Source organism: Indicator indicator, chromosome 31 (assembly GCF_027791375.1).
Source record: "Indicator indicator isolate 239-I01 chromosome 31, UM_Iind_1.1, whole genome shotgun sequence".
NCBI lineage: Eukaryota > Metazoa > Chordata > Aves > Piciformes > Indicatoridae > Indicator > Indicator indicator.
This window is the reverse complement of record NC_072040.1, coordinates 3,980,868-4,050,255: the sequence shown is the minus strand read 5'-3', so window position 1 is coordinate 4,050,255 and position 69,388 is coordinate 3,980,868. Positions and strand designations below refer to the sequence as shown.

Below are 69,388 nucleotides of genomic sequence, written 5' to 3'. Positions count from 1 at the left end.
CAGTTATCAGGAAGTATCAAAGATGAGGCAGCATCTTTCCCAGAAAGAACCTCTCAAAACCTTGCATGAAGGGATGGAGATGTTCTGGTTTGTCTCAGTACAGGAACTGGGGTGTAAAGGCTCTAAAAGAGAAGAAGGCTTTTGGGCAGGCAGGAGCAGAAGACTGTGAGGAAGCAAAGGTCCCCATTTCCAAGTGAAATGGAGGGGTCAGTAAAGCTTACACCTGCCAAGTCTTGCCTATTGACATGGTAAGGCAGTTCACAAGACACACTGATACAGAAGAACTTTGTGTGCTGGAGATGACAGGAAACTGTGATTTGCACCTTGAGAAGATGAAACCTCTTGTGAGGTCCAGAACTCCTCAGGAGCTCAAATAACTGCAACCACATGGAGGCAAAGGGAAGGCAGAGAAATGATCCCAGTATGGTATGGCCTTACTAAGAGAGCACTGCATAAGGGAGGGGAGGATTTCAAATAAAACCCTGCTAACATCCTTCATGACCACCAAGTTCACTACTGAAATCTGTTGGTAAGTGAGGACACTGGGAGGAAGTTGGACAACAAACAGAAAGCTTGAGAGAGATTGTGTTGATACCGAAGATCTAAGGATGGCTTTCTAGATCTGAGTCTGAGCAAGCTGAGCTGAGTGAACAAAAGCAGCAAACAAGTTGCACAACTGCTCAGGAAACGACACGAGAGATAAAGAAAGACAATGGACTTTAATAAAGCATCCTGGAAACTCTCCACATTGCTGGATAAGATCTCATGGGAAGAAAGTAAAAGCCAGAAATCATTCTGCAAAAATCAGAGGTTACCTGTGGCCAGATCATCCTGAGCCAGGGAGTCAGAAAGTGCAGAAAAATCACCTTGGTTAAAAAATGTCAGTGACCCCAAAACTGAAAAAGAAGAAAAAAATAATAAAGTAAATCAAATTCCCAAAGAGAAAACAATATCGTCAGGATCCCCAACGGTGCCCCAGCAGAGAGCAAGACACAACTCTGGGGGTATAAGGAGGACAAAACACAAGGACAGTGAGGAATGGTGAGAGTGCCAGCCAGTGTGGTCACCTGCTTTCTCTCAGCGAGAGCAGGCCACAGAGGTGAGGAGAAGTGATGGTGTTCCTGTCCTGGTGTGAGTTTGAGTGTGCTCCCAAGGCACATCTCAGTCGAGGCAGCAGGGAACGTGCTGGCCAGACATTGCTGAGCCTGCTGGATTAGCACAGGCTTATGTAACCATGGCATATGCAGAGCAGCTGGGCACACCAAACTGGGCAGGCACATCCAGATGGGGTCACACAGGCTTCTGTCCTCAGCCTCCTCACCAATTATCTGCAAGATTATTAAACTTACGGGACACACTAAGCTAAGAAGAGTTGCAAGCACTGGGAGGGAGAATTTTACACAATCACCTTGAAGAGCTGGTGAAATAAATGGGATCAGAAATGGGCACAGACAATCCCTTTTATAGTCCCATTTATAGTCATGAGACAAGGGAGCACATTTCTTGGAAACAATCCTCAGAGGGGTTTGAGGCACAGTGAATCACAACTTGAGTCATGTTGTGCTGCAAAAGCAAAGCCCTGGGAAGGAGTCAGAGCATGAGCTGTGCACAGGTAAGACAAAAGGCAGCTGGCAGCAGGCACAGTCTGAGCTGGGGCCTGATTTCACCAAGCATGTGAACCACCAGGGACGGGACGAGCTGGAGGAACAAAAGAAAACCGTGGTCTGGGAAAAAGAGCATAGGTATGAGAGGGAGAATGGATGTCCTCATGGACTGGGATCAGGAGTCAGGATCTCATTAAAGAAAGATAATAGAAAGTTAGAGCCTGGGAGAAGACACGTGTCAGATGAGCTGGCTTCTCTGCTCTCCTCCAAACACTCTAAACCCATGGCCCTCAGCACCACAACTCCACGGCCTGGAAACCCCTCCAGGGATGAGGACTCCACCACTGCCCTGGGCAACCTGGGCCATGCCTTGACAATCCTCAAGGGGAAGAAATTGTTCCTCTTGGGCAACTTAATCCTCCCCCGGTGCACCGTGAGGCCATTTCCTCTTTTCCTGTCCCTTTTTCCTTGGGAGAAGAGACCAGTCCCCACCTAGGGATGTTCATCAAGTGGACCCTCCGGTTTTCTTTATTTGATTAATTAGGTAAAAGACAAGTAGCTGAGCCTTCAGCACTAAGGCAGTTCCTGGTATCAGTAGAAGGTTCCCTCGGTTGGCTTCTGCTGACACCTACTGCCAGAGCTGAATGCAGCAAAGGAACAGAGGAGAAGGCTTTGACGTCAAGCTGCCCCACAGGACTCCCGGTGTGCAGCTTTGGGTTGGAACAGGCAGTGCTGTGCTTGAAGAGATAAACACCGTCCATAGTTTTACAGAAACAGGAGTAATACAGACCAGAAATGGCAAATATCCAGGAGAAGTTTGGGAAGTTTTGTTGCTTTCTCGTGAAATGAGTGAAGGACAAGAGCTAATTGAAGTCACTTTCTGCATTTTCCATGAGGGAAGTTAATGAATTTATGGCTGGGAGTAAAAACATTTCAAAGGCAAAAAGGATGTAACTTTTTTTTCCCCAATAGAAGACACATCTTCATTGATACTGTGCATGGTTTGACACCAATTCTCCTCACTGCAGCCCCTGCCCACCAGCAGAGACCTGTTTCTTTGGTTTTGCAGACCTCCTCCTCACTTATCTCAGCACCTGCCAATACCAGCAATCCCCTCAGGACAAGGAAGGGGGGCAGAATATCCTCCAGACTGGAAGGTGGTTAGGTTTAATGAATCGCAACAAATCCCTGAAGACAGTTCAGACCTTTGTGGGTATATAAAGGACTAAAAACCTTCTGAGCTATCAGAAAACTAGAAGCTGTAACACCACCAGGCTGCTGGTGGTGATGGTGTTTAATGATTCCAGCTCAGCTGCTGGAGGACAGGGCAACAAACCAGTCTGAAGAGTTCATCCAGTTTATATTTGAGCTGTAATAACGTTGAGGTTAAAGGCTTCAGAAGAAACTCTGCGGGTAGAGTGACTTTGGGTTTTTTCAGCCCCTCAGTCCACTCCCACCATTTCATGTCCTGTGTCCTCACCTCTGGCACAGACAGGCCTTCCACCTGTCCAATGCTTCCAAAGTCAAGCACAATCACAAGCCAGGCAGCGCTGCTCTGTGTTCCCTGTCACACACTTACATCCTTGATTTGGGAACTCTTCTGCACTGGCAGTTTCTGGTTGTTCTTTACTAACCTGGCTATTTGCAGAGAGAATTCCAGTAGGGACCAGCCCATAAACTGGGACACTTAAACACACGTAAATGTCCTGTGGGTTTCAGTAGAGCTTTAAGAGCTGCTGAGCTCAGTGTCTGTGCACACACTGTGAACACAGGGATCAATATGGCAGTGAGGGTGTCAGCTGCCAGCCTTTGGAGGCATTTATCTTGCAGTGTAATGGGATTGCTCCCTTCCTGCAACTGGGATTTGATAGAGCACTATGGAAGCAGATAAACACTCCCAGTAATTGCCAGTGAGACTTCCATATAATCAGGTTACACATCCAAGCTTATAACACTTACGTTCTCCTCTTTTTTAATGGATGACTGCCCTGAAGATTGATTTTCTATTGACAGCTGCTGGACACTGGCAGCCCTGATGAATCCATTTTGCCTGCCAGTTCTGCAGAGAGATATCCAGAGTAAAAAATGCAGGGCCTTAATTTTGCAGAGCAGTTTGCATGTGAAATTAATTTAACTGTCTTGAAAAATCTGGCCTCGGAACCAGATTTTGAGCCAAGAAAGGAATGCATAGGTGAATGAAATCCCAGTGTAGCCACCGAGCAGCATGTCTTGGATGCTGAGATTATCCCTGCATGGAGTGGGATCTTACCCATCAAAGCTGTCCCTGAGCCAGCACCAGAACATTGACTCTGCAGCAGCAAAGCCTCCGAGTAGGTCATTTAGAATGTTGTAATTAGTAGTAGAGCCTCAGCCCAGAATTTCCCTTGAAGGTGCTTATGTTTTGCTAACATACAGCCCACAACTGGAGCAGGCCCACTCTGGTCTGGTGTGCAGGAAGGACATCAGTGCTCCCCAGGGGAGCTGTGAGTGGTGTGAGATACAGAACCTGTTGTAGTGGCAGCAGTTCATGCTCTGACTGTGAAAACACCGGAGGAAAACATTCTGGAGATGATTGGAAAGCAGCAGAAGAGGGATATGGGAGTAGTCCAGTTGGACATACCCAGGACAAGAGTTACCAGTCCAGGTCCTCAAAATAAACCCAGATGCTGTTTTCTAACCACCATTGACTAAGTATTAATTAATCCAGAAGTTTATGAAAGCTGGAGCTGCTCAGTGGTACTTCCTGTCCTTCCAGAACTCTGTGCTTGGCTGTGGCTGCTTCTGAGGCCAAGGAGGTGAGGAGGCCTGTGAGCAGCACCCTTTCATCATCCCAGTGTGTGTGGTGGTTGGTGCTTGGGCTTCCAGCAATGCCTGCTCAAGGGACGGGCAGCAACACAGATGCGGTTCAGCAGCAGTTTGGTGTCGTATCTCCTTCTGTAGCAAGACTCAAACCTGGATGTGATGCTGGGCAACCTGCTCTGGGTAGCCCTGCTTTAGGTGTACCAGATGATCCCCAGAGGTCCTTTCCAATCCCCCACCATGCTGGGAATCTGTGATCTAAATAAAGATTTGCATTCATTCTGGCTTGTGATGATGTGGCCATCTTCCTTCTAGCTCAGACTTCTGCTCCCTCTCCTCTTTCTCAGCTTCAGTCTGAAATGCAGACTGCTGTTAGGGCCAGGTCAGGTAAAACTGCTGCCCTTGCAGACTGGGCAGGATGAGTTCTGCTGGGGATGCAATGAAGATAACAGCAGCCTTTCAGCTCCCCTTTCTCTGTAATGCATGGTGTGGAGAGCTCACAAGTTGTAGCTGAAGGTTGGTAATAACTTCCACTGCTTGACAAAACAGCATCTCCTAGTTCATCATGCTCTGGTCTTTGGCACACTGCACAAGCCCTTTGTTTTTGTTTAGCTGGAAACCTCTGTCATTGCTCTCCCAAAGAAACAAGTCCCTGTGGGAAATAATTGCTTTCCCCTGGGAATGACCCATTTCCTGAGGGAAAATGACAAAGAGAGGGAATAGCACTGGATGAAGATCAAACTTGACATCTTAGATGAGAAACGAATGCCTGGCAGTGCTTGGGTCTCATCACCAAAGCAGGACAGGTTCAAACAGATCATGTTGCTGACAATTAATCACTCTGCTGACCCATTATAATGAGATTTAACTTTGCAATCAGTGAGAACTTCGAGGATGTGGCAGATGTGAAAGCAATCCTGCTTTCCTGTGATGCTGCTCTTTGCACTGCCTGTGAAAATAGTGTGGTTATTGCTGAGATCTTTGGCAGGATCCAGTGATACCACACACAACTTCCTTCTCTTTTTGGGCAGATACAGTGCATAAAGCTTATAAATAAATATGCATTTAATTTGCATAAGTGATTAGCTCACCAGAGAATCGTGATTTTTATCAAAGATTCTGTAATGAAAGTTGATTATCACAGAGATAGCTTAGGCCATCAGTCGTGATGATCAGTCTGCACTGAGCTGGAATACTTACAAATGGCATTCATCAGAAGCATGTTAATTAGGGTGAAGTCACTATAACAGATAGATTCCTCTACTGACTATCATTTATCAATTAAATTAGTGTGGGAATAGGAAGGAGGAATGCTTTTGACTTTGCACTCATGGTTTATCAAGTGATTTCATAAGAACACACGGCTAGCGAAGTAAAGAAAACATTTCCATTGTCTTTGACAGCAAAAGCAAATCATTTCAGCAGGCTGCTACCTGTTACTGACCACAAAGCCCTATCAAACTCCACCAGGAGTGTTTATTTCCCTTAGGATGAAATGGGTTGCTCCAGAGGCCAGCAAGGTTCCAGAAAAGTTCTTTGCCATTCAAATTCTTTGCCATTCCTTCCAAATGCAGGCTGGGTTAGCACAGGATTGCCACCGCCCGCTGCCTGAATGGAGCCTGCTCTCAATAGCTGCCACAGTTTCACAGAGGACAGAGGCTTCCCTATTTGCATTTTGACTGCGTTCCTGCTGCTTATGAAGGGAAACCTAAGGAATGAATGGGCACAGGCTGCTTCTCTAGCCCCAGTACAGGGCACACTGGCAGGATTATGGAGCTGCTGCTGCTACCTTACTGTTATACACAGAAAACTGAATTAGCAGCAGGCAAGAGTGAAAATCTCTCTCATTGGTTCCATCCTTTCCTCTTCAATCATGCTCTGGATCTGGAAAGATCAAATACAAGATTCTGCTGGGCAATGCACACATTTACACACACACAGATATTTTCTATAGAAATTACTGTTCTGAGAGGGACTGAGCATGCACAGCTTCACCGCCATCACTGGAAGGTGGCACTGCTGTCACTGTGCCAGGCCTGGAGACATTTTTTTCCCTTGCACAGGGAAAAGCACAGAAAATAAATTATTTTGTATGCATTAATCATTTGAATATTTGTAATTTAAATGTCAGGGTTTATTAAACTGCTTCCTAAAGGACTTTTCATGCATTAATGAAAATGGACCGTGCTCTTTGTATTGGCAAGTACAAGCACAGGGCATTCTCTGTGATTTTAATTCTGAGTTTAATTTTTTTTTGGGTGCCTACAGAACAGGTCAATGGCAAGTGGTTGGTTGGTGGGACTGGGATGATAGAGGAGGGAGGAAGTGGTCATTTTTCCTTGTATTTGTAGGGCTGGGCCACTCTGGTACTTGGCAACATCCGATGAGGTGCTACCTTGTCCTCTAGAATTTCCCAGAGTCCCAGCATGGTGGAGGTTGGAAGGGACCTCTGGAGATCATCCAGTCCAACCCCCTACTAAAGCAGGGGCACTCACTGCGGGTTGCCCAGGATCACAATGGCCAGGCAGGTTTGGAATCTCTCCATAGAAGGAAACTCCAGCTTTTGTTTTCCTTTATTAAAGGATAAATATCTGGAATGGCTTCCAGAGAATTTTTAAACCCCTGCACACTGACAGGAACCCTCCTTGAGCTCCCTGCACAGAACTGCTTGCAGTGCACTGTCATTTGGCTGGAAGCTGTGAACATTATTCCCTTCATTTCAGATGGCCACTGGAGATAACGCCAGTGCCAGCTCTATTCCCTCATTATCTCCTTACATAGCACCAACAGGAGGGACCATTTGGGTTAAGAACTTGCTCTGGTGTCTCCTCAAGTCTTGTTTCTGTGCTATCAGCAGCTGGCAGCTGGGGAACACCTCTCTTTAGATAGCTCACCTCCTGGAGAGCCAGCCCGGCATAGCTGCTTGAGAAGTGAAAGCCTCTTGAGGGTACTTGTAGCTCCAGCAGGCCCAGGGAGTTCCAAGAGCAAGCAGAGCACTACCACCAGCCCAGGCCTGGTCACAGTGACTCATGCTTGAGGCCAGAGCCCATGTGCCCAGGTCTGCAGGGGCTTGCTGGCTTGGAGGCCAGGCATATGGTGTTGGGAAACCTCCATGCCCAGGAAGCCCTCGGGGCTCACCGCACTCAGACCCACCTTGCGCAGCAGCTGTGAGGTGCAGGATGGGGCCTGGCTGTCCTTTCGGGGACAGCTTGTTCAGCTGTGCCAGGCAGCCTTGGGAGGAGGTGGCCGCCAGAGCCGGGACCAGGTCCGGTGGCAACCAAAGCCCTTGTGAACAGCCTCCTTCCCCGGGTGCCTGCCGATGGCACATGGGGAGCCTTGCCTCAGCGTTCATGCTGGGTGAGCAGAGCGGGGACAGCAGAGGAGCGCACATGTGGAGGCCGCAGCTACACACAGCGCCCCACCCTCTCCGCACACCTGGACCCGGAGAAGCGCAACAAGCGCTCGGGAGCTCACTAAGTCTGTCCCCTCCCGGCCGCCCTCCTCTCCGGCCCCCTGAGTGCGGACTACAATTCCCAGCGGCCCCGCGGACGGCCGGGTTCGGTCCGCCTTTCGCCGCTCGGCATCACGGGCCTGGTAGTTTTCGCTACCGCCTCACGCCGGTGCCCAACTGGGGAGAAGAACTACCGCTCCCGAGAGCTCCCGCGGAGCCGCGCCTGCGGCCTGAGAGGGGAAGGGCGAGAGGCCGTTGCGTTGCGGGCAACGGCCAAGGCAGCGAAGAGGCAGTTAAGCGCCGGTGGTGGCTTCCGCGTTTACCGGGGGTGGGGGCGAGGAACGGCGGCGGCAGCGGTAGGGCGGTTGGTGGATGGGCGGTTGGGTGACGGCACCGGCGGCGGCAGCAGCGTCGTTAGCCGGGGCGCGGGGGATGAGCCAGTGAGGGTGAAGGAGCGCGGGTGGTGGGGGTGAAGCCCGGCCGGAGCAGAGCCATGTCCCAGCCTCAGCAGCAGCAACAGCCGCCGCCGCCGCCGCCACCGCCGTCTTCTCAGCAGCAGCCGCAGCCGCCGCCTCCGGCCGCCTCCAAGAAGAGGGACCGGCGCATCTTTTCGGGTACCTGCCCGGACCCCAAATGTCAGGCTCGGCTCTTTTTCCCGGCCCACGGGCCGCAGAGCGGCGGCAGCATCGAGTGCACGGACTGCGGGCAGCGCCACGAGCAGCGGCAGCTGCTGGCCGTGGAGGAGGTGACGGACCCCGACCTGGTGCTGCACAACCTGCTGCGGAACGCGCTGCTGGGCGTCAGCGGGGCCGGCCCGCCCCGCAGGAACACGGAGCTCGTCAAAGTCATGGGCCTCTCCAACTACCACTGCAAGCTCCTGGCCCCCATCCTGGCCCGCTACGGTATGGACAAGCAAACCGGCAAAGCCAAGCTCCTGACGGAGATGAACCAGGGAGACATCTTCGACTGCTCCCTCCTGGGTGACCGCGCCTTCCTCATCGAGCCCGAGCACGTCGAAACCATCGGTTATGGCAAGGACCGCTCCGGCAGCCTCATCTACCTGCACGACACCCTGGAAGACATCAAGAAGGCCAACAACAGCCAGGAGTGCCTCATTCCTGTCCATGTGGATGGAGATGGCCACTGCCTGGTCCATGCAGTCTCACGGGCACTGGTGGGCAGGGAGCTGTTCTGGCACGCTCTGCGAGAGAATCTCAAGAAGCATTTTGAGGAGAATCTGAGTCACTACAAGGCCCTTTTCCATGACTTTATCGATGCAGCCGAATGGGAGGACATTATCAATGAATGTGACCCACTGTTTGTTCCTCCAGAAGGTGTGCCAATGGGCCTTAGGAATATTCACATCTTTGGCCTGGCCAACGTGCTTCACCGGCCTATCATCCTGTTGGACTCCTTGAGTGGAATGCGAAGTTCTGGGGATTATTCAGCCACCTTCCTCCCTGGTCTGATACCTCTAGAAAAGTGCATGGGCAAGGATGGCATGTTGAACAAGCCCATCTGCATCGCGTGGAGTAGCTCAGGACGTAACCATTATATTCCTCTAGTTGGAATAAAAGGTGCTGCTTTACCTAAACTGCCTAGGAAGCTACTTCCTAAAGCCTGGGGAGTTCCTCAAGACCTCATCAAAAAGTACATCAAGTTAGAGGAGGACGGTGGTTGTGTTATTGGAGGAGACAGAAGTTTGCAAGATAAGTACTTGATGAGGCTGGTTGCTGCAATGGAGGAGGTTTTCATGAGCAAGCATGGAATCCATCCCAGTCTCGTAGCTGATGTACATCAGTATTTCTACAGAAGGACTGGTGTGATAGGAGTCCAGCCTGAAGAAGTCACTGCAGCTGCCAAAAAAGCAGTGATGGACAACCGCCTTCACAGGTGCCTCATCTGTGGGGCTCTTTCGGAGCACCACGTCCCTCCGGAGTGGCTGGCTCCTGGGGGAAAACTCTATAACCTGGCCAAAAGCACCCACGGCCAGCTAAGGCCTGACAAAAACTACAGTTTTCCCTTGAACAGTTTGGTGTGCTCTTACAACCCCACAAAGGATGTGCTGGTACCGGACTATAGCCTGAGCAGTTTGACTGCCTGTAACTGGTGCCACGGTAACCTGGTGCGGCGTGTCAGGGAAGATGGATCCGTTTTGTATTTGGATGGAGACCGAACTAACACCAAGTCTGCAGGTGGCAAGTGTGGCTGTGGATTCAAGCACTACTGGGAAGGTAAAGAGTATGATAATCTCCCTGAAGCTTTCCCTATTACTCTAGAGTGGGGTGGAAGAGTGGTTAGAGAGACGGTCTACTGGTTCCAGTATGAAAGCGACGCGTCCCTGAACAGCAACGTCTATGACGTGGCCATGAAGCTGGTTACCAAGCACTTCCCTGGTGAGTTTGGCAGTGAGATTCTTGTCCAGAAAGTTGTCAACACAATATTGCATCAAACTGCCAAAAAGAACCCTGATGATTACACCCCTGTAAATATTGATGGTGCTCACGCCCAAAGAGCTGCTGATGTACAGCAAGGACAGGAGCCAGAGTCCCAGCTTCCAACCAAAATTATTCTGACTGGACAGAAGACAAAAACTTTGCACAAGGAGGAGTTGAATATGAGCAAAACTGAAAGAACTATTCAGCAGAACATTGCAGACCAGGCTTCTGTCATGCAAAAACGGAAGACTGAAAAACTGAAACAGCATAAAGGGCAGCCCAGGGCTGCTTCTCCCGGGGCTGTGCGTGAGGGGCCCTCGTCTGCACCTGCCACACCCACCAAGACTCCCTATTCCCCAACCGCTGCGAAGGAGAAGAAAATCCGGATAACCACGAGCGACGGGAGGCAGTCCATGCTTACTCTCAAGTGCACCACCACCTTCCTGGAGCTGCAGGAGAGCATAGCCAGAGAGTTCAACATTCCCCCCTATCTGCAGTGTATCCGCTACGGCTTTCCTCCCAAGGAGCTGCTGCCCCCCAAAGAGGGCATGGAGAACGAGCCTGTGCCCTTGCAGCACGGTGACAGAGTGGCAATTGAAATCCTGAAAGGTAAGGAGGAGGGCAGGCAGCCTGCTGCAGCACACTCAGCCCATGTTGTGAAGCACGAGGACGTCACCCTGACCAGTAAAATCTCATCCAAGGAGCTGCAGGAGCAAGTGGATAAGGAGATGTATTCTCTCTGCCTTCTAGCAACACTCATGGGTAAGGCTGACTTCAGGTTATGCTTTAAGACCATGGGTTTAAGGTAACTGCAGTTTTACACACTGCAGTTACATCTGTCTCTTCTTGTTTTCCTCTCCTCTGTCACCATGGAGAAGGTTAGTTCCTTTAGTTCTCCATTAGAGGTACACTTAACATGCTGTCAGTGGTGTGTTGAACATTGGGACTTTAAAATGTGGATAGAAAATGCTCTTTCTTTGCTCTAAAGTCCTCTCTTAACAATGGCTGTTCAGGAGTTGTTTCTTCTGCTGCCTGTCTCTTAATTTTTCCTTTCTCATTAGACACACCTCTGATATCTGTGTGTCATCCACATGCCTTTTTTTTTTTTTTCCCCCCTCACATCTCCCTCTGGTTTCAGGAAATAAATGGAGAGCAAAGGTGAGAAGGGGATGCTGAGTATCTGCTCATGGGAAGCTTGAGGAGCAAATTCTCACCTCTCTAGTGGGCTGGAGTCCTGGCAGCTCTCCCCACAGGGAGTTGTATTGCTTTAAGCAAATCAAAACAACATTGTCCCCCTAGTTACTCTGCTCGTTTGAAGGGAAGAGCTGGGTTTGCTCTAGAGCTGTGAGCACTATTACTGCAAAGGAGGAACTGTGAGGCTCTAAACACAGATTTGAGTGCCAGAGGTGGGCAGAGGGTGGCAAAGCTATGCCTATAAATTGTCAGTCATGTAATCTGTTAATCATTCAAGACAAAAGGACTTTGGGTGCCTGTGGTTTTTACTGTCATGTTTGGACTTGGGAGACTTGGACCTTCTTCCTTTGTGTACTTTCTGCATCAGTTTCACTGCTCCTGCTGCTCACTGGCAGGAAGCAGAGCAGCAATTATGGTACATTTAGCTCTGTGGAGCAGCTGAATAGTGATGTTTACTGGGCTTTTTTTTGTGGGAGCCTTCTCTTGCTGGAGGGATTTGGTGTGGCTGAAGCATGTGATGTTTTAGAAATGAAACCATTACGTAATCAGAGTGGTGTGTCAGAAGTTCATTGAGCAGAACTTTGGTTCTTTTCCAACCCTGATTGTCTCTAGAAAGGTAAGGTAGAGAATCACTCCCCACCTCAGCATACTGACACTTTGCACCCTGTTTCCAAAGGGCAGGTTAAGTTTAAAAGCTGTTTCATTTTGAGGTGAAGCTTAAAAGAGTCTTTTCAGGGCATGCTGCTGGAAGTACTTTTGTTGGCATGCTCTAAAACCACGTCAGAGTTTTCTGAACCTCAGTGACGTTAAGGTATGCCAGTTTTTACATGTGCTTATCCATAAGCTGTGAGCTGATCTTGTACGCTAGAAGCAATTTCCGTCTCTGACAAACACTACTCTTTCAAAGCACAGGTTAGAATAGAATTGACCTCATCCTCCCCTGACTGCATCCATTTTGCATTGCTAATAAAGTAAATGTGGCAGCAAATGAGAAGCCAACCAGTTCTAACACCTTGTGCAGCTCCTGCATAAGATGCTATTTTTATAAACTCACTTTCCTTGTCAGGGCTTCATTTTCCTTTAAGGATATTCCTGGAAAAAATCTAGGCAATTGACTATTGCAAATGTGATTTTTTTCAGTGGAGAAACAAACTCTACTTAAACTGCTTAAGTCCTTGCACTGAGGAGCATTAGTGAGGCAGCTCCTCAAGGTGGTTTATGGGGTGAGAAGCCTCAGTGTTTCTCAGTGATGTTTCTGTATCACTAAAACCAGTGCTGCAGAGTTCTGGGAGTCAGATTGTCCCTCATGCTCTTGCTCTAACTTTGTCCTGCTGAAGACATTGATCTGAGACAGTCAGATCAGGATGTGTGGAGGGGAGATGCTGATGAACCAGCAGCATCTTTCCCCAGTGCCCACAGTGAAAGTGTCTTCAAACACCTCTGACTCTTCATTCTGAACGCTTCAGAGCTTTCCTTTCTTACAGAGTCTCCTGCAGACTGGCTTGATGCTTCTTTCATATTGCTAGCATTCTTCTTTTCTCCTCACAGCTAGTTTATTACAATTTGAAGCCATCCTCTGTATTTTTTTCTGGCTATAATTTAAAAACAAGGCCATGGGAATTAGATACTGCAGTTTCTGGACAACTTCATCTGTTATGCATGATTTTTGGTAAAGCTTTTGCCTATTTTTCTTTTTGTTTAACTGAAAACACAGAATTCTGTAGGGAAATTACTAAAGAAATTATACTTGAGCATAGTTCAAACGTTATATTTTTAAACAAATTTAATTCCAGCCATGCAGAAGCACTCTAGATATGTGCAAGCCAAGTACAAATCTGTTTTGATTGGTTTGTTTTGCATTGATGAATCTGTCAGTACACCAGGAATCAAAATAGCCAGGCCTAAATTAAATGTATTAATTGATGCCAGGATTTGATTGAAATCAGCCAGCTTGGTTTTAGCCAGCTGTAGTTCTCACTAACCCATGTTTTATCAACAGAGCTTTTGATTTGAGCTACGCTTCTGAGTGTCCTGTCTGCTGTGTGAAGTGATGGTCTGGGGCTTCCACTGCTCTTTTTCTGCAGTGTGGGAGGCCTGTGGGCAGGATCTCTTCATTTGTTCCATACCTTCACGTTGTGGGGCTGAGGTCTGGTCTGAACGAGGCATCTGGACTGGGAACAGTGTGGAGAACATCATCCCACTGATAAATGTATTGTCTTGAGGGAGTTTTTGATCTAACTAAACAATCCCACAAGTTACCTTGTGACCTGTAAACATCTTCCTGCCATGCTAAACAAAACCAAACCAAACAGCAACAAAAATGTGCAAACCTCAAATGTAGTTTAGTTGAATCCCACACACTGGTTCCTCTGATCTGAGCAAGTCCAGTTATAATTGTGGGGTTTTCTCGTGTTCCAGTCAGAGATCTCTTTATCCAAACAGCAGGGTTGGTTTGTGTTTCTTTCAGTGGCTGGTGGCTTTGTTTTGTGAGCTCTGCTCTCCACACTTTCCTGCCTGTAGTCCTCGTTGGTGTCTATCTAGGCAGTGATGCTTCTCTAGTGCAGGGATTGGAAAATCACGGCCAGGGCCAACAGGGAATCTTTGCTTGGAGAACGCCAGTGGTGTGTGAGATGTGCAGCGCATCAGTTGCTTCTGCAGCAGGGGAGTGGCAGTTAGCAGTGCTTTTTGGTGGCACTGCTTTGGCAGCTCCATCACACACCAGGTCTCTCGAGCAGGTAAGTGCTTAGCAAAGTGGGGCAGGGGTTGCAGGGAAAAGTGCAGAGCAGATTCAGCAGGTGCTGTTGGCTCACTGATACTCTGTAACCCAATGTTCTGTTCTTTATTTTCCTTTCCTTACATAGTCTAGGGTAGGGGCTTTTTTCCCCTCTCAGTGACATTTAAAGTTGTCACATTTCAGTGCCATTTTTGGCATCTTTGACAAATGCCAGTTCCACAGGACTGCTGGGGCCTCACAGTTGGCATTTTACTCCTAACTCAGAAGAAAAGCAAAGGTACAGCCACAACTGCCTCTGTGGACATTTGTACCTCAGCTGCAGTCTCAACTCCGCTGGATGGCAGCTGCAAAACTGATTTTTTTGAGAAGGTGTAGGGGTCTAACACTGAGGTTTTATTGTGCAGGGGAATGTACTTGGAGTTGAGAAGCCTGTTTAGTCATTACCTAGCTCTATGTTGAAAGCATGGGTAGGAGGGGAGTGGAGACTTGGTGTAGGGCCTGGCAAAGAACCAGGAGCTGTGGCTTGGATCAAACTGAGTTTGGGAACCTTTGTGCTAGAATATGCAGGGTGTTTGACTGCAGACAGTGGAATGTTTCCCTCAAAGTTTCTCAGAGTCCTGGGCTCCTGATGTGTAAATTTGCAGCAAAAGTCTCCATTCTTAGTTGCACAGAAGAGAGTGAGGATTCAGCTTTTAATTCAAGGAGTGCCCTTTTCAGCCACTGTCTCTAACTGCTCAGTGCTTGTGCTTGGTTTTTACAGGAGAAGATGTTTGGTCTTACGCAAAGGGGCTTCCTCAGCTCTTTCAGCAGGGTGGAGTATTCTACAGCATAATGAAGAAAACCACAGGTATGGTTTGGGTTTGTTTTCATCCCTTCCTTCCTCTGTTTTCAAATCTTTAAAGTGGCAAATTGGTGCTGAGTCACTTGTAAGCTTAAATACGTTTTTATTTTATTACCATGGTATGTTTGCATTTTCATCATATCACAGAACAGCTTCTGCTCCCTCTCTTCAAGACTGGGGAACCTGACTCAGATGAGTTCATGCACTTCAATCTCTTCTGCTCTATTTTCTTTACAACCATACATCTTCGTTTAAACTTCCTGATTTCTACAAATAACTTTAGTAAGGATTTTATTTTTTGTCTTCCTGGAAAGATCAGGGAAGCTCCTAGGATCTGTTTCTCTTGTCCTTTCAAGCACTTAGTGCATGAGGCAGGTCATCTTTCAGGTGTGCTTCTTTGTAGATCCAGAGGCACTGCATGTTTTACATTGAAATAGTTGCTTAAATTTGCCTTTCATATCCCTAAGGTTGTTGTTCAAAAGCAAAACTACCCATCCCCTTGTTGCCTTGAAAAATGTCTCATCTTGGACTACTTGCAGAGTAACCAAGAAAGTAGTTAAGAATGTGATAGATTTTTAGGTGGCTTACAAATACCACTACTGCTCTTCTCCCTCGTAACAAGTGGCAGGACAAGAGAAAAGGGAATAGCCTCAGGTTGCAGCAGGAGAGGTTTAAGTTGAGCATGAGGAACAATTTCTTCCCCCAAAGGGTTGTCAAGCCCTGGTGCAGGCTGCCCAGGGCAGTGGTGAAGTCCCCGTCTCTGGAGGGGTTTCAAAGCCACAGAGGTGTGGTGCTGAGGGACATGGTTTGGCGATGACCTGGCAGTGCTGGGTTAAGAGTTGGAGTCGATGATCTGAAAGGTCTCTTCCAGCCCAAACACTTCCATGGTTCTGTGATTGCTGCACTTCTGTGTGTGCAGGTATTTTACACTGCCTTGGCAGGCAGCATTGCTATTTCAGCATTAACACACTTGCATGATTTTAACATCTTAGGAACTATTACATTTCCACATGAAACGTTTACAGTTTGCAACAATCTTAACTCTTTTTTTTTTTCCACTCAGGGAAGCTCTTCAGCTATTTGTATTATATTAGTTAATGTCAAGCTGCACGTTTGGCACAAAGCTTTCCAGCAAGTGTAGGTAGTTCATTGGTTGAAATTTGATTTTGTAGATTTTGTTTAAAATCTCACTTTGGGATTTCAGGGGTGCAGTTTCAGAGGCGGTTATGGTCTATCAAAGCATGTCAGAGCGCTGTCTCTCATGCAAATGAAGTTGGAGCTGCTAAATTATGTAGTTAAATATGTTCTTCAGGATAGCTGTTTGGGGTTGAATTGTGTTCTCTGTGTGCTTTGGCTGTTTGGTTAGTGGCTCCCATGGGTATGTAAAGAAAGAAGCTGTGTGTTTGGAGTTCTCCAAATAAAATCCCATCTGTAGGCTCTGCAGCAGCACAAGTGTGTGAATCAGGAGCTGTGGAGGGTGAGTGAGACTGGTCAGTTGGTTCAGCAGGACGAAAACACTTTAATAACATTACAGATGATCTGAGTGACCTTTTTCATTGATGCCCAGAATGCTTGTTTGGATTGCATTGTGTTTGAGAACACAGAAATAGGATTTGCTTGTTGTGTTTCTTCCCTTCTGCATAATTTATAATGTTTTTCTTCAAGAACTACAAGAGAATCTGAAGAAAAAAAATCTCATTATTTGACCTATTCCTGGCACTTTTAAAAAAGGGAGGGGTTTATTGTAGCTCTCCTTGCACTGCTGATAGAACTAAGTGAAGAGAGTTGTTGCAGCCAAGTTTCAATCTACAGACAGCATTTAGCTTGCAGGAAGCCATCCTCGCTAAAGTGATACCTTTACAGCTTTTCCCACAGCCTGCATGGCACAGCTGAATGGGTTATTTTATATTTGAGGATTATAAGCTGGAAACCCAAATGTTGCTCATTTTTGACACAGAGCAGCTTCAGAAACTTAAATTTGGTGTGCTCTCAAATTTTGGCAGATGGGTCAAATTGTGAGTGGGGCAATGAAACGAACAGCAGATGAAAAATACTATACCTGATGTTTGTTTTGGGAAGGTTGATAGTTAAAACTTCAGGACTACTGACCATACTAAGCTTAGAATGGTTTTATCTAGCAATACTTCCTCCCTGAGAAGACATCAAATAGCAATATTTGAAGTTCCTCAGGCTTATCAGTAGTTGTACACCCTGAAGTCCCACTACAATTCTGACTAGCATGGAACTGATCTTGAATGGTACTGCTCCAGCTAGATGATGGTTTGAAATGTACTCTCTGGCAGCTTTCTGGGGGTTCTGTTTGGTTGTTTTCTGTGTGGTTTGGAGTCAGGAGGTGGTGGCAGAGATGGTGTTTGGCTGGCTTTGCTTTACTGCAAGCATATACTATTTCTTCAGTTGTATTAGAACCACAAGAGCCAGCAGGGTGCTTACTTTGTCCAGCGGTGCTACAGCCCTGTCTCTTCATTTGAATCCCCACAGAAGGCAGCAGCATCTTCATACTGCTCTCATATCAAGCTTAAATTGTTCTCTAGCTGCAGTTCCAGTGTGTTTGTTTTTCCATACTTGATGCACAGAGTTTCAATACAATAACTCCTGTGTGCTCAGGGCATGTCTTTAAATCTGTCAGCACTTGGAGTAACTTTGTCTGTCTCTACAGGTCTGGCTGATGGCAAGCACTGCACTTTCCCACATCTGCCTGGTAAAAACTTTGTGTACAACGCAGCAGAAGACAGGTTAGAGCTGTGTGTGGATGCTGCTGGGCACTTCCCCATCGGCCCCGATGTCGAAGAGTTGGTTAAAGAGGCCTTAAGTCAAGTGAGAGCAGAAGCTGCTTCGAGAAGCAGGGAAGCAAGTCCTTCACATGGAATGCTGAAGCTGGGTAGTGGGGGAGTTGTGAAAAAGAAATCTGAGCAACTGCACAACATAACTGCATTTCAGGGGAAGGGCCATTCCCTAGGGACTGCCTCCAGTAGCCAACAGCACGATCTGAGAGCCAAGGAAACACCACTCCTACGAAAGCATAGCACAGAAACGGACTTCAGTCCTGCTAAAGTGGAGCCTTCTGCATTCACAGCTGCTGCTGCTGCTAACAGTGAGCTGATCCGCATGGCGCCGGGGGTCGTGACCATGAGGGACAGCAGGCAGCTCGACCCCACTCTGGTTGAGGCACAGAGGAAAAAGCTGCAGGAGATGGTCTCCTCTATTCAGGCTTCGATGGACAGACATCTGCGGGATCAGAATGCAGAGCAGTCAGCGCCAGCTGAGCTCTCCCAAAGGAAAGCAGAAGCAGTGAGTTCAGCTGCTAAAACTGGGAGCTTCCAGGCTGCCTCTCTGCCAGGTGGCCCCCAGCACTTGAACAGCGACCCCGCCAAGGGCAGCGTGGTGAATTCTGTGGGGATAACATTCCGTGCAAGGGCTAAAGCACAAAAGGGAAGTTCTGTCGAGGAGCTTGAGGAGATGGATAGTCAAGATGCAGGAATCACCAATGCAACTGAGCCAATGGATCACTCTTGATAGGTTAGAATCTCATAAGGGTAAAAGAAATTCCGGTTCCAATGTCATGTTTCTTGGCTGGGCCACACAAAGTGATTAGTTATTCAATCTTGTATGTATGTTAAAGATTATATCATCTTATTCAGTGCATGATAAGCGTGTGATTGGCAATAGCTTTCAATATTCCCATACTGCTGCCCAGGCTGGCTCTGTTACCTGTCAATTAGTCATTAGGAGATGCACTGAGATGAATATCTGCTGTACATGTGGGTTCTTGAAAACTCTTTGTCATTTTTAATTCCTTAAAGGTCTTAAAAGTTTAAGCCCATGGGAGGTGCTTACCATGCTAGTTTAAGGTTACCGGAAAGGCTATAACAGGCAAAACTAGAAACGTGACAAAGCTAATCCTGTCCCAGGTGCATAATTCTACTCAAAAATACACTGTAAACACAAATTGTGCTTAAACTAAACTGCTAAATATGATACTGCAGCAACTATTTTAGTGATGACATGCTGGCACTGCCAGTTTAAAACCTCTTCCATTCACACAGCTCTGTATGCTCAGCAGAGACCTTGGAGTAAGCGTAACTTCAGTAAACTCTCTTAATTTCTGCATATTGCCAGTTAGTGCAAGTTAGAAAGAAGGCTTCTTCGTGTATGGTGAAGATAAAGCTGGGGTGGTGTGGTTATGGCTGAGCCAACACAACCATTTTGGTGCTCTGTCAATAAGTGATAACACATTTTATTTCCTCCCAACCACCAAGCTGCTCAGATGCTGTACAGCTTTTAGCACAACTCCAGGAGAGAAGTTGGCAGACACAGGAAACAACAAATGCTCAGTGGCAAATCCACTTCTTTTCAGACTTTGATTGCTAGCATTGGTCAGTAAGGGCAAAATGAAATAACAGCTGTCCTCTTCAGAGCAAATTAACAATTTATTGGAAGGAAATGACTCTCTAATCTACATTCTGCTAAAGTGTTCAGTGATAATTGAGCTTTTGGAAGCTGTTTGCTCCATGGAAACAAGGAATAGATGCTGTCTGGAAAGCCTGCCCTCCTCTATTAGCCTTGCTTCAGTCTGTGGTGCAGATCTCCCTGCACCACTGATAGTGTAGCTCATCTCCACCTCAGCCCTGCGGTGCCAGGCATTAAGAAGCAGCTGTGGTGCTTGCTCCCTGAGGTTAGAATGTGTATCTGACACTGCACTTTGCTTCCTGTCTTCTGAGTCACATTTAAATGCACTACTGTCGCTTCCTCTAATGGTAAAATAACATCGAATGGGTGAAAGATGTTAATCCAGCTCCAAAGAAATGAACAGCATTTCAGTACTGAAGTCTGTGTGTGTGCACACGTGGGTTTCTACCAGTTCACAGATGTTATTTGTGTTGTCTGTGTTTGTACTCAGAAAAGCCTCCTCACTTTTTGCATTTCTGATCACTTAAGCAGCTCTAAGCATTAGTAGGATGAAGTGTCCCACGAGGGAGGATTTATTTTTGTATGGAAAAACTAACTGAAGCAAGTCACTTAAAGATCAGCCCCTGTTTTGTCGAAGTAAGTTCAGATGCCTCTGTTGGTTAATATGTAGAGGGATTAAGTAAGTTTCTGATTTAGTACACTACTTCTAGCTAAAAAGTAAGAATCACCTTTACACAAACACATGGGAAATATTAGGATCTCAACCTCCAAATTACCAATTTGTAAGCTTGGAATGTATGAAGTAATTTGGCTCACCAGAACTGACCTTGCTGATGCACTGATTAACTGGCAGGGCCGTTGTAATGGGAAACAGGATGCACAGGCAGCAGCTGGCAGTCTGCCATGACTTCTGAAAACATTCTGTCTCCCCTGAATCAATCTCCTGTCTGAAGACTGCTGGGTATGGAGACTGTGGAGTAGGGGCTTATGCTTGGTCACAGGATGAGGCTGTGGCCTGCTCCTGGGAGAGAGTTTAAGTCAGGAGAGGCTGAGAGGGAGGAATCTCTTGGTCTCTTGTGTTTTAGACAAAGTGACTACCACCTAGATATTTTTAAGCTTTTCATTAGAAAAAGAAGTCTTCCTTGGCTGAAAAAGAAAAAAAAAAAAAAGTAGTGTATATGAGAGAGATTTGAGCTTGAAATAAGTTGAAATACTCACTGCACATACTTATTTCATGCCTTTCTGGTAAGACTACAGAAGTCTGTGCCTTCTACTGTGTCAAGAGAAAGGCTTGGTTTGATTTTGACACGCTTCTCATTTCATCAGTAATTTGACATTTTCCTTCTTACCTAAATAGAAAGAGACTGAGGTAATTGCTCTGTTTGACTCAACCTTTCCTTCATCTTGGTCCACTCGAGTCACATAGATCAGAACTCTCCAGTTCCTAAAACAAAATGGTCTCAGAAAGGAACAGCAGAATGGTGTTAAACTCACAAGATCCTCTGGTGTAAAGCAGGGTTGTGCGGTTGTGCTGCTCGCTTTGCCGTGTTCCTGTTTCACCTGCCTTTCTCTTGCATTTCAGTGTCAGTGCTTTTAATACCCTCATGTGAAACTAAACCTCTCCTCGTGCTGGGGAGATGTGTGGCTGTACAGGAGAAGTTAAATAAAGAACACTGAGGTGGAAGTTTGAACAGCTGTTTCATTTGGTGGCTAGCAGGGTGTGCAAGTGCTAGTCGAGGCAAATCCATGTGCTGGTTGGGCTTCCCTGCTGGAGCCAGGAACATGGTGGAGAGGCACAAGGGCAGGGGAGAGGTTGAGTCCTGGTGGATGTGAAACTGTGTCAGACATCCACAATGGAGTGGAGTGCCCCTTTCTCAAAAATACCTTCAGCTTCTTGCTACTGACTGGGCAGAGGCTTTGGCTGTAAATTTTTGTCGAGTATCTGCCTTGACTACTTTCTGGTCTGGGGGCCGACCACCTTCTCTGCAGGGTCTCATGGCAAAGACGACTTGAAGTACTGGAAAATCCTAAACTTTGCTCTGGCTTAGTATGTATAACCTAAAGGAAAGGTGATTACTGAAATTACAGTGCTAGGACACAAGCAAAAGGAGAATAACTAGATTGCTGATAAGCATATGGGAAACCTGAGGAAAACAGAGCAGTTTTCCAGGCATGTGTGTTTTTCCTGCTTCAGGTAGCTGGCTGTGTAGTAAGGTTGACTTTGATACTGCTGTTTCTTTGTAAATGGTTTGCATATCAGTGAAGGGAAATTAATGGCAGCTTTTCAGATGGAAACATAAATATATTTGGACTGCCTTCACTGCTGTAGTCGCAGCTCAGTGGTGCAGCTTGCTGGGTTTCTGAGTCCCATGTAGTACAGAACATGAACTAGACATGTACAGTGGCAGCCCTGTACAGCAGGTGTGATGTCAAGACCCAAATGCTTAGCTTACCATCCTTCCAAAAGCCTCATCTCTTGTTGCTGTCACAAGGTTAGCAGAGTTGCTGGCTGCATTTCCAAGGTGTTGGGGATGTCAGGTACTGAAGTTCCTGGTGCTTGATCTGCAATGTATCAGGAAGCATCTCAGAAGGTGCTGCTGTGATATCCATGTTCCCATGCTCACACAGCAGGCTGGGTGTGCTTTTGTAAGAGGATAATAATCTGAAGCTGATCTTTCTGTGAAGAAAACCACAGCAGTGAGTGGTTTCTTTGTTTTGCTTGCGGATATCAGTTTAGTATCTGAAACTAGAAGTTGCTTAAGTCCTTTAGGATGCAGGATTCCCTCTGAGCCCTTCTGCCTGTGGTTGAGCAATAAAAGGTTGGAACCAGAGTGGTATTTTCAGAATAATTTTACGTTTCTTGAGGATTATTGCCAAGAAAGAGTGCACTTTTAGGAGGGAATGCTGTTTAAAATGTATAAATAAGAGTTCAAATAGTGTATATATTTAGAAAACAAATCCTTTTTAAACAGTAAGTGCTTTACATGTTGGATTCAAAAGAAATTAGCATAGACACTATTCCCATCCTCACAGTACTGGCTGTTACCCAGCACAGTTTGGTTTGGTTTATTTGTGATTGCTGTACTAATGATACTTGATTTTTTTTTTTTTTTTAATCTGTAATGTAACAATAGTGTATTATAGCAGTATATAGTGTACTATACTACACTTCACTGTACAGGATTTGGAATTTTCTTTGATTGCTATATTAAAAATATATAAGTTAAAAGATGTGCTTTGGTTTTCTGAGGTGTGGTTTTTCTCTAGCCCTTTTAGGCTTATCCTGTTTGACTACCACTGATTTGGCTGCCAAAGGAGTGAGTTGCCATTATACAGGCTTCTGCATTCTACATTCTAGCTGCATACATGAACAGTGCTACAGAAGGTGAAGAATTGGAATGAATCTTAGAGAAGTAAACTCTGACATCATTCATTTTGCTTTAGTTACGTTTCTGTTTAAAATAAACTATTTTTGAACGAAAAACTCTTGATGGAAAAGTGTGTTGGACCTCACACCTGTTCTGAATATTTAGAACCACTAAATTTAATAGATTTTGGTCTCAAATATATAAACTCTTGCTTTAAAATCCTGAGACATTAATCTTTTTTCAAGTTCTCTTAAGAATGTGGTGTAGCAAAGCAGTGGCCAGATCACAGATGACATGTTATCTTGGAATGTGTCTTTGAACCATTGGTCCCATGGATTTCAAAGCAAAATGATGAACAACATCACTTGGAAGAAGCAGGCTTTGGAAAACTTGGCAGTGCTCAAAGATGAACATATTGACAGCTACTGAAATTTTCTCTCTGCTTTTTCCACCAGCTACATCTGGTACTTTGTGTCAAGAATTGGCTGTAATCATAACTTCTGAGCCTAAAAAAGGAGCCATAAAACCCTTCTGCAAAACTCTGGGTTACTTCTTCCTGTATTTATGGAAGGCTCACAAGATGCTTTTCTCCCTAGGATCAGGGTGAACCCTGGATGTTCCTGTGTTGTGAGTTGTGGAAGCTGCTTTTGGTGTTAACGAGTCAGGTCAAACGTATATTGGCAGTGGCTGAATCTGAACCTGTGTGTGCCCACGTGACCAAGAAGGCCACCATCGCGCTGGCTTGGATCAGCAATGGTGTGGCCAGCAGGATCAGGGCCGTGATTGTTCCGCTCTACTGCATCTACTGGGCACTGGCTTCAGTTTTGGGCCTCTCACTCCAGGAATGGCATCGAGGTGCTAGAACAGGTCCTAAGAAGAGCAATGAACCTGGTGAAGGGTCTGGAGCACAGGCCTTGTGAAGAGTGGCTGAGGGAACTGGGGTTGTTAAGTCTGGAGAAAAGGAGGCTGAGAGGAGACCTTCTGGCTCTCTACAGTTCCCTAAAAGGAGATTGGAGCCAAGTGGGGGTTGGTCTCTTCTCCCGAGTGACAGAATAAGAGGAAAGTCTGAGGGTTCACCAGGGAAGGTTTAGGTTGAACAGGAGGAACAATTTCTTCCCCAAAAAGGTCAAGCCCTGGTACAGGCCACCCGTCTCTGAAGGTGTTAAAAGCCATGCAGATGTGGTGCTGATGGTATAGTAGCAGACTTGATAGTGTTAGGTTAATGGTTGGACTTGATGATCTTAACCTTTTGTCTCTTCCAACCTAAATGATTCTATGATCCTATATGCTGGCTTCTAATGATTTGAGATGTTCTGGGTGGTCACTATCTAATGAAAGATAAGTAGTGGTGTTTGGATCCACAGCAGACTCAGTGGCCAAGCTGACACTACAGGAATGCAGTTGCCATCACTGATTTGAAAGGGTTTATTTCAGTTTGAAGTACTTAAATTGATGTTCACTGGGTGATCCTGAACATTGGTTAATATCACCAAACATTTATTAATTAATATCACATTGGGCCTCAGTGTAAACACAACCTCTGTGGCAGTGACTTGCAAACACTTTAAGAGGCTTCAGCAAAGACTTACTCTATGTTCTGCTAATGAAAGGCATTGGTTTGATGATGATGAGATAGCTGCACAGACTTGTGTTTGGACTTTATCCACCTCTATTTTTTTTTTAAATGACCTCCTAATTTTGTTTTCTGCTGGAAATAATACTTCTAGTGGCTTGTCTCGCTGGTAGCAAATCTAATTGCACCCCTAAAGTGATCCTGGAGATCTGGACTGGGTCTGTGCTGTTTGGAAACTTGTATTCAATAAGTTAGAAATTAAAAGAAAGATGGAAGGAAGTGACCAGAAACTGGAAGAAGATTTAGAAGGTGCTGTGGTTATTAGGCAACAGTCTATGGAGCCTGGTTGCACAAAATGCCATTTCTTAGAAACCTTTAAGGCATGTTTCACACGACCTCTTTCAGAACAAGAAAACTTGATTTAAAGGCTGTTTTGGCAACTCAGGATGTAAGCTTTTCTTCAAAATGAAGCTTATTGTCCTCTGTTTATACTGCTGCTCTTGGAGACAGTGAGAGGCAATAGATAAATGATCCAGTTTCACGCAGATGAGACTGACAGACATGAAAACCTTGCTTGACTTCCTTCGAGATCTGTATGTATGGGAGAGAAAGAACTATAGGTAATTTCTAAGGGAGCAGAGGACTTGTGGGCATGCTCAGGAAAGGGAAGAAGATGTGTAAGGATTTATCAATTATTCTAAAAATCACCGAGTAATTCTGTAGGGCAACCATGCTTTGTGCTGTTCTACCTCCATGGTGATAAACTAACTTTAGAAGCTGCAGAGGCTTGCTCTAGATCTGGGGATTGCCCCAAGATCCACCTTTCTTTGCTCTGAGGAGCTGCCAAATACACACTTTTGCATCCAGCAGGAGAGAAGGGGTGAGACCTCTGCATAAGCAGGTGAGTAGAGGCTTAGGACTTAGTTTCTGAGTGACAGCATCCATCAGAACTGTGCACTGACACCATTTCTTCACACTGTGCAAGAGACAGTGTGAGCTCAGCATGACCTCAGCTGCTTCTCAAGCCAGTGACAGCTGAGGATTGCCAGAAGCAGAGAGACAGAGCTAAAATGCAATCTTCTCCCTGAAAACTGCAATTATTCTACAGTTAGTAACTTGTTCTTCATGTATGTGCCTGAGCAGATCCTACTGTAGCTTCCTGGAAGGGCTATATCCCTGCAGCTTCTCTATTGTCTCCTGAACTTAGGAACTGCACTGATTTTCTTCAGTCCAAGGCTTGATACAAAGGCCACCTCAGAATTCTTGGAGTAGTCATAGAGCCTGCTTGAGAAGCTGATACAGGCTGCTTTGGGGAAGTGCAGAAGGATATATTTTTTGCACACAACTGTCACAGAGGTTAAAGCACTAGTATAAATTCGAAGCCCATCCACATATACTGAAATATTTTGATTTTTTTTTTGTACGGCCTTTAAGCCTTAGCTTTCCACCCTCCCTGCGCCAGCATGAATAATGTAGACTGGCAATACAGCAAAACAAAGGTCATAAAATCATCATGTGCATAGAATTCTTTGTCATGCTTAGGCATTACCTCTGTCTAGTTGGGCAGAGGTATTAGTACTTTCCCCCTCTCTGAAAGGCTGCACGAGTCCCAGTCCACAGAGCAGACTAACCCTTCTGGGTGAAGTGGTGTAAGGCTTAGGAGCCTCAGGAGAATGCTGTAAGGAGTATTTAGAGAAAATTCCAGCAAAAGCAGATAATTTTCAACAGCCATGAAAGGAAAAGCCTTCAGAAACTCTGAAGAGGTTTTTAAAAAGAAGAGGGGAGGAAAAGCCTTAGTCTGACTCTGAAGGCACAGAACCAAGTTGCAATTGCTCTGAACTGCAGCTTTGCTGAACTGAGACGTGACTCAAGAGCAAATGACAAGCTGGGATCTTCAGTGCTGAGAAGTGGAGCAGATGCAGGTAATATGTGCTGCTCATATGGAGAACTATTTTAATTCAAAAGAATATCTGGTGAGTATCCTCCTGTTTTTCATCAGGAATTTCTCCAAATACAAGGAGGAAACTCCATCCACAGGGGGCTGATGCAAGCAATATCACCTTGAGTGCTGTGACATTGAATCTAGACCAAGTCAAGGAGCTGGCCTGAAGATTTGATGGATGCATGTGGTTTTGACTGACATATTTGGTGTTTCTGCCAGCATTATAATTAGCAGAGAAACTGGTGATAAGGCATTGAAGACTACTAAATGGAAATAATCTGGTAAACCCCCTGGTTTAAACCCCTGGTAAGCTCAGGTCTCTGAAGACAGAGTTTGGTTTGATAAAGCTCCTAGAAGCTGAGAGGAGATGAAGGGAGTGGTGGTGGGGATACATCTCCATCCTTTTGTCATGTAGGAGCACAACTTCTGAACATCAGACCTTGTCCCACAGGACAGTAATACATCCAGGAGGGAAAATGAAAACCAGGGAGGTGTGTGTGTGTTCATACTGATGTACTCCAAGGAGGATGTTTATTGGATGTTGTAACTGCATCTTTGGGTTATTCTTTTTCTTTTTTAACAACAGGACCACCACTACTCACTATTTCAGTACTTTGACTCAGCTGCTGCTTTCAGTAACTGTTTCCTACAAATTAAGAACAAACCTATTACGATGGGAAGATACAAGAAAGTACTTCTTAAAAAAAAAAAAAATCTTTCAAGCTCCTTTAACTTTGAATTAAATGTAAATGAACACCAAAAGGTGAGATTTCATACCGTATGAAGCTGACAGCACCTGTCTCAGGGCAGTTTGTATTCCACATTCCGTTTGATTACAGCTTTTGTAGCTCAAAGACTCCTGTCAGAGCTTTGATGTTGGGGAACTTGCTGCGTTGTCGTCTCTGAGTACTGAAAGTGAATCACAGCGAATGCAGGTAGGTGCTGAGTGCCCAGGAGTAAGCAGCAGGCATAAATAAACTTGGAAGTAAACAAAAACCCCAACAAATCTGGGTAGTTTTTTTTGTGTGTGTTTTTTTTTTTTTTTCCTGGGAAAGAGGCAACAATACGACTTTGCAGGCTTGTAAGGCAGGTAAATTTGGAGTTTTGTGGCTTCTTTGCCCCTCCTGTTCCTGACAGGGCCTGAGGTTCCCCTGTGGTTGAGCAGAGGGCGCTGCGGGCTCGGCTTTCCCGCCCTCTTCCTCCCTCCCCGCTGCCCACGGGCTGGCGAGAAGCTATGTCCGTGTACAGGTGTATGTGTCCCACGCGAACATGTCCGTCCGTGGGCAGTGTGGTGGTTGCGGAGCCTTTTTTTTTTTTTTTTCCATCTGACGGGGCAGTTGGTAGACCAGGCACCCCATAAAGTGGGATGATGGGGTGGGAGGAGACTCTCATTTCGTGCTTTTCAAGCACGGTAATCAATGTTTCCGAGGAGGAAGGAAAGGGTGAAACGAGGGAAGGGTTGTCTTCGCACCCCGAGGCAGTGTGAGGGGCTGAGGGAACTGTCCCCGAGGAGACCCTGACTGTAAGAATCCTCCTCCTGTCAGCTCGGGCCACTTGCGATTCCAGATCTCGGTTTTAAAGCAAGGGAGCTTTAGGGAGCTCCTGGTGTTCCCGGGAGAGGGGGCCAGACTCATCGTGGCATAAACCACCCTCCGTGAGGGGCTGTTCGACCACGCTGTCTGCTGTGAAATGAAGACTTTCCGCAGCTCCCTTCGATAGCTCAGCTGGTAGAGCGGAGGACTGTAGAGGTGTCACTCCCGGAAATCCTTAGGTCGCTGGTTCGATTCCGGCTCGAAGGAGATGCGCAAATTTTGCCGCGCGGCGCTGCCGCCGGTTTTTTACCGTCGGGGAGCCTCCTGCCACCCCGCCCGTTACCTCTACCGTTATCGCCCCGCGGGTGCCTGTTACTGGGTGGGGGCGGCAGCGGCAGCGGCGGCGGCGGGGCGGGCGTGAGGCAGCGGCAACCCCGCGCAGCGGGAGGACTCGCTCCCCCGTCATGCCCCGGCCCCGCCCGGCCGCGCGGCCCCGCCCCGGCCCGGCCCGGCCCGCGTGCGGCGGCCGCAGCCAATGGGGCGCCAGTCCGCCTGCGCAGATTCAAACGGTGGCTCGGGAAGGAGGCTGGGCGCGAGATTCGGCGGCACCGACCAAGCCCGCCGGTGGCGGCGGCGGAGCCGTGGCGGTAGCAGGGGACGGGAAGCGTTCGGCTGGACAGGTCAACAGGCCTGGGTGGAAAGGTGCCGCTGAAGCCTGCAGCAGCTCTGACAGGAGCGGGGCGAGAAAGGGGCTGCTGCGCGCTCCGTCCTTGCGGGCAGGGGCCAGGCCGAGCCATGTCTGAAGCGCCGGGGGCCGGGCCGGGTCGGGGCTGAGGGAGGCTGTTGGTGCGTTGTGTATAACGCGGGGAACAGGGAGTTGTCAAAGGAGTCCTGCTCGCCTCAAGCCTTCCTGAGCCGCCAGTGCCCCCTCTCTGTCTCCTGCCCTGCCCCGCCGCCCGACTGTGAGCGAGGGCGCCCGGGCGGGGGCTCGGGGGCTCCGCGCTGCGCCCCGCTGCCGTGCCGCTCCCCCTATGGTGCGCCCCGAGGATGGCGAAGAGACCGTGCAGGTGAGTGTGGCTCCGGTCCGAGGCTCTCTGAGCCTTCTGCCCCCCACCCCCTTCCCGGGCAGCCGCTGCCTCCCGCGCCCAGGTGCCCCCCCGCGCTCCGGGATCCCTGCCAGGTGCTGCCCCGCCCCGTCTCTCACCCCCCCGCCGAGCCCTGCTGGCTCTCGGCCTCCCCCGGGTGTCACTGCCCGCCGCCCGCCTTCTAGCCCTCCCTCTGCCCACTGGGTCCTCCCTCGCCCAGCTCCCGCATCGGTACCTGCCCCTCAGGCTCTGCCATCACCAGCGCTGGGGGCTCAGCCTCGCCTCTCGCTGCTCTCACTCCCCCAGACCATCGCTGTCGCTTACCTGGGTATCTTCTCCTTAGCTTTGCCTTTCTGCGCTCACTCAGCCTGTCAGTGACCACTGCGTAGCTTCTGCTGCTGGTTGCTTTCCTCCTGCCTTTGGCTCAGCCTTGTGGGGGCTTTCAGTCAATGTTCAGGCCTGCCGATTCTTCCAATATCTTAAACACACTTACTGCCTCTGATTTGGTGTGTTCTTGGACTGAAGATGTGGTAATCTAGCATGAAACACTACCGAACGTTTTCCTTGAGCTTCAGTGGGAGCCCCAGATTTTTTATACCTCTTTTATGTTATTGATATGAAAATGGGTGTGTCATTGTATTCAGTAGGTGGGTCATGCAGAACTGTTTTATTGCTATAGTTATTCTTGTCCTAGATAGAAAGTGACAAAGAAGTGTAAAAGCAGGAGTACGATTGAGAAAGGAAAAGATACTCAGTGAGTAATGTTAATGAGTGAGTTACCTGTGGTATCTGGGGTTTACTGACTGCATACTTCTCATGGAATCTGGGATAGTTTCAAATTTACAGATAGTAAAACTGTTTCTGTGTTTCCCTCAGGTGCAAAAAGAGTTCATAAACCTCTTTATTTGCAAAGCTGCAGCTAAGCCGAGACAGCAATGCTTTAGGGTTTCTTGTTGTGCAAGGAGCAAAGATTCAGTCAGGGGCTTTGCTTGCAGAGGCTAGCTGCTGGAGCTCTCTTGCACTTGGCGCTCTGCAAGAATCAGCTCAGAGAGAGAACATTTCATGTTACTCCTAGGCTGCATTTTGTTTAAGAGGCTTTCATCTGTGGTGTTGTGAACCATAGTTTCATCTTTGCAAAGCTTTAGCTTGTAGCAGCTCTGGTGGCTATGGAGTGCTTTGATGTCATGATTGAAAGTACAACTGCTTGTGGAGAGCAGAAAACAGTTTGGTGTGAGATCAGTAGTCCTGGAGGAATATTGTGTCAGTGTGTGGCAATGGTGCCTCCAAAACCAAACTGTTGTCATTATGAGTTTACTTAAAGGTGACTTCAAAAGTGTTAATCTTGGAGTAAGGAGAGATTATAATTGTTTTGCACTGAGTGGAATCGAGTTTAATTTTGTCAAACTGCTCTTGGTTTTTGCATTTGGAAGCTCAATTTTTGTCCTTTAATGGTTCTTGACTCAGAACTGCAAAGGCAGCTAGCACAGAGCTCAGGAAATACTTTATTGTGCCGAATTTCTTATTTAATGAAATTTGGTGGCTGCATTCCACTTTGGAGCAGTATTTTAGCCCAGTTTCATAACTGCAAAAAACCTGGCAAATGAACTAGAACAACCCTGTGTGGTTGAACAGTTTTGTTTTGTTTTTAAGTCAAAGCCTGAAGCTGTTAGTCCCAACCCTTCATATATATTCAATTTATGGTCTGGTCGTGTGCTAGTCTAAACAAGACTGAGCACTAAAGAGTTACTCCTGTGCAGTCAAGGTGTAGGAGAGGTCAGTGCCCTCTTTTAAAATCATGTAGCTGGAGACTGTTCTTGAACTCTCTTGCTGTGCAGTGGGTGAGGAGATTGTGTTGATAAAGGGCTTAACCACAAGGCCACATTTTAGTTGTAAGTAAGCTGTATGGTTTGCTCGGTATGAAATAGGTTTATAATAACAAGCTATGCACCTTGCAACAGCAAGATACTCCTGAAGTTTGAGAACCTGTGGTCAAAAGAGGCAGAAAGTGGGAAGTTTAAATCCTCTTTTCTTAAGTCCTAAGCCACTTAATGTAAAACTCCTACAATTGTCGTGTTTGCAGCTTACTGTTTTGCACATGCTGTGAAGAACTTGCTGCTGACAAGCTTATGTTTTGTATTCCACTGGCTCCAGGAAGTGTTAATATGTTTAAGAGTGACAAAGTACATTATGAAGCTAAGCAGGGCCATATCAGATGTGGGGTGCGGAGTAGAAGCAATGTTAAATACATTGGGTCTGCAAGAGCTGGGTAGCCACTGTCCTGTAGTTTCAAGTAAGTGGTGCTCTTCTTGAGGGCCCATATACTGATGTTAGCCACAGAAGATGCTCACTTCATGGGAAACAACAAATCAACTTCTCTAGGAAATAGAGATCCACCATCTAGTCAGTTCCTAGGACACCAGCACAGGTTAAGTCTGTTACTGGGATTAAGGATTTTTTTTAATCTTTGATTGAGAAATTGAAGTAATTTGCAAGGCTTACCAGAACTTAAAAACTTAGTTTTGAACATGAACTTATGATGTATCGTGCTTTAGACTGATAATAGAATGGACAGAGATGGAGACTGCAGTGTGCAAGTGTTGTCAGTTAAAGCAGAATCCCTTTGTGTCTTTGCAGTGACTTCTGCAGAGGAAGTGCTCATCGTGTTGCTAGGCCTGGGTTTCCACATGTGTTTGAATTTATAGTGTCTGACATGAGTCACTGGCACAGGAGTTTGGTATTTCCATGAGCGTCTCTCTGCGCTGCCTGTTGGCAGGGCTTTGTTTCTCCAGGCTGTGGATTGTGCCTTTCTCCAGTAGATGGAGTGGGATCTACATGGAGTCACAGCTTACCTGACTCTTGGCACTGGCAGGGTAGCTGCTGCTTGGAATACTTCTGTCTTCACAGAACCACAGAATGGTGGGGGTCGGAAGGGACCTCTGGAGACTGAGTCCAATCCGCCTACCAAGGCAGGTTCCCCTAGTTCATCCTCTAGTTGAGGATGTCCCTGCTTACTGCACAGTAGTTAGGACTAGATGACCTTTGGAGGTCACTTCCAACCCAAGCCATTCTATGGTTCACTTAGAGAAGGTCACACAGGAACATGTCCAGAAGTTGTCTAATTTCTGTAACATTGAGGCAAGACTTTTATTCCAGGTAGGAACTGATAATCTCAAGTTGATGCTAAACTATTTGGCACCCTTGTTGTGTTTAAGTTATGGAGGTAGACCATGAATGTATTTTGCAGAGTAGCAAACCATCATTGTGTAAAGATCCTTAAATGTGCTATAAAGCCCCCCTGATCTCAAATGACAGCTTCTGTGTCAAAGTCTTGAGTGGAATGAATTACCTGCCCATATCTCAGTACTTGAACTGGAGATGAAAATGAACCCTGTTCCTCTAACATGGTGAGTACAGGGCTGTGCTGGAGGCAGGTCTTACCTTTATTACAATCCATGTGCCATTTTAGAATAGTATGTACATATTGGGGGGAAAATGCTACAAGTGGTTGAAAAATAGTTGTTCAGGGTGATTTAGAACTGTTTCTTCACTCTTCTGTTGTACTCTGCAGTGAAGAAGATGAAAACCTTCAATATATGGATCATGACTATGAAGTACCACAGCAAAAAGTGTTGAAGAAGATATGTAACAGGGTGAAATGGACACGTGATGAGGTAATGATTTCTGTTTGGCTTTAGTTTCCTTCCCATGTGATACTGGCAGCATGTGAAATATGTTCTTGTTCAGCACTCCATGGGCATAGCATGTAACATTGGCTGGGGTTTTGTCTTAACAGGATGAAAGGCTGAAGAAGCTGGTGGAACAACATGGTACAGACGATTGGGCTTTCATTGCTAGTCATCTACAAGTGAGTCAAATCTCTTTCAGTAAATACCCTTTGAATTTTGAGTTCCTTTGGTCATATGTCTAGTTTGGAAGGAGGTGAAATTAGAAATACATAGTAGTAAAAATCTTTTTAAAGGATGCTTGTAAATTGGACCTGAGATCTAGCTTAGAACTTGGAGAACTTCATCAGCTCAGACAGGGGCTCAGGTGGTAGTGTGAAATGACCAAAAATCATGGATGCCTTCTGTCCTAACTTGTTGTGTCTTGTCATTCTGGAATATTTTCTGGGTTCCTGTTGGTTTCATCACTTGGGGTGGTTATATCTACAGTGTCCCAGGTTGCTGCTGAAGTTAGGAGGGTGGCTTGCACCTGAGACTGCTTGAAAGCAGCAGGCTCGGTTTCTTCAGCACCTTAGCAAAAGGGAGGTGGAATGTTGCTTATTTTGGTGTGTGTTGGTTAGTTTATTTTTTTTTTTACAGTGACAACTGCTTCCCTAACAAGTAAATCTTCCCACCCAAACATACCTTCAGTTACTACCAGTGGAGCCTTAGTGGGTTTGTTGGAAGTTTTCTACTGACAATTAGAATTTCATGTATTGTTCCACTGGTCAGCTGGGAATGAGTAAAAGAGCTGCTGGTTCAAACACGAAATGACTCCTCATCTGTGTGAGCTGCACTGATCTCACAGACTGCTGGTGAAGCTACAGAAAAGCACCATCTGTCCTGAGTAGAAAAAAAGCACTGTTTAATTGGTGTGTGTTAGCTAAACTTGATATAAATCTGTTTTCCTTACCATTAGTAAAGAGGTGAGAATACATTCATCTGAGACTTAAAAAAGGTTATTCTTTTATCTGAAAGAAAAGGTATTTCCTTTACATATGGAAAGACACTTTTAGGTTGTAGATCATGTCAAAAGAATCTCAGTCACAAAGCTCAGGGAAGGTGTGAAGTAATGAGGACAGAAGTAATTCTGAGTTTGTCTTTAAAGAATAAGTTCTGAATATGATTATCAAGAACACTGAAGTGATGAGAGCTTTGTGCAGGGCTGGTTTTTCTGGAGAGGGGTTTTTGTGAGCATATGGAAAAAGAAACAAGGGAGAATTTGGCTATTAGAACAAATACCTGAATAAGTCTTTTAATGTGAATTATACCAATAATTGTGGCTAGCCAGTATTGACACGTTTGTGTATCCCAGATTTAACCTCCACACTGCTCCTCTGAAACTGTTTCAGAACCGTTCAGATTTTCAGTGCCAGCATCGATGGCAGAAGGTACTAAACCCAGAACTGATTAAAGGGCCCTGGACTAAAGAAGAAGATCAGAGGGTAATAAAAACTAATTGATTCTGTGTTCTTTTACTGTCATAAAATTGGCGTATGGCTGCTAAGAATGTCTACCTTTTCTTTGGATTCATCCCCACAGATGATCTCTGATGCATCTTGTGACAGATTATTGTTATGGTTTTGAATTCTCACGCAGCAAATTATGTCTGAAAGACAGAAAGGCTCAAGCACTTCATTTCCCCTTGCTCAGGCTGCTAGCTGAGCTGCTCTAGCTTACGTCTCTTTACAGCATTAGAGATCTAAGATCTCATTTATATCTTTTGCTCTTCAACATTTCAGTCTGTCTTTGATGTGGAAAATGAGGTTTTGAAATGATAACCTGCTTTCATCTGTGTTCCAGGTTATTGAATTAGTTCAGAAGTATGGTCCAAAGCGCTGGTCTCTGATTGCAAAACACCTGAAAGGAAGAATAGGCAAGCAGTGCAGAGAGAGGTGGCATAACCATCTCAATCCTGAGGTAAAGAAGTCTTCGTGGACAGAAGAGGAGGACAGAATAATCTATGAAGCTCACAAGCGTCTGGGAAACCGATGGGCTGAAATAGCAAAGCTGCTCCCTGGAAGGTGCTTTTCAACTCTTTGTGCTGCTGTCCTTAGAGATGTGTGTTTGAGAGTGACATTTTGATTAAGTACACAATCCATGAATCACAGGAAATCCTTTGGAGGCATGGGAAGGGAATGGATTGCATCTGAATGGAATCTGAGAGAGGGAAGATGAGTTTGTAAGGACAGAGGCATTCCTCAGTCACTAACTTACTTGCTGAAAATAAATCCAAGATGAGACTCAGCTAAGGATTGGATCCTAGACCTGGAAGATTTGTAAGGAGCCCAAGATTAGTGGGATGAATAAGGAAGATATTTTTTGGAGTTGAGCTTAAATGAGGGCTGGGGCTTAAAGCAATTTTTTGGCTGTGTACCTCTCTGCCAGGCTAACAGTAATGTTGCCAGTGTTTGAGAGTGTAGTGTATTCATCCTCTGCTCTTGCCTTAATGCTTGTCTGGAGCCCTAAGTGGTTTTAGCCTGCCTGTTGAACTGCAGGCTTTCCCTGTCCAAGGGCTCTGCTGCCATGCCTGCCTTCTCTGAATGAGATGAAGGGCACCTAGAGGCAGTGGGATCCTCCACAGAAAGCTCAGAGCGGGGAATGCAGGCTGGTATTTTTGTTTTAGAAGAGTTCTCTTCCTATGGCAGACACCAGTCCCAGTGCCCTTCCCGTGCTGTGGGACAGCAGGATGATAGCCTAAGTTTCATGGTCCAAACATTTGTGGCAGAGGGTAAATAACGTAGTGACAGAGAACATGTAGTTGTCACAAGCATCCAAGAAAAAGATTCTTGCTCATCATAATAGTCAGAACCAAGGCTTTCCCTTGCTACTCCTAATGTCCTGCTGACTGGAGGTTTAGCAGAAGGAAGTTTTGAAGTGTAGCTTTCCAGTAACAATGTCAAAACTCTACTGATAGCAGAACTTCCAGTCCAAGCTGTTGGAGCTTTCTAGATCTGTGGCTTTGCACTAACCCACTGTGCAAACCCTGTAAGTCCTGCCATCTATGAAACTCTGAGATATGGAAACCAGTCACTGTTGTCCACTTTGGTTTTTAGGACTGATAACTCGATTAAAAATCACTGGAACTCGACGATGCGGAGAAAGGTGGAGCAGGAAGGGTATTTACAGGATGCTCTCAAGTCTGAAAGAGCCACTTCATCCACACTGGAGCCCCAGCCCAGCCTGGCTATGGAAGACTTGCACACTCAGAGTCAATATTACATACCTGTTCAGACACATGTAAGTTCAATAGCCAGAATAATTGGTCTGTCAGATAATTTATTGGGCTTTGAATGAGAAACAGGTGTGGAAGAATGAAGATCTGTTGAGTATTTTTGTGGTATTATGGTAATTTAGGGTTTGCAAAACAACAGTAAATAGTTTATGAACAAGAAGCTAGAGAGAATTTTGTAGTCTCCTTTTCTTTAGGGTTTGTAAAATGCTTTCTGTCATTCTAGATTCCAGCATACCAGTATGCCTCACCAGAAGGCAGCTGTCTAGAGCATGCTTCAGCTTCTTCCAACTTAGTTCAGGTAAATTGTTAACAAGCATTGTACATGCAGAGACTGTTGTGTGTATTATGCTGAAAAATGAGGAGTTGAGAAGCTTGTGACTTCTGAATATCTTTAGCTCATTATTATCCCTCTGAAGTGGGGTAAGTGTTCCTCTGAGCAGGCTTGCTAGCTTCACTGGTAGGGCTAGGCAGGAATAAAGGAGCTGTCCTCCTATACACATCTCAGGAACACAATGGCCGTGCTTATCTCTGACAGAAGTGTGGCTTAAAACAGATTAAATCTTTATGTTGAAGTGATGACCTGTTAGTTTTACCTAGATTCTAGAAGATTTAAAAGCAAGATTTTACTACTTTTAATACATAATAAATAAAACCCTGTTGAAAGAATGGGTTCAAACAACTGTGACTTGCCCTTAAGGCTGTGGGTTTTTTGTCTTCAAACGACTTTATCTTTTTCTGACTGATAAACTTTTGTCAGCCAGTTGAAGATGCTGATGTGAAACATTTTCTTGCACGTTTAGGATAAATAACTCACAACTCTGGAAAGCACACCTACCAAGGTGCTGCTGCTGAAGCTAGAGCTGAGTGACTGTTGGTTAAAAAGTGCTGCAGAGTACTGAGGTTTGACAGGCTGGGTTAGAAATGTGATCAGCCATTGGCTTGTGTGCCCCTTCAGCACCAGATCTATCTCCTGGTAACTGCTGGAGTTGTTTTTCTTGTGAGTGACTACTATATTACAGATATGATACAGCATCAGCAGCTCTGTTCCTGATCTTTGTTTCTGTTAAAAATGTAGCTGCTGGAATGTAGAATCTTTGCTTGGAGAGATGGCAGAGGTGGAAAAGAGCAATGACTTCTTTCTGTCTTCATTTCTTCAGCAGTCATTTATTGATGATGACCCTGATAAAGAAAAGAAAATAAAGGAACTTGAACTGCTACTGATGTCAGCAGAGAATGAAATCAGAAGGAAACGAGTGTCTTCTGTAAGGCCTGTGACTGTCTGTAAATATTTGTGTATGTTTTGCTGACAGCAATCCTCAGCAAATTAGTAATGGATGCTTGGGGAGGGGTTGTGGTGTGTTTTCATCCAACCTGCTGAAAGCAAACCTGTGGCTGTTGGGTAGTAAAATAAAAGTCTGTGTATTATAATGGATGCAAATTGGGTTTAGTGCAGTGAGAACAGAAGAAATGTGACCTACAACTTGGCCCAGGGTTTTAACCCTCTTGAAGAGGCAGCACATTGGGTCATAGGTCTGCCATTCAGATTAGTAGGTCAGCAATGATCATCCGTTCAACAGAGAAAGGTGGTAAAACACATAGCTGATATTTTTGTCAAACCTCTGTGTGAGTGCTTGTAAGACTTAGTACCCACATTTGGATATGACATACAGTACACAGCTTTGCACTGCACCAAAGTTACATCTGCTGGGGGAAACTTGCAGCTGACAGTCACTTATTTCCTCAGGAGCAGAGAACTGTGGACACCACTAGACACCTAACCAGCCACAGTGATCACCAATTTAGATTACAGGTGAACTTCTAGTTTTATGTGGAACTATTCCTGGTGTTCTCTTGAAAGAGTGCGATGTTCTGCTCAGCTAGTGGGATCTGCTTTGCTTCTAGACTTCCAGTTAAAGTCTTAGAGTGCTGTGTACCATACTGGGTTCATCATTAAGAAGTTAAATAAAGTATTAGTGTAGAATCTGCATTTTAAAAAGGCTCAAATCACTCAAGAAGTATTTCACACTGTAGAAACAGTTTCTAATCTTAAAATGTACCTGTGTTCTGCAGTGAAGATGGCTTCATAATGCACTGATGTTCAGGAGCACAGGAAGCTTGCATCAGAGATGGCTTCCAATACAACCCTTAATTATCTAAGTTATAAGCATGTGTAAGATATGGGTGAAAGAGGTCTTACTTAGTTGGAGAATGTTGAGTATGTTAATGTACAGAGAAGGCCAGCTGCGTTAATACAAGCAGACAATTAGTGTTTGAAAAATCAAAATAGTTATGCTGAGGATTTCCTCTTAATTAATTTTTTGTTTTTCCCCTCCCCATAGTCCCATAATTGACTTTCAGCCTGTAACCTGAATAAGATTAACTTGTTTCTTCCTACTTTTTAGCAAGCTGCAAACTTGCCTTGTTGGTCTGGAAGCTTTGTCATGGAAGATTGTGTGTCTAACACACTCAATAGCTTTGGGGATCAAAACAGTGAATTCTACAGCGTGGAGGAGACCCATGGCACAGCTGTTCAGCAGAATTCCCCCCCTAAGTATCTGGCTGTGGAAGCCAACACAATGTTATCATCTCTCCAAACCATTCCAGACTTTGCAGAGACACTGGAGCTCATTGAGTCTGTAAGTCTGTGTTTGTTCTAAAGCAATGTTTATTTGGGAATGGCCATTTACACAGTATGTGTAAAATACTCTTGGAATTACCTCCAGCTCTATTTCTCTGTAGTTTCATCCACACTGAGGCCTTTGTTATATTGCCTGTTTTAAAAGAATTGTGGTTTAAAATATTCACTCTTTTAAGATTGTTAGGAGGGGAGACTTAGACTGGAAATCAGGAAGACTTTTACAGTGAGGGTGATGAGACACTGGAACAGGTTGCCTAGGGAGGTCGTGGATGCCCCCTCCCTGGAGGTGTTGAAAGCTAGGTTGGACAGGGCCTTGAATTTACAACCTGGTCTAATGGGAAGTGTCCCTGCCCATGGCAGTGAGGGTCAAAAGTGGATGACCATTAAGGTCCCTTCCAAGCCAAACCATTCTCTGATTGTGTGAAAGATACTGGGGGAGTATCTCAGTGTGTGGCTGTTGGATTGGCCTGGACTTTGGGAAATCACCTCAGATAAGCCTACTAGTGTTTGAGAGGTTTGCATCTCACCCCACAGGATCCTGTAGCATGGAGTGATGTCACCAATTTTGAGCTGTCAGAGCCTGTTGCATCTCCTGTCAAGCCAGCTCCGGTGAAGCTGATGCGGATTCAGCACAACGAGGGGGCTGCCGACTGCCCCTACAGCGTCAGCGTGCTGCTGGACGGCAAGAAGCACACTGCTGAGGAGGAAGCCAACTGCCCCTCCACCCCAAACTTGACAAAATTCAGCACTCCTCCAACTATCCTCAGAAAGAAGAAGAGGCTGCGTGTGGGGCAATCAGCAGTGAATGAACTGAACGATGGCTTGTGTGGTGATGCCGTCAGCCTTGCACTAAAGCACACCCCAGTGAAAACACTACCATTTTCTCCATCACAGGTCAGCTACAGGGAAGGCTGCAGTGGGTGGCTTACACATGACAAGGGAACCCTTCCCCTTTTGTGCCCTAAACAAATATGCCCAAACCTGTCTGCATTGAGGGTAGATATAGTGAAAAGCAAGAGTTAAATAAGTATTGCCTCTGTTTTCAGCACCGACTGGGGCTTGAGGGTTTGTCTCTCAGCTCACACTTCCTCATGCAAGTAATTGTGGACAGAGACCTATTGTCTCTGTGACCTGATTCAGCAGTAGGGATTTTAAGGAGAAAACCAACATTTCAGTGATAAATATCACAAATCTTGGGTGTATAAGGCAAGAATAATTTATTGGGCTTTGTCAGTAAAAACCCTTCAGATATATGTAGAATCTATTGCTCAGTAGAGTGCTGAGGTTTTATCCTTTAAGGATGCTTAGTTTTGCTTTTTTTTCTCTTTTCCCCCCCTCCTAGTTTTTCAACACTTGCTCTGGAAATGACCAATTTAACCTTGAAAATCCTGCATTTACATCAACTCCAATCTGTGGGCAGAAAGTTCTTCTTACAACTCCTCTACCCAAGGAAATGGCACCAAAAGATCAGAAGGAAAACGTGGGGTAGGATTATTAAATTAAACATCTGCTGGTGCTGCTCAGATAAACCCAACTTTCCCTAAACACTGAGAAATTAAGTCTTCCTGCATGCATGTTGTGAAGGGGTTTTTAAACCCCTGGCACTTAAATGCTTGTGTACAAACAAATTGGTTTCCTGTTTTTCACTTAACAAGAAGTGCTACAATTGTTCCTGTTATAAAACACTGAACAAAATCCAACTGAAGTTTAATGTACCTGGGGTGATCTTAATGCTTTCAGATCCATAGTGGGGATGTTTCTTGTGCAAATTAGGGTGTTTTACAAGGTTTTTTTAGATGCATTTTATTACACTGCTGTTGATAAGATATTAAAATGCCTGTATGAATGCTTTTCCATGCTTGAATAGTTTCAGAACTCCCACCATTAGAAGATCTCTCTTGGGTTCAACACCAAGGACACCAACTCCTTTTAAAAACGCTTTGGCTGCTCAGGAAAAGAAGTATGGTCCCCTCAAACTGACGGTACGTGGCTCAAAACAGAGCCAGACTTTGTGTGTTAGATGTCAGAGCAGCGTGGGGACATTGTCCTTTGGAATAGTGGCCAGTACATGGAATCATTTCATCCACAGTAACCCTAATGCATTCCAGCTTCAATTTGTGTAGCCTTGTTTAACACTGTGCCTCTTACAGAGTGGGAACGTCGTTGCCTGAGGCTGTAGTTTTAATACTTGAAGCATTCTTAATTAACTTTAATAGCATTCTGGTTTATTTCAAAATGAAACCCAGGTTATCTACCAGCTGGCTAATCTAGCCAGAGCAAAGGGAGGACTGGCCTGGGTATTTTAAGCACCTTTCACATTTGACTTGAGAAAATGCATTATCTGTGAACCCTCTGGACTGTGGAAGAGCTGAGCTGTTTTCTGGTTTCAGTTCTACAGTGGTGGGACTGACACTGTCTGCCACAGTGTGCCAGTGTCCTGAGGGTTTGGTGAGATGATGTTTGGAAGTGTTTTAGCTTTCCTAGGAGGTTACTTGAATGATGTATACAATTTTCTTCATCCTAACCCCCAAATCTTAAAACAGCAATTCATGATTCTTATGGCTGTCACAGAGGACTTGTGACTGACTTTGGATCATGTTACTTTTTTTGTTTGTTTATTCCAGACTAATTCAATTTTTGCTCCCTTGCTAGCCTAGCTGAGGTATGTTAATGTGTAATAACTTTTGGAATTCAGCAGACATATGCTTTTCAAGTTCTGAAAAAATTCCAGCCAATATACATTGACTGCTCCCTCCCTGCAAACACAGAAAGTAGCTCAGACTCTGCCACAGGGCTTGGCACCATCTGTGTTACCCTATAGATTCACACTATGCAAATGGAGTGGTTTGGCATTCCTGTTTCTGTCCACTATTAACCTCCTGTTCAAAATCACATTTGGAGGGCTTAAGGGAATTCTCCTGTTGGTACACAAAGGAGCCATCTGTATGGCTTCTGTGAAATTCAGTACTGTACTTGGGACTATCAATGTCTCATTCAAAGATTGGTGCTAAGCTGGATGTCAGTTCCTTCCCAACAACAGCCAGGCTTTGACAGCCCAATTCTGAGTATATTTCTATGTATGTAGATATGTTTAATATGTCTAAAATATTTTTATCCCTTTTGTCAGTGGATAAGCACAGCTAATAAATACAAACAAGTCATTTCCATGTCGTCTTCTATACATTTTTGGAGGAATTAGTGCATTTTTGTTTGTTTTTGCCTGGCTAGAAATGACATGGAGTAAAATGAATTTGAAAATCTGAAATGTTGATCTGCAGTTGTTAACTACAAGAGCTTAAACCTCTTGCTGTATTTTGCAAGATCTCTTTTCTGGTCTACAGTGACTGAAAGTAGAACATGGTAAAAAATGAGCAACTAATAGACTTCCTATATTTTCTCCTCCAATTTTAATGAACTTAGTCACAACCACTTGCCTTCTTGGAGGAAGACATTAGGGAAGTTTTGAAAGAGGAAACTGGAACAGATATATTTCTCAAGGAGGAAGATGACACACTCTATAAAAGCTGCAAGCAGGAGGTAACACTGCAATAATTAATTTCAAATAGCAAATAACTGCTTTTAGAGAATGTTTTACGATTATTTTTTTTTCTCTGCAAAATGTTTCTTGTAGCACAACTCTTCTAAAAAAGTCAGAAAATCACTGGTCCTGGATCCATGGGAAAAGGAAGAGATTGGTGCCCAGCTCTTCACAGAAGAGAACAGTTTAGATGTACAGGTAACTTCTGAATGACTGAAGGGCATCACTGGCAGCAATATTAATACAGAACTGAGTGTCTTTCATTCCGTCAGCTGAAATAAAGGGCTGAGGCTAGCTTCATAAAGCTAGTGAAAATAGCTTTCAGTTGGAAATACAACCTCCAGTGCTTAAGCTTAAATTGATGCATCAATTCTTCCTTTCAGCCTTCAGAGCAGGACTGCTAAAGTGTTGTGGATGCTTTGCAGAGCTGCTGCTAGAGTAAAGCTGCTTCCATCCTGGCTCCCTATCCGATTTAGTGTGTGGCATGCTGCAGCTCTCCCTCACGCACCAGGAAGATGGCTTTTGCCCCTGTGTTTTGCATGCTTGGCAGACATGTTCTGAAGATACCTGCTTGTACGTTAGGCAGCATGTTATCCTTCTCACAGAACAGGGGAGTGCCTTAAGAAATATCAAGTGCACAGAAGATGAGGTTTGTGGGCTTCCTCTGGCTGAAGGAATTTCAACACTCCTGCCTCAGCACTGTCAGTGAGTTCAGAGATGGGGCTGTTTGGTCTCTTATTCTTTTCATAAGTAGCCAAATATTTTCTAGTTAAGTGATTGAACAGATTAATCTTTAGTCTTGTAGCTTGTAGGAAAACTTGATTCCAGTCTAGTTCTTAAACACACATATATATTAATTTAATTCTGAGGGAGTAAATGTCTGTGACTCCTGATCAGGTATGAAGCTGTGCTCAATAAGCAGGGGATAGTTGTGCTGGTATCATTTCACTTCTTCAAGCAGTTCCTCCCCCCAGTACTGATCTTAACTTTTTACACCAGTCTCCTTGTGGTTACTCTCACAGGGGTTGCACTGACAGTGAATGACAAGATGTTGCCTTTAAAAATGTTCTGTAGTTACCACTTTCTCAACACTTGCTCTTAACAAAACCTAATCAGCTGTAGGGTGGCTTTGCATGAAAGAAACTCTCTATGCAGTGATGCCTCCAGCATGCCAGCAGCTACTTGTGTTCCTGTGTTCAGGATTGACCAGGAATTCCAGTACAGCCCAGACTGCTGCTTCAGATACTATTTGTTCCTTTTTGCTTTTAGATTCTTTCCTAAGATCTTTCTGATCATACTTGCTCTGTTCACGCTTTGGCTTCTCTGACTGCAGCAGTTGAAGACATTATTATTGTTATTATATACTAATTGTTATTCTTGTTCTCTCCCCTCTTAATTCTGGCACTAGTCAGAAAATGCATACCCCACATCTTTATTAATGAAGCCATTGTTGGAAATACATGACAACAGATGTACCCTGACAGCAGAAACCCAGGAGACAAATGCAGCAAGCAAAGCAAATGCAGTCATTAAGAAGAAACTGAATGCATGTGCTTCAAAAAATGTCAAAATGGAGAAGGCTCTTCAGGTGTGCATGATTTTGTTAGCAGGGTAACAAAGAGCTTTTGGGGGGGGTTCTGTCTTGTACTGATATCTAGAATTGTCCCATTCAGTGATCTAGTTTTGGTGAGTGTTTCCATGATCCTTATTTCTTGTAAGCTGGTTGTTTGTCCATAAAGTGTTTATTGACAGCTAAGCTCTTCAAATACAGCCCTGAGGTTTCACTGAGTGGCCTCTAAGATTTAAATGTAAGGGGAAAAACATCAGGATAGGATAGACCTACAAAGCAGGTTCAGGTACCCAAGCCTAGCAGTGAGAAAACTTGACTTGTTGCAACCTAAATCTTTGTAGCACCCAAGTTTCTCACATCTGGGAGGTGCTCACTTCAGAATAAGCCCAGTGGGATTCTCTAAGCAGAGTTCATCCACAGGGCTGTTGGCAATTGTTCTTGTAACGTGCTTCTTCCTGTGCATCCATCTATTTTTCCATACTGTTAAAACTGGAACCTGCTTTCTCCTCCATGTGTGTCTTCAGGCTTGGGGAGAGATTCTCTTTGACCTGACTTGAGACCTGTTCCAGTTTGCCCGTAGGGGGCTGATGTTAAAAGATTTTTTTCTTCTCTGAATTAATTTAAAAACTATTATAAAAAAAAAAAAAGGAAAGCAGGGCACCTGGAACCTGATCTTCCTGCCCAGTTAATTGCTTTAGTGATGTGGTTTTAAGTAGTATTACTTTTGGATCCTTTCTTAAGAGAGAACAAACTTCCTTTAATTGTGATGTTCCAAACGAAGCATTAACTGCTGGGAACTGCACCAACATGAATACATCTCTCTGGCCCAGGACTGTGGGAATATACCCAAAGATAAGATTACTTAATTAACTTCCCTTTTCTCTATCAATTGTTGAACTGGTCTCTTTCTCAAGAGCATTTTTCGTTTTGTGTTAGCACTTAACTGTAGCACAGATGCAGAGCTGGGGAGCTGGGCTTGAGGGGTAGAGAGGTAGCTTGGTCATGGGTTTTAGAAGGATTGTGCTGTAGAAGGAAATTCTCAGTAAAATATTGCTAGATTTTGATAGTCTATTACTGCTCTGAGATTTGCTGAAGTATTTCAGTGATGTAAAAGAATCTTTTCCTCCAAATTTTGTCTTGAGCAGTCAAATTGTGACTGGGAAGCAGTTGTTTATGGCAAAACAGAAGACCAGCTGATCATGACTGAACAAGCAAGAAGATACCTGAGCACATACACAGCTACCAACAGCACCTCAAGGGCTCTCATACTGTGATGGTCACCACAGCTGCCAACCATCTCTTGCCATTGAAATGGACACAGTGTTGAAGGTGATTCCAGCACAGTGCTGGGAATTAAGTCTGTATGTGGAGACTGTCTGCCAAGGGAAGCCTTGAATCTACCTTAAAGCTACTTTTCTTCTGACTGACAAAGAACAGACAACCAAGCTCTTGTATACTCTACCAAGGGATAGTACAAACAGTTCTGCAATGAATTTCTTCCAATGTTAAAAATGACTTCCTAAAAGATAAGAAAGAATGGTGAAGTACATTGCAGTAGTGAGAACACACAGGGTTTAGGTCTATTTTTCATATTTATTCTCTTGACTTGCATTGCTTTTTCTTCTGTTGGTGCATTTTCAATATAGAGTAGGTTTATAGGTTGTTACTGGTTCCCAACCGAGCAACATACACGACTGAATGTGCTTCTGCTTATGTAGCATTTTCCTAGTCTATAAAGAAACACAGTGGAAAGGGAGGGTTAAAGAAGGATATAGAAAGTTGCACTACTAATTTTTTTTGGTATGCTGCAAAACAATGAAATTAACTACAGTGTTAAATATATTTATTTGCAAATGGTACTAGAAGTAGGCAAAGGGGGGTGAATTAGGTTTTAGTGTAAAGCATCAGTATTCTTCTTCAGAAATCTCAGAGTGAGATGATTGTTGAATGTATTGTACAGTACGTAGGAGCAGGGAAAACTTTGTAAATTGGAAAGGAGTTTGTTTTTATAATTTATTTTTCTTTTTAAAGCTTAAATGTAGATATTTATATGTATGCAGGTTGTCTAGAAGCCAACGTTGTTTCCTGTTAAAACAGCTAAAACGAACAAAAGGACAAGTGTGGAACAGCAGAGGAATTGCAGTGGGGAAGTGTACAACTCCATACTGTGTCACAGCTACACAGAGATTGCACTAGAACCCTCCAATCATGTCGGTCCCCAAAATAATGACAAGGTAGTAGACAGCAACCATTCCTGTACCTTGTTTAACTAGAGCTAGAAAGGAGTGGTGGGGTCCTGTCTGTGACCCAGGAGTACTTTGTCCTGCATAGGAACTAAATGCATTATAGAGAGATGTTATTTTTATTTAAAAAAAAAGAAAAAAAAAAAAAGAAACTTGGCACCTTGGATCTCCAAACAATTCTATCTGCACTTAAGTCTGACCATTATATACTTAACTAAATGTTTGAAGCGCAAAGAGAGAACCTTCTATTATTTATGACAAGTCTTTGTCCTTATTTAAGGGTTTACAGGTCACAACAGTTGCTTTAGTTGCCTATTTTAGGTATTTGCACTTATTTCATGTCTTATTTTTGTTCTTGAAGGACTGTTTCGGTTTGCTTTTTGTCGTAGAGGTGTTTTTGTTCTGTAGTTGTAAGGGTGTGCTAGCAACAAATACTGACAGGTCACTAGGATTGTACACTGTAGTTGTAGCTATTTATAATTCAAACACTCTCCCTCTCCACTCCCGGGTGTGCTGCCGCTGAAGCGCGGCAGGGTCGGCTTGCTGCTAGGAGAGATGGAAAGAGCGAGCATCGTATGCACTGTATGTAACTTACACGTGGGTGTCAGGTTCTCTAGTTAACTGTAGGAGATCAACCAGTACTATGCAGGGTGTGGAAAGTATTCCTGTTGCTTGGAATATCAGAGATGGGCGAGAGTAATTTATTAACGGAGAATGAGGAAGGTAACGTCTGGGTAAAGGGTTTTTTAAACATCTCGAAGCTGACACGATCTGTATTTTTAGGAGCTTTTTGATATGGAATATTGGCCTGGCTATGATAGTAGTAGGCATATATGTTTTTAGCAGTTTTTAATTCACATAAAAATTTCAAGGGGTGGAGGGAATCCTGTATAAAGAAGGGATGAGAAAAGAGCCATTGTGCCAGGGTTGTGCCTCCCCTCTGATGATGGAGGCAATTGGAATTCCTGGCAGTCTTAGACTTAGGTATGGCTTTAACAGCAACATTTAAGGCTAGAGACAGCACTGGCTTCACAAAAAGTGGAGCAAGACCTTAAGAGAGAACGAATATCTAGAATCTGAAGGATTTCTTTCAGCAGAAGTGGTATCACCACACTGCCTATGCCAAGTTTAAGTATAGGTTTCTGGTAAGTAGTAATAATTTGTGTTGGTATTGGTTGGATCGCTGTAGTTAACTCTGTTGCTTTAGCTGGAAGGTTTGGATCTTTCACATGTCAGGCATCTCTTATTACTTTGTGAACGTTGTATGCATTGGCATTTCTTTCAGTTTATAAGTAGACTTATTTGTACATGCAGCAGCCAGACTTGCATGACACCTAAATACATATTACTCCATATTTTTGGTTTGAGGTTTGACATAAGGTGCAACAAATGCCTTGTTTATCTTAGTTTTTTGTTGTACAACAACCTTTTCATTTATGTAAGAGACTCACATACAATACAGACCATATTAATGTCAGAAATAAATCATCTATGTACCAGGTTCCTCTTAAGTGCCTTTTCTTTGAGAACTTGTTGCTCTTTAGAGCCATGTGTGTGCATGTGAAGCTGCAAGAAGCCCACCTGTTCTGACCTCCTCTGGGCAGAGACAACAGTCCTGGAGCAATTCAGCAGGATGGAGCCCACCTGTGTTTGGTTAACTGTTTGTGTTTGTCTCTGAAAGCCTTAACACAAATATTTATATATAGGAGACAATCTGAGGGATGAAGAATGTCCTCAGTGTAAAGCTTGTTGTTTTTTTTTTTTTTTTACCCTGCTTTCATCTGTGTGGTGGAAGTGATGTGTTGTTATGTGTGCCTGGGTCTGGGGAGGTAAATGCAAGGGAAAGCTGTGTGTTGATTTTTTTTTTTTTTTTTTTTTTTTTTTTGTGTGTGTGTGTTCCCCACCTAACTAGTACTCACAAACTTGTATTAATCAGAGGTAGCATTAGACTTGGACTCTTAGCTAGAAACATGGGGATTCAGCAAGTAATTACTGCCTTTCCCAGTTGTGTGTTAAAATGTAAGTGTCAAACAATTAAAAGGAGATAATCTACTCAAGGAAAAGGACAAGAGGGACCAACACAAGCCAGTCCTTCAGACTTGTCACCCAGCTTTAAGCTGTACAGGCAAACTGTGGCTGATAGTGGGGCTTTGCCGGAGTTCTGGCTGTTCTAGCCAGACCAAACATCCTGCAGACCTGCCTGGGAAGGTTTCCATCTTTTGGGGCAAGCCAGGAGGGATGACTGCAGAGCATCTGGCTGGCTGCTGCAGGCTGAAATCAGGGTCAAGTATGAGTATGTTGCAGTGAAGTCTATAATGCTGTGACATTTTTCTATGTCAGCTTTGCTCAGTGAAAGAAAGTAGAGCAGATGGACAGCTGGTAAGCCAAAGCTGGGAGAAACTGCAGCCTTAAGTTTGGTTATATGGAGAGTTTACTCATGGGCCTGGCTTGTGCTTAGAGTAAGTGGCCTTTAAGGCATTGATTGATGAAAGTTCAGGTCCTACCACTGTGACTCTGGTTTTTACATGAGAACAACTGCAGGTTGCACCACACTGATGCCATATTTTGAGTGACTCCAGCTCTATGAAATAAGTTTGAACACTGCATATTAACTAACTGTGGTTGCACCGCACCTGTGAGCAAGGTTCAACACACCACCACAAAAATGCTGAATCTGAAATTGATTCTTGCAGCTGGTTTTGTGACAAACAGTCAGATAAAGGTTCAGTGACTAGGTGGAAAATACCCCAAGGTCTTCTAATGCTACATCTCGTCTAATTTTCCCTTTCATAAGTTTCCTTGGCCTTGGAGAAGCTGAAGCCTCACAGGCTTAAATACTTACTTTCATGGGGAGGCTGTGGATTACTGTTTCTGTGCCAGCTGAGCCAAAAGCTTGGTCCCTGCTGAAGCTGCAGCACACTGGTCTGTGTAGCTTTCCCTGGAGACAGCCAGCTTATCCCTGGAGTGGGTTGGATTCATGCCCTGCAGCTGAAGGGAACAGTAAGATCCTTGTCTCTGCTAGCATGATGTGTTGGACAGACAGGTAAGCCTTGGACATTTCTGCATGATTTTGTATAAAGGAGAAATCTGAAGGCTCATCCCCACTCTACTCAACCTTGATGATGAAGAAAACTCAGCAGAGCAGCTTCTGTTTGCACCTGGAGTATAAGCTGTGTGATACGGCATTCCTCAGTTTCAGCTTGTGTCTGTGGTTTGGTCTTCGTCACAATTTCTGCTTCATTGCTGTGTGTTGTTTGTGAGATATAAAACTGAAATCAGGAGACCTCTCACGGTACCTGCTGTTGGTGTGGGTGACCCCAGTGTGATTGTTATTGCCATGGGAATTCTAACTGCAACTGCTTTTTACAGAAATTTGGGGTGGTTCTTTAGGTTTATTTTCAGAGTGCTCTGGTTTATTTACCTGGCTTCTGACTCCCTGTGCCAGCACACTCTGATTGTTATGAGTGTTAATGGCCTTAGCAGAAGCGAGATGTGAACAGGCTGTGCATTGTCTGGCAGTGATCTACATCTGTGACTGTCTTGTGTACTGCTTTAGGCTGGGCATGAGGAATATTTCTTCGTGGAAAGGGTTGCCAGAGCCTGGCCCAGGCTGTCCAGGGCATCAGTGGAGTCCCCATCCCTGGAGGGATGTCAAAGCTGTGGAGATGTGGTGCTGAGGGGACATGGTTGGGTGGTGACTTGGCAGTGCTGGAGTAAGTGTTGGACTCAATGATCTGAAAGGTCTCTTCCAACCAAATCGATTCAATTATTTATTCTAATTTTGAAGTGCTTCAAAAGTCTTTGCAGGGACTACAGGGACAAAATGAGCTGTGGATGCACGTTAGATGGAAAGGCAAAGCTTGGGACAGCGACCAGCCAGGTACATCAGAGCAGGGAGGGCTCAGTGCCCCGAGCATTTGCGGCAGGTCGGTGCCAGTCGGGCGATGCGCCAGGCGCGGGGCTGAGCGTGAGCAGGAGGCACAGGAGCCGGAGGTGATTTACAAGTGAATGCTGCCGGGCCGAGGGGCAGCGGCGCGGCCGCGGGGCTGTGTCACCAGAAGTAGGGCAGTTTGTGCCTCGTCCTGCGCTGGCAAACGGCCAGGCTTTGTGTGCTCCAGACAGCAGATGGGAAGCAATTATGAGTGTGACAAGCAGGTCATCTGGCAGCCACTCCGCAGACCTGCTGCCGCAGAATTTTTGGCGGGAAGTGGGGAGCTTGTTCCTGCCTCCCTCTCCCCTCCCCTGCGTTTGTTTTCTTCTTGTTAATCCAGCTTCTGCTCCAGCGAGCTGGGGTGGCCGGGCATGGAGTATCCTGCTTGCTGGGTTTGCGCTCCCCCTGTGCCCCGAGCTGGCCAGCAGCGAGCCCTGGTGGCGCGGGGGTGTGCACGGCGTGTGGCTGGCAGCTACTGCGGGTGCTGCTGGCACCCACATCTGGGCAGCTTCTCCCGGCAGCCAGGGCAGGAGACCTGCAGCCCGGGAGAGGAGAGCGAGGGAGCCTGCCGCGAACACTCCGCCAACACCAACCTGCTCACAGAATCCCAGCATGGTGGGGATGGGAAGGGACCTCTGGAGATCATCCAGTCCAACCCGCTGCTGAAGTAGGGCACCCACAGCAGCTTGCCCAGGAGCACAATGCCCGGGGGGGGGGGAGGGGTTGGAATCTCTCCAGAGACGGAGACTCCACAACCTCTCAGGGCAGCCTGCTCCAGGGCTCCAGCACCCTCACATCAAAGAAGTTTCTCCTCCTGTTCAGATGGAACCTCCTGGGTTCCAGTTTGTGGCCAGTGCCCCTTGTCCTGTCCCTGGGCACCACTGCCAAGAGTCTGCTCCCAGCCTCTTGCCCCCCACCCTTTAGCTCTTGCTGAGCATTGCTCAGATCTTCTCTGGGGCTGCTCCTTTCCAGGCTCAACAGCCCCAGGGCTCTCTTAGCCTTTGCTCCTCACAGAGATGCTCCATGCCACTCAGCAAGTCTCTTCTGAACTCTCTCCAGCAGTTCTGTGGAACTGGGGAGCTGAGACCTGGACCCAGTCCTCCAGCTGTGACCTTACTAGGGCAGAGCAGGGGGCAGAGGAACCTCCCTCGACCTGCTGGCCACTGTCTCTTAATGTGTCTCAATGGAGCCCAAGGGAGCTACAAACCCAGCACTCTTCAAGGCTTCCCACCTCCCTGTGGGGCCTGATGGAGGGGGTAGACCTTTTGGCAGCTGAGGCCAAGATGAGACCTCATCAGTTTGTCCTTTGACAGTAGTCAGTGGCCTGTGAAAAGGGAGTTTTGCCAGCCTGGACAAATCAGCTTAGCTGGCTCCAGCTGAGTGTGACAATGGAGCCCCTGGGCCCAGAGCCTGTTGCTAATTGCTTTGGGCAAATGTGTCAAATGTGTCACATCTTCCACTGCTTTTGTCCTGCCGGCTGCACGGAAGGGGCAAGCATGGCCTGGGTGGCCAGAGGTTGAATTTTTGGGGTGCAGATGGGGATGACGAAGGTCTGAGCAGGTTGAGGGGCTCCCTTGATGCTGACCCTGGAGCAGAGCCCTAGGACTGGCTGTTGTGCAGGCAATTCTCCTGAGGAGCTTGGTGACAGCAGGTGACATCTGACTCCCCCCTCAGCAGCAGCTCAGTAGCAAACATGGATATAAATACCTGGGGGTGTGTGTGTGGAATTTCTCCATACCTGAGGTGTCTGCCCATGTGTTATGCATGCAGTGAACAGCTCCTAGCAACATGTCTGGAAACAGCTGCAGAGTTTGATCCCAGCTCTGGAAATGGTTTTCTAAAGAGTTTGAGGTCCAGAGCTTCAGTTCAGCTCACAACAGTCATCAGTAGTTTTACAGCTGATGTTTCCTGATGGTCAAGGTTTGCCCAGAACTCGTCAGGGGCTGTGTTTCCAGCCCAGCATCAGATTCCTCGCCCCTGGGGAAGGCTGTGGAAATGTGTTCCTCTTCTTTCCAGCTTGCAGGGAGCATGGAGGCTTCCAGCAACCATGAGTGTGGGGGCTCTGACTGTGGTGGGATGGGAGGAAAAGACAACATTAGTTCAGTCAGTATCTCTGGAGCTAAGTGAACAGGGCAAGTGCCAGCATCTCTGTGTGGCCACCAAGTGCTGCTGTCAGCAGGAGTGTGGAGCTGCTTGGTCAAGAGATGTTGTAAGGTTTGAAGTCAAGGTGCTCAGACCTCTAAGTTCAGGTAGTGGCTGGACCAAAGCATTTATCATTGCAGCCTGGTAACTTATTTTTCCCCTGAGACTTTTTTTGTTTGTTTTATTTGGGAACTCTGAGAGATCATCTGGGGACTCTGGGAGGCTATCTGGAAGATGTGGGGTTTGTTTTTGTGGACTGTGTTTTCAGGCTGTGCTTGTTCCAGCTCGGGAGCAGCAACACCTCAGCAGAGCAGCTGGTTTTGCACCACCAGCTTCCAGCACAGCTGCACTGAGGGCTTGCTTCACCAAAAAGTGCCTTGTCAGGGGTTGGGGGAAGAGTTGGGACTCTTTGCATGTCTCTTCTGCTTTATGGTCCAGTGCACCCCCTCCCCAAAACAAGAGAGCATCAAGCAAATAGGTGGTGTGCTGGCTCTGGCTGTTTCAGCACTATGTAAAGGGTGACGGAGCAGTAGGGAAATGTGGGTCTGAAATAAACTGTTAGGGCAGGTGAGTGTGCAGGGTGGGAGGTGTGGTGGGTGACCTCCCTGGGGTAGGGGCTTCCCACTGGTGTTTGCACTGCTCTTCTGCTTTTGGAGCAGCTGGGGAGGGGTTGGCTGCTCCGTGGGGGTTATTAATTAATGAGGCTGTTAAAAATGTTGCCTTTTCTCTGCAGTGACTCCACCTGGATGGCTGAGAAGAGGGACATCATTCACCCCTGCTTCCATTTCATCCCAAACTGCTCCCCTTGCTTGGTTTTTCTGGGCCTTCTTCTAACTTGCTTAACTATTTAGCTGGTTTTAACTTCTCAAGGCTTTGCTTCTGCTTGTAATGATCTGTGTGTCCACACATTTAAATGATAGTCCTGCCACTTAGAAAAGTTTTCAGTGCCACATGGGCTTGAGCTGCTCGCTCACAAATAACCTGTGGAGTAAACACTTGAGATTTGAAAACCTTCTCCTAAGATATTTACAGCTGTTTGATATCTGCACTGTTTGTGGAGCTCACACACAGGCTTTCATCTGAGAAATTTGAGTGGTGTTGTTTCAGTTTGTGTGTGCAGGTCCTGATACTGCAGCTTTCCTGGCTGGCTATGTTTCAGACCTGGAATTTTTTCAACATTTGAGTCAAAAATATTTCCTGTGAGGGGTGTGTGGTGTTCCCCCAAGCAGTGATGTGGCTGTGAGCAGCTCTGCTGGCAAATCTGTTTGCTGCAGGGTCCGTGGAGTGAGTGTAAAAGGGGAAGGAAAGGGTAAAGAATAGCTGAGATTTTCTTTCATGCATCAGTAGGGATTTTTTTAAATTTAGCAGCCTGGCCTTAAATTGACTACAGTTTATTTAAATGAAGTGGTATGCAAAGTAAGGATGGATGTTTTAGTGAGTAGTTCTGTCACAAAGATGGGTTTGAAATGGTGAGAAGAAATTAGAACTCTCTTGGGGGAGATGAAGTATAAATCGCTCTAAGAGCGAGGGGCTGGCAGCATGAGGTCTATTCCAGCCACGCTGGTACCTCAGTCTTGGGTTCCTGGGAGCCCAGCATCACAAGATGCCAGAAAACACATCTGAAAACGCATCTTGTGAAGCAGGACAAGGGATGTGTGCCAGGCAGTGCCAGAGGAGGTGCTTTCAGCTGCACTGTTACATGCTGTGTGATGGGGGGTGAGTGGGGAGTGTTGTGAAGAGTGTGGCCAGCAGGACGAGGGAGGTTCTCCTCCCCCTCTGCTTTGCTCCACTGAGGCCACCCTCTTCTTCATGCACCCCAGGACAACATTGGCCTTCTTATCCATCAGGGTCCATTGCTGGGTCTTGAGGGCCTGAGTCTGTCTCAGTGCTGTTTTTGATGGGAGGGGGGTGACACTGCTCACCTGGGTGAGACCAGACATCATCTCTGTAACACTCCTGAGGCTGAGGGTGCACACCTCTCCTGTGTCTGCTGTCTAACTGCTGGCCTTGCCAGGGGCTTTCTCTGGGTATCAGACAACAAACCATGATCCTACCACTCATAAAATACTGGAGCTGCTCCCTCTCTCACTCACTCAGCTGCTCCTGTGGGGAGCAGAGTTTGGGTTCTTTGTTACCATGTGTTCATGTTCCCCACTGCCTTTAAACTCTGCTAAATGCTTCCCAAAAGCTTCTAAGTCACCAAGACCCTCATGTGGCCACATGCTGCTTGTTTCTTTCTTTTTTCCTTTCTTTTTTCTGAACAAGACCTATTTTACTGTTTTTATTGACTCAGTTAGCTACCACAACACAAGAGAGCTCCACAGCAGTTCCTGGAGTATAAAGAAAGTAAACATGCTCTTGGAAGTCTCTCCTCCTCTTCTAGACCCAGATTATAAATTGAATAAATAAGAAAGCAATAAATACATATTTCAAGGTTACAGTACTTGCTAGGTAGAAACATGAATCATCTCCTCTTCACCTCCATCCTCATACTGCTTAAAGCTATTAATTAACAAACAAACCACTACCCTACAACTTCCTCAACAGATAAAACTCTTCTGCCCTGCTCTGTGTGGTAGGTGCTGTATGAGTGGTGCTAGCTACAAGGGCAGGTACCATAGATGCTCATTGTCTTAATTACCCCAAATGCTGCAAATGGACTTTTCCCAGGGTGTGTCCATCTCTGTTTTAGCTTTGCTGAGGGAGTGGGACCCAAAAAGTGACCTGGTGGTTGCTGTTCTCCTTACTCCTTGAGTGTGAGCATTGCTCTGTAAGAGGAGTCCCACTGAGTTTATCAGGTTTGCTTACACACAAAACCAGCACAAGCCTCCAAGGCTTCTGGCAGGACTTCTGTGTGCTGGGTGATTGCTGTAAAAGCCATTTGAGGGAAACGTTGGCCATGGCTGCAGCTTGGTTCCCCCACGATCCGGCTCTTGCCTTGTCGAGAGACACAGAGCTCTCGGGAGGCTTCTGCTGTGATTCTGAGCTGCTTCAGACAGGACCTGTCAGATGGGGGCCAGCAGAGGGTTCAGCACTGAGTTCAGACAAATCTAGTGGGGTTTGTGGGGTTTTAGTAGATTGCAACAAAGGAGGCCTGGTGAGATGCATCATGTTCACCACCTTCCCTCAGCCAGCCTCTCTGCCACTGCCCTGAGGCAAAGGCATCAAGCAGGCTGAGGGGGTTGTTTTCCTGGATGAGCTGTGCTGTGGCTGTTCCCTCAGCCATCCCACAGCACTCGTCCTGCCTCAAGGACCTTCTGTCTCTCCAGGTGGTGCTGAGCCTCCTCAGTCTGCCTCAAAGGCACTGTTTGTTGCTCCCAGGTACTCTGACTTCTTCTTGTGCTTCATCCACATCTTCCTCAGGAGGCTGGGTGTCCCACACAGGCTGCCTCCTGTCAGTGGTAGGGAAGCTTCTGCTCCAGGTGGCAGGGTCAGGTCATACTCTGCTGTCTTCCTCCAGCGCTGCCTGTGCCTAGCAAGTAAAGCACAGGGCACAGCATCACAGACTGGTCTGGGTGGGAAGGGACCTCTCAAGCTCATCCAGTCCAACCCCCTGCAGCCAGCAGGGACATCTGCAACTACAGCAGCTTGCTCAGAGCACCAAGCAACCTGAGCATCTTCCACCTCTCTGGGCAGCCTGGGCCAGAGTCTTGTCCCCCTCAGGGTCAAACATCTGTTCCTTCTGTCTCCTCTGAATTTCATTGCTGTGGTCCCCTCTGACCCTGCTCCAACAGGTTTGTGTCTCTCTTGTGCTGAGGACTCCAATAAACCATGGCCCTCAGCACCACATCTCCACAGCTTTGAAAACCCTCCAGGGATGGGGACCCTACCACTGCCCTGGGCAGCCTGGGCCAGGCCTGGACAACCCTTTTAGGGAAGGTGCCTCGTCCCCTTCCCTGCCCAGCAGCACCCCAAGCACAGTCCCCAGGCTTGGCTGGAGGGGGGGAGAAGGGACTTACTCTTGTGCAGAAGTGTTGTGGCCTCCAGGTGAGCCTGGGACAGCTGCTGCTCTCACTGTGATACGGGCAACTGGTGATGGTGGGGACTGTGGGAGGGAAAAGCAGGAAGTTAGGACATGCCACTGGTGAGATGTGGCATGCTGTGGGTGTGGGACAGCTCAGGTATGAGGTTTTGAGATCCATCAGGCAGCAGTAGATGGTCTAGCTGGATTTACTTACCGAAGATTTTCCATCCAGCAGGTGGTTACAGGATCTGGATGGCTCTCGTTCAGCAAGTCCCACTGCAAAGCATAAGAGAGATGGCACTTTGGTCATTGTCCCCCTGGCACAGCTTGGGTTAACAGTCTCCTTCCATGCAGGTAAACCCAGATGTAAACAGAGCCCAGCTCCAGGTTATGATCTGATAGGTCTGGCTATGGCCCAAAGTGCAGAAGTTTCTTTCCCATGACCATCTCCTGTGATGTCAAAAGAAATGATTTTGGAGTGAATTCATTCTGGAGAGTCTCTGCTCACTCCCAGGCTGTGGATCTGAGATGATGAGCTGTCCTTGGCAGCCCAGGCTGGGAGGCAGCCCTTCCCCTCTGCCAGCACTCACTGTAGGTATTTCCCTACACAGACTGCTCCCATCTGCTGCAGGTTTTGGGTCACCTGAGTTTTGTGCACCTTGGAGCCTCCACTGCCAGCTTGGTCCTGCCCAGGAGAACACTCTCCCTTCTGGGTTACCCTGGGAGTTGTTCTTACCTGGGCAGCAATCCACTCCAGCACAGGGAGGGCTTCAGCCTTCCTGTCTGCCCCTGGCTGAGTGACATCTCTCTGCTCTCCTCAAGACTGAAGGTTCAGTGAGCAAGCAGCTGAAAAATTCTCCATAGATAAATGCTCCCTGATATTCCTGCCTCTTGTGCTGAGAGAAAAAATGAGTGAAGGATGCCAGATTGTTTTTTCTCTCATGGAGGCAAATTCTCCCATTTGGCTGTGGGGATCTGGAAAGATCTCTTGTTCTTTCTTTTTCCCTCACTCTTTCTCTCTGTTTCTGGCCATTTTCAATTCTCTGATGGTTTTTTTTCCAAGGGTATTCAGGTACATGAAGAACAAGGATCTACAGAAGCACCAAGATCCACCAGGACAGAGGACAGGATATGATCCACAGCTGCTGTGTCCAGTGCAATACAAATAATGACAGCAAACATAAGAGGTGCTGCTTGCAGAGCTGTCTCCAGCAGCCAGCACTGTCTTCTCCTTCTGGGGGCAATATTTCACCATGAAGAACATCCTAACCAGCCTCTCTCTTCCTGCTCTCCTCCCCTGCCACCAGTAATTCCATTAAGTACCTCTGCATCCCTCACATCAAAGCCTAACTCGATTATCTCCTCTCATCTTGCATATTAGCTACTAACAGCCCTCAGCAAGGGGCTCCAGGCTGTGGTGCTTCGGCTGCTGCCTACCTTTTGTCTTTTTTTTTTTTTTTTTTTTTTTCCCCAGGTGTCTTGTGGGTTTGGTTTTGTTGTTCTTGGTTTGTTTTGTTTGCTCTCATATTGTTGGATCTTTCCCTTCAGTCTGTCTCTCTTCTTCTCAGATACAGAGAATGTGCTGGCAAAACAGCTAAGCCAAAGTAACTCCTCTTAGCTTGAGGTTTGGAAGTGTCCTTCAAGTTCCATAGCTGGAAGGCTGCAGTATCTGTGGTTGGACTTGATGATCTTGAAGGTCTCTTCCAACCCAAAGAATTCTATGATCTAGAAAGTTCTGAAGCCACAGAGGAATGAAGGCCCTTCTGAGCACTTACCCTTGGTGGGGCAGGGCCCCCTCTGCCTGCTCTGCAGGTGCCCCAAGCCCTGCACCTCATCCTCTCTGCACAGTGCCTGCAGGAGCTCACCCTGCTGGGGCTGCGGCTGCTCTGCCCGGGGGCGGCGATGCTCTGATACGGCCACGACCTGCAGGGAAGAGGCAAGCCCGTGTCACACCTGGCCCCCTTCTCTGCCCTCTCCAGCATAAAAGCAGGACCACAGCCAAGCATGTCCCCTCACACCACGTTGTCCCTTTGCCTTGAAACAAGTTTTAATGCAGTTTGCTGTCCATCTGCAGTGCTCTGCCACAGCTACAAGCCCACACCTGCAAACCAACATTTTCCAGAAGAGGAAAAAAGAAAAAAACACAACCTGACCATTTTTTACTCTTTTGATTCCAGATGCCCTCAGACATGACCTCCATGCTACTGACCAGCAGGACAAGGAGCAGACAAGAGCCAACAGCAGGTGCAGACAGTGCTGGAAAGGGCTAGTGAGGCAACCAAAGCCTAATCCCAAACCTAAGAGGGGTTTCTTCTCATTTCTCTGGATTTTGGCTCACAGCCTAAACAGCCCCTGCTCCCTAAGCTACTTAAGGACGTGCCCAGTGCTAAGTCCAAGGGACTCCTGGTGTCCTTGAAGACAAGCATGTGCTGAAGGAGGCTATGGCTGGGCTCCAGCTCCACTGACCATAGCATTGTTTGGGTTGGAAAAGACCTTGAAGATCATTGAGACCAACCATTCTCTAACTCAGCCAAGTCTGGTGTTAAACCCTGTCCCTCAGCACCACATCTCTGCCAGTGTCTTGCAAAGGATGAGATGTGGTTTGGGGCAAGGAAGCAGGATTTTTAGCTCCATTAACAGCAGGAATTATTTAGGCACCTTGTCTATGCTTTCAAGATTCCTTGTTCCATGTCACACCAGCAAAGCCAGAATGCCTTCAAGAAGAAGAAGCTGTACCAGTAAGTTGCAATCCCACTGCCCAGTACAGCTGGAGCCAACAGCATGATCTCCAGAGCACATCTGCAGCCAACATCTTGGGTTGCAGCAGATGGCTGTAGCACGCTGTTGGAGTTTGTTTTCCCCTAATTCAAGACTTCACCATGACTTTGGCTACCTCACCCAGTGCTGTAATCTGTGCAGACTTATCTAGGTCAGGAAAGGAAACCTGCTGTAGTGCAGTTTTGATCTAAAGTGGAGCTGACGTTTCTGCAGGGTACCCGGGGTGAGGCAGCAGGATCAGCTGGAAGTCACTTTTGTTTTCTAGACCAGGAAATGTCAACCTGTGTAAATGGCAGAGCCAGCCAAACGCTCCAGAAATAGCGAGCTGCTGTCCAAAACACTGCTGGCTTTAGAACCCTGACCAGCCTCTGAATTCAGAGCCAGCAAAGTCTCTTTTTGATGGCTTTATCTGCACATGAGAGCACCAAGGCTCTCATTCCAACACCCTGGAATTAGCTGTGTTAAGGGGGAGCAGGGAGGATGCAGGAGGGTTGCAAGCAGCACAGGGGCTGTTCCAACAGCCCTGCTCCTGGACCCCAAGTCCCACCACCAAACCAAGAGCAAGCCAGAAGGGGTGACAATTACATCTCTGGCTCTGGGGGGCTTTGAAGCTGGGAGGCTGGGCAAGGTTGTGCTGTCAGAGGAGGAGGTGCCAGGCCTGTGGGGTTAAGCTCTGTGTGATGGTTTGATGTGGCAGCATGACCATGCACAGAGGAAGTTGCTATTATTCTGCAGAGCAGCCAGGTGCTGGTCTCCAGACTGCTTTTGGAGTTCTAACCAAAGGATTTTGGGGATGGGAGAGCAAGGGAAGAGAAGGGAAGGATCTGCTCTCCTGGAAAGAACTCTTACTAGGGCAATAATCAGCATGTTGGTGAAACACCCCATTAAAAAGGAGATATCTTCCCTTTTCTCTCTTCCTTCCACAGCCATGAGCCTACTTTTGGGAGGGGCTCTTCAATGTGGTGGAAGTTCCACCCCCACGGACAGTCAGTTGAATGCTAAATCACTTTAATGCAGCACTGCTTGAGTATTCCTGCCCTGCAAACCAGGCCTGGCAGCTGTCCACCTGGCTTGCTATTTTTGCCCCTGCTGAGGATTAAAGTTGTGCATCCACTGCCACCACCAGAGCAGAAGATTTTGTGTCAGCTGAGGCATTTCTACTGCACCCACTGCAGGTGCAGAGGGCAAAGTGCAAAAGAAATCTCTCTGCTACCTGGGGGTGCAGGAACAGACCCCCACAGCCTCCTCATAGGCACAGGTGTCCCAGGATGTGCCTGGAGCTGCCCCTGAGCTGCAGGCAGCAGCATTGTGTCCAAAAAGGGCCACACACAAGTCCAGGAGGTGACTCTGACAACTGCTTTGGTTGGAGATCTCTCTCCCTTTCCCAGCTGGAGCTGCAGACCTTTCCTCAGGCTTGGTGCTGCTGCTGCTCTTGTTAGGATGTTGCCTGCATCATGACTGGGGCCAGTTAAAGAAAGCCTCTAACTGGGGTCAGGAAAGCCCCAAGGGAAGAAAAAAAAAATCCTTTAGAGATACAGCATCAAAACAGGGACCTTTCCATCTTGTTTTCCTAGAGCTTGATGAGCACAGCGCTGCTCCAGCAGCTGATCCACCCAAACTGGATATTTCTTTAGCACAAGCAGCAGCTCTCAGTCTGCTGGGATGCAAAGCATGATACCAGACACAGCTACTCCACAGACCCATGAGAGCTGCCTGAAAAATTTCCAGCTGAATGGTTTGATGAGAAAACTCTGGTTAGAAATCCAGGCACTTTGGTGCATTTGGTCCAAAACCAACAACACCATCAACAACCCCAATTGAAAAAAAAAACAAAACAAAACAAACCAACCCCCCCCCTCAAACAAAACCCCAAACCAAACCGAAACAACCAATCAACCAAAAACCCCCAACCCCCATCACCACCACCAAAAAATCCAAACCCAAACTCAACAGCAAACCCCCAGAACAACAGCAATAGAAGCCACAAGGGCAGGGAGGGGAGGGAGGTTTTCCTTACACTCTTGGTCAGAATGTGCTGGGTGCCTTTGGTTCTCCTCCGGGCAGGGCTACACGCTGTGGAAAGAACAGGAACAGGGTCAGGCTGCAGCAGGTGGACAAGATGAAGCTACACATCTGTAGAAATCCTCCTTGGGGGCATGTTGAGGAAGGAGGGAAGAAGAAAGGGCTTAAGGAGGATTCCAGCTGGAACAGCTCCAAAGCAAGTCCCTTTAGATGTCATCTCAGAGGCTGTGCTCTAGCTGTGCAGTACAGACATCCATGGGAGCAGGACAGCCAAGCTTCTCTGCTTCTGCTGTAGGCTTCCAGGAGCAACCATCCCTCTCCTTCCTGAGGCCAACATTTCAGAAGGAAATGAGCTTCACTTTCCACCCAGTCACCTTCAACCATGACCAGTGCAGGCATTAACTTGGGAGAAGCTCCACTGTTATCTAGGTAAAGACTTCTTCAACATGCTCAAACTGCTTGGTGCCATCACCTCACTGCACGGTGCCCAGCACACAGCACTGCACCAAGCTCAGTCCTTCCAATGCTCAGAACCACCTCTTCAGCACTTTAATTTTGGGGCATTTTGCTTGAAGTCTGTTTCTCCATTTTATTTCTCAGACCCACAGAGACAGCAATATCACAGGGAACCCAGAGACACCAGCCACGAGATGCCAGGACCTTCAGCCCAGCTTCTGAAGAGGTTGAGGTGGCTGGCTTTGGGTGAGGGTTATCCTGGACAGAGTGAAGATTGTTTAAACTCTTGTTTCAGCTTGACTTGAACCTGCTTTGGACTCTGTGCTGCTCCAGCTCTGCCCCTCAGCATACCTCACCCTTTGCTCTTCAGAGTTCTCAGCTCAGGCTGCAGGAGCTACAGGGTTTAGCAGGCAGTGACAGAAGCAGGCTTGCCAAAACCTGCCAAACTTGGAATTGATTCCACAGGCTGATCCCGGGGCAGGGCACGTGAATGGGGGTGTCCCCTGCAGCCTCCCTGTGCAACCCAAAGGCTTTGAGGAGCCAGGAATCACAGAATGGGTTGGGTTGGAAGGGGCTTTTAAAAGGGTCCACCCCCGTGCAGTGGAGGTTTGTTATGGGATGCTGGGCGCCTCCTTCTCTCCAGGGGAGCTTTCTTTCACGTTTCTGGTGCACATTCTGCTCCAGCAGCTGCAGTGCTTATCACTGCTGTGTTAACATTTGCCAGGAGTTCCGAAGCTGTGGAAGCAGCTGGAGGTCATCCAAGGCTGCTCCTTGCTGCAGGCAATCCCTCTCCACTGCCAGCAGCAGTAACAAGTGACTGTGCTTCCCAGGGCTCTGGTAGGAGCAGAGCTGTCAGTGCCACCAACCTCACTCTTCCTAGACAGCTTGAACTTGTCCAAAAGCCACCCCCCAATATCCCAGTGAGGATGTCACTGCTGAGCATTAGGAGTCGGGGCTTGTGCTGCCCATGGTGAACCAGGACAGGGGCACAGGAGGTGACCAACCTTGTTCAGGCTCCCTGCAGCATGAGTCCATCACCAGAGAGTTACCTTCCTGGACAGAGCTGGTGAGTGTGCCAAGCTATCAGCCTGGTGACAGCCTCGGGGATCCCTACTGCCTTCTCCTGCAGGCTTTGGATTTTAAACCGTGGGGACTGACTGCAGGATGGAAACCAGACAAACATGGCAGAGGTGTGGCTTTCTCCTAGGAATATCTTGTAACTTGCTCTTGAGGCTGCTGCAATCACCTTTGTGTGAGCTAGTTGCTCACAAGCAAAACACACAAGTGCAGAAAGGGTCAGTGATGCAAGGAATGATCTCCTTCTCCCTCTGCTGTTTTAGGTCTTTCACTGGGCCGTGTGAGGAGCACAGTTTACAGGTTTCTGCTACCAAGCTGTTATTGGTCCCTTGGCTGGTGCACAAGAGGCACCACAGGGATGTGCCCCACAGTGATAAATGTGCTGATTTTCAGAGTCTGTGTGAGGCAGAGCCCAGCTTGCTGCCTGTCACCTGCCAGAGCGAGTGGCTGAGGACCGGCAGAGGCACCGTGGGGAGGTCAGAGCACCAGCAAGCACCTGAATGGCCACTGAGGGCAGAGGGAGCGAGGGGACAGCCAGCAGTCCCCAGCCTGCAGAGCCCGGCAGAGGGAGAAGGGGGGTGCTGGGCTGTCCCTGCAAACACCACTTCCCACAGGGAGCAGGAGCAGGGAGGGAGGAACAGATCCCTGCAGGTGCTGCTGCTGGCTTTGCCCGCAGAAGGATGTCTCGATGCACACCCAGCCTCTGAGCAGCAAACCCAACCCCAGTGACACTTCATTTTGTCATTTCCACTCAGACGCTGGAAGGAAGCAGCTGAGGGCTCGTGTTTGCAGCCTGCAAGCAAAGCCCTGACCCCACAATTTGTTTTCCCTGCTTTCTTCTTGCTGAAGTACACAGCCATGGAGTTTAAACTAATTTGTTCAATCAAAGGCAGGCCGGGCTTTGTCCGGTCCTTACTCTTCATTACAAGCAATTAATGTTAATCATGCATTCATTTCCAGGGCACGGCTTTGGAAGTGTTCCACCGACTGAGCCAGCAGATTAAACCCAGCGCTGCCGCGGCTCCCCAGCTTCCCCCGGAGATGCTGCCTGCTGGCCCAGCTTCGGCGGCTTCTCTGCCCCACAGCTACAAGCTGGCACTTCAGCAGTCACCCCACAGGTGTGCCCACAGCCAGCCCAGCTCTCCCAGTTTCACTAGCACCAAGATTTCACACAGCCACCGTGCTGAGGCACCTGCTGGCATTAGCTCCACAGGCGCGGGGCTGCGAGCGGAGCATGGTACGGCATGCCATGGCAGAGCACGGCATGGCATGGCAGAGCACAGTATGGCATGGCAGAGCACAGTCGGGCATGGCACAGCACGGCAGGGCAGTGCAGAGGAGCTGCTCCTTCCAGACATCTATCCCCCTGCCGCCGACCCCCGGTGCGGCTGGAGCCCGCCCGCCGCGGCTGCGGAGGGTTTTGCTCCGTACTCACTTTTGGATGAAATCACGGTGGTGAAAACCTCCAAGTTCTCGTCGCTGCAGCTGTAAATCTGGTGCATTTTCCGCCTCTCCCTCCCGACTGCCTTCCAGCTTCACGCGACCGCTCTGAACTTGCGGTAAATAGGTTTCACTAATCCAATCTGGCTCCCTGATCATTGTCCAGATCTACAAAGGACAGACTGATGCTGTGATCTCATCTCATTCCATATTCTTCATCGCAACATTTTCTGCTCCCATCTGCCTTTCTGTGAATGCTGCTAACGCAAAGGCTTCCTTGAGCTGCCCCTCCAGCCTCTGCTCAGGGAGCAGCATTTTTCTGCCAGGTCTCCTTTCGCCACTTTGGAGAATCCTCCGCAGTTAAGTGGCCAATAATTGCAGCCTGCTCCGTGCAGGCAGTGCAGAGGCAAATAAAGGGCTACAGAAGTGCTGCAGGGATTTTTAACTTGAGCTGGGCTCACTTTGTGCACTTTCACACATTTGCCATAAAAATTTGCTCCTCCCATCCAACGAGGAGCTGCTTCCATGTGAATTAAGAGAAACATTTTGTGCTTTACTCTTTCAGTGCAGAAATGAGAGCTTTGGGCACTTCAGCGTGGCATTTGAAACACAGATGATTGAAGAGGGGCACTTTGGGTGGATGCAGGCATAGGTTTGTGTCCCCTACACTTCAGTACTTGCAGGGAGAGGGGAGGTGGCTCAGCCATAGCTGGGTTCCTACATAACTGGATGGTCCTGGTGCCTAATTCCATATTTATGCACTTCAATAAATTCTCTTCTTCCCAAAGTTTTTCATTCCTTAATGCTCCCAACAGAAATTTTCACATGTTCAAAAAGCAGCTCCCCCTCAACTTCTGGTGACTTACTGCTGCTGTGGGCACCCAAGATGGGAAACTTTCCCTTGCAGGCTCCAGCAACTGCAGCAGCAGAGTCATTTTGAAGTGTGGCTAATGATACGAAATTACATCAGGCTCCTGAGCAGCCTCCATTGCTGACACGTGTATGCAAGTAACACAAAGCCTGGCCCTGTCTTCTCCTATAGTCCCAGATGGAAAGTGCCAGCAGACCTGGGCACCCTCACCCTCACTGCTTGGGACATTAAGCATTGGTCCACCACACATCCCCGGCCTGGAAGCCTTTTGGTGGTGTGGAAGGTGTAACTGTTTCAAGAGTGAAGACAGAAGCTGGTGTCACTTGTCACCTCCCAGGGCAGCCTCCTGCTGTCCAGGGGCTGGGGGCATTGTCCCAGTTTGAAATGGGAGGTGGGGACAGCACAGAATTAAAGCAAAAGAAAAAACCCCAAAACCAACAAGCCTTCAATTAGGTTTTGATTTATTGCACCACATGTTCTGCTCCTACGACTGAGGTCATTAACATCAGGCTGGGCTGGCCTGCTCAGCTGTCCCTGCACAGCTCCCTCTGAAGGAGCAGGCACCCAACAGATGGGGAGCTGCGCGGGCACGAGGGCCATTGTTGGTCCCCTCATTGTTCCCGTGTCAAGCAATCAACCCAAATCCATTAGCCGAGAAAAAGATCAGCGCAGCCTCCCCTGGCTGAATGGAGCCAGGAGGCTGTGAGGGAAGCCTGGGAGGCTCTCAAAAGGGTAGGACAAAAATAATGAAGAGCAACACTGAGGAGTTGGCCAAAAAAAAAGTAAGGAAAAGAAAAAAAGCTATAACCAGTTTAATTATTTCACCTTCGGACAGTCAGAGTCCTGTGAGAAGAGGCACTTCTGGATCTGAGTTGTTGCTTTCCTAGCTATGACCTAAAGATGTTTTTTTAATCCTTGAATCCCAGCAGGGTGGGGTTGGAAGGGACCTCTGGAGATTACCCAGTCTAAGGCAGGGCACCCACAGGAGCTTGCCCGGGGTCACAATGGACAGGTGGGTTTGGAATCTCTGCAGAGGTGAAGACTCCACAACCTCTCAGGGCAGCCTGCCCCAGGGCTCCAGCACCCTCCTGGTAAGAAATCTGAGCTGAGGTTTAACATTCAGCTCCAGTGTTTGGTGTTCCCTCACTGTGAGGGAGGTGGAAACTGCAGTGAGACTCAAGAGCTGCATACCAGCTGTGTCCAGGGTGGTAGTGGTGAGGGTTTGAGCAGGCAGGCTTTGAGCACCTACCTTTACTAGGGCTGTGATGCTCTGGGCATGAGCCACTGTGCAGAGCTGACAAGATGAGTCAAATTAAAATACAATTAACTACTCTTACAAAGCCTGTAATTAAAACTTGGAGTATCAGAAACCCCAGACTGTATCCTGGCCTTTGTAAACAAGTGACTGCCTTTCCAGCACTGCATCCTCCCAGTGTAGGCTCTGGGAAGCATCCCAGTGCTCCCAGCATGTGCCAGGGGTGTTGCCAAGGGATTCCCTGGCCCACAGGGCACTGAGCTGCTCCCCAGGCAGGTCCCTGGCTCTCGACCCCTCTTGCGTAAGAGCCGAATCTAATCCCCACTGAGCCACTTGAGCCTGTTTCTTACCATGAGCTGGGCAACATGATAAGGATAAACCCTGGGTATTTTTGGAGTGGGATTGGGACCCAGAGGTGTGCACAGTTAACCATTTCAGCATGAGGTGGGATACAGCTGCACAGACAGGCTGTGGACAGGGGCTCTGAACCACTCCTGCCTGGTGCAACGCAAGAGGAATTCCTCATGGAAGAGAAATCGCAGAACCATCAGAGAGTGACAGACTGGGTTGGAAGGGACCTTAGAGATCATCCAACCCCTAGAAAACTAACAAAAGCCCCCAAATACAAAGTGAGCTTCTCATACCCACCCTGCTACCTTCTCTAAAGGAAAAGAAGAGAGCTGCTGCTGTCAACAACTTCACCTGGTACTTGGAGCAGTCTGCAAAGTCAGTTCCAAATGAAAGGAGCTGGAGCACATGGGGGTGAGTAAAGATTCTTGAATCTGCATCTGGCTGGAAGCTGCTGTAATGGATTTTACCCAAATGGGAACAAGATTGAGGCATTTAAAACCCATTCTAAACATTAAACCCCTTATAGAGGACCAGCAGAAAGGGAAGCAAGGTGGGAAGGGCCAGTCCACAGACTTCTCTGCTAACCAGGAAGGGAAATTCTGGCTGGAGCTGCAAGCCAGGCTGAAAGCATCTCCCAGCAGGGACAGAAGATGCTGCAGGATCCTGAGGAGCAAACCCACAAGCCTGGTTGGGTCCTCTCAAAAGGCTACACATAGGTAGTTGGACAGCCACAAATGTACCCTAAGCTGGTCAGACTCCACAGAATGCTCAGTGAGAAGAACAAAGCCCAGCACCACCAGGCTCAGGTCCTGCAGAGCAGGGATTGCACAGAGCCAGCTCTGGAGCCAGGGCCAGGCTGAGCACATGGAGGCTTAACAAGCTCTCATGCACTGCTCATGGAGTGGTAATCCACAGAGAGCACTCCAGATGCCCACACAAGAGCCACAGCTCCAAATTGGGCTGTGGCAGCAGGGGCTGCCCAGGAGGCTGAGCTTCCATTGCATTTGCTGTTGATTTATTACATTTTGAAGCTAAGTGACCAGTGAGGTCTTTGTGCCCCTGGTGAATCACAGAATTGTTTGGGCTGCAAAAGCCTTCCCAGATCACCCAGCCCAACCAGCAACCCAGCACCATCAAACCATGTCCCAGAGCACCATGGCCACATGCTTATGGAACACTTCCAGGGATGGGGACTCCACCACCTCCCTGGGCAGCCTGTTCCGATCCCTGACCACTCTTGCAGTGAAGAAATTGTTCCTCCAACCTAACCCTCCCCTGGCACAATTTCAGGTCATTTCCTCTCCTCCTTCCTCTCCTCCAACTCCTACCTCACTCCAGCCTCCTCTCAGGGAGCTGTAGAGAGCAATGAGGTCTCTCCTCAGCCTCCTCTTCTCCAGCCTGAACACCCCCAGCTCCCTCAGCTGCTCCTCCCCAGCCCTGTTCTCCAGACCCTTCCCCAGCTTTGTTGCCTTTCTCTAGACCTGCTCCAGCCCTCAATGTCTTGAAGCACAATAATTTCCTGGCTGTTCATGAAGAAGTGGAGCTTTTTCATTCTGAATGTCTTCCTTTACATCAATTTATTTTGCCTGTTGACTCCTGATCTGAACATAACCATTTCTGGACAATTTCATGAGGGAACCCTCACCCTGTGGCTCCTGGGCTGGTGCAGGGGTGGCTCTCCTGCTGCAGGTGCACTCTGTGTCCTCCTCCACACAGAGGAAAATCCACTGCTCAGGTAACCAGGCACATACTGCTTAGGATTTCTCCCCATGGATAAGTCTAAGGGCTGAGGCAAGCTGAACTGTCACCTTGTTTGTCTCTGGTGTGTCCCCACACAGCCATCAAGCTGCTTTTGCTGCATGGAGCACACGTGCTCTGCAGGATCAAAGTCTTTGGAGGGTATCAGATGGCACTGCCTGCTCTGGCTTAAGTCCTGTGTGAAAATGAGATTAAACTCAAGGACCATCCTCAGTGGCACTCAGAGACCCCACAGCTGGACACACAGGAAGCAGGAGAAGCTTGATCCAAAGGATCAAATTTTTGAGTCCTCTCTTTATCCAGATTTGAGTTATGGTGCCTGTGAGGCAGCACAGGAGATGGCATGGGGACAGGGGAGGGTTTGGAACAGAGCAGGAGCCATAGGAATTGGTGGGGCTCAGACATGTGAGGCTTTGGAGGCAGCTTTTGTGCCAAGGGTGTGTTAAATGCCCATAAACCATACAGCTAAGTCTGGAGGGGCAAACTGGGGGGCTCCCTCTGATGCCAATCATCCTAAAAGGGATTTTGGGGAGATAGAAGAGGTTATCTGGAGACATTCAAGTTCAGACTTGCTGTGGCCCTGGGCAGCCTGCTCTAGTTGGAGATGTCCCTGCTGCCTGCAGGGGGGTTGAACAGGATGACCTCTGAGGGTCCCTTCCCACCTGATGCAGTCTGTGAGTGTGAATCTGCTCTCCCTTCTCGTTTGGTCTTTGGGAGTGTCAAAGATCTTCTGCTTTAAGTACCTGACTTGTTTCTAGGAATCTGATTAAAGCAGATCACCTCAGATAACAAGAGGAATTAATGCTGCAAATACATAGGGAAGGATTTGCAGGCTCATAAGCTACACAGAGGTCAGTCCCTTCTGAGACAGGCAGCCTCTGAGATCTTTGGTTTTCACAGTATTGATGATCTTTCCTTCTCCTTTCCCGCCACCCTGGTAGCCTCCGCCCAAACACCTTGATCAGTTCAGTTCTGGTTGGGATCTGCTCAGTTCTGTGTCCACTACAGGAAAGTCTTGTACAGAGGTAAGCCTGGGAGAAGCCTGAGGGGAACAGGAAAGAGCTTTTGGAGGCTTTGGGGGCTGTGTCGCTGGACCATCATCACTCCTCTTCCATTTTTCAAGCTGAAAGAGGCTATGGAGGTCGTCTTTGTCTCATGCTGTGGTAGCTCCATGAATCAGATGTTGAAAGGGTCCAACATCTGAACAGGAGGAGAAACCTCTTTGGTGTGAGGGTGCTGGAGGCCTGGAGCAGGCTGCCCAGAGAGGTTGTGGAGTCTCCTTCTGTGGAGAGCTTCCGACCCACCCCGGCCATTGTGCTCCTGGGCAAGCTGCTGTGGGTGCCCTGCTTTAGCAAGGGGTTGGACTGGATGATCCCCAGAGGTCCCTTCCCACCCCCACCTTGCTGGG

General features: G+C 47.0%; 3 protein-coding genes and 1 non-coding gene across 6 annotated transcripts; 3 read left to right on the top strand and 1 right to left on the bottom strand.

Annotated features, from left to right (window-relative positions):
• The first annotated feature begins 8,347 nt into the window (after positions 1-8,347).
• VCPIP1 (valosin containing protein interacting protein 1) lies at positions 8,348-22,573 on the top strand. Its single transcript, XM_054394675.1, has 3 exons — positions 8,348-11,054; positions 14,981-15,067; positions 17,739-22,573. Exons 1-3 carry the CDS (start codon positions 8,348-8,350, stop codon positions 18,593-18,595), a joined length of 3,651 nt encoding a protein of 1,216 aa, XP_054250650.1. The 3' UTR covers positions 18,596-22,573.
• Positions 22,574-28,081: 5,508 nt separating this feature from the next.
• On the top strand, positions 28,082-28,171 carry TRNAY-GUA (transfer RNA tyrosine (anticodon GUA)). The gene is given in 2 exon segments: positions 28,082-28,118; positions 28,136-28,171. It is a non-coding gene; the product is annotated as a tRNA-Tyr (tRNA).
• Positions 28,172-28,916: 745 nt separating this feature from the next.
• MYBL1 (MYB proto-oncogene like 1) lies at positions 28,917-44,966 on the top strand. Of its 3 annotated transcripts, XM_054394696.1 has the most exons (16): positions 28,917-28,971; positions 32,558-32,660; positions 32,783-32,854; positions 34,064-34,156; positions 34,515-34,735; positions 35,768-35,951; positions 36,170-36,244; positions 37,104-37,208; positions 38,349-38,582; positions 39,119-39,478; positions 39,927-40,069; positions 40,452-40,566; positions 42,005-42,121; positions 42,216-42,320; positions 43,531-43,710; positions 44,838-44,966. In XM_054394696.1, the coding sequence occupies exons 1-16, from the start codon at positions 28,952-28,954 to the stop codon at positions 44,964-44,966; spliced, it is 2,256 nt and encodes a 751-aa protein (XP_054250671.1). In that variant the 5' UTR covers positions 28,917-28,951. The 3 variants fall into 3 exon arrangements, with proteins under 3 accessions (XP_054250671.1, XP_054250670.1, XP_054250669.1); XM_054394695.1 differs by lacking the exon at positions 43,531-43,710 and having other exon boundaries at positions 28,952-28,971; XM_054394694.1 differs by lacking the exon at positions 43,531-43,710 and having other exon boundaries at positions 28,952-28,971; positions 37,104-37,217.
• Positions 44,967-55,293: 10,327 nt separating this feature from the next.
• VXN (vexin) lies at positions 55,294-63,807 on the bottom strand. Its single transcript, XM_054394776.1, has 6 exons — positions 63,741-63,807; positions 60,768-60,823; positions 57,748-57,895; positions 56,187-56,248; positions 55,968-56,053; positions 55,294-55,480 (listed from the first exon to the last, which is right to left on the bottom strand). Exons 1-6 carry the CDS (start codon positions 63,805-63,807, stop codon positions 55,294-55,296), a joined length of 606 nt encoding a protein of 201 aa, XP_054250751.1.
• Positions 63,808-69,388: the final 5,581 nt, after the last annotated feature.

Bases quoted from the DNA above. Each gene is read 5' to 3' on its own strand.
- VCPIP1 (XM_054394675.1), top strand. From the start codon at position 8,348: ATGTCCCAGCCTCAGCAGCAGCAACAGCCGCCGCCGCCGCCGCCACCG. The intron at 11,055-14,980 runs GTAAGGCTGACT...TGGTTTTTACAG, and splicing joins CCTTCTAGCAACACTCATGG to GAGAAGATGTTTGGTCTTAC. The intron at 15,068-17,738 runs GTATGGTTTGGG...CTGTCTCTACAG, and splicing joins CATAATGAAGAAAACCACAG to GTCTGGCTGATGGCAAGCAC.
- VXN (XM_054394776.1), bottom strand. From the start codon at position 63,807: ATGCACCAGATTTACAGCTGCAGCGACGAGAACTTGGAGGTTTTCACC. The intron at 60,824-63,740 runs GTGAGTACGGAG...TTCTTTCCACAG, and splicing joins CACCGTGATTTCATCCAAAA to CGTGTAGCCCTGCCCGGAGG. The intron at 55,481-55,967 runs GTAAGTCCCTTC...TTTACTTGCTAG, and splicing joins CACAACACTTCTGCACAAGA to GCACAGGCAGCGCTGGAGGA.
- MYBL1 (XM_054394696.1), top strand. From the start codon at position 28,952: ATGGCGAAGAGACCGTGCAG. The intron at 32,855-34,063 runs GTGAGTCAAATC...AAACTGTTTCAG, and splicing joins TCATTGCTAGTCATCTACAA to AACCGTTCAGATTTTCAGTG. The intron at 35,952-36,169 runs GTAAGTTCAATA...CTGTCATTCTAG, and splicing joins ACATACCTGTTCAGACACAT to ATTCCAGCATACCAGTATGC.